Source organism: Mytilus californianus, unplaced genomic scaffold (genome assembly GCF_021869535.1).
Source record: "Mytilus californianus isolate M0D057914Y unplaced genomic scaffold, xbMytCali1.0.p SCAF_7, whole genome shotgun sequence".
In the NCBI taxonomy this organism is placed as follows: Eukaryota; Metazoa; Mollusca; class Bivalvia; order Mytilida; family Mytilidae; genus Mytilus; species Mytilus californianus.
Genome location: NW_026262723.1, coordinates 12,570,182 through 12,642,270, shown reverse-complemented (window position 1 = coordinate 12,642,270; position 72,089 = coordinate 12,570,182). Strand labels below are relative to the sequence as shown.

Sequence of the window (72,089 nt, the reverse complement as noted above, 5' to 3'; positions counted from 1 at the left end):
GCAATATCATACAAACAAATAATATAATTGCCTTGTACTAAAAAATCACCTAATTGACAGTAGAGCAATTTGATTGGATATAACGATTCAATGTGTCAGGTGGTTTTGAAGCCATTAGAATGTGAATGTAAACAAACCCGGTCAGCTGCTCCAGTATGGAACGACATGTACATTCAGTAGCCAAGAAACAATTATGAGTAACCAAGCTTGACAATACACAGTAATAAAAAAACAAAACTAAGTCTACAGAAAAATAAAATAAAAAATGGCCTTAAGTGCACGACTTACCACCATTGCGGGATACTTACATCAAACCATATTGGCATATATACATGATATATATTAAAATAAAAGTGTTATTAGGTAAACTTGGTTTTCAGCATGTTTGGGAAAATCAAAATACTATGTCAAAGACAAAATTACTTTTTCATTTCAAAAGAAATTAGAGGAGGAATTCATAAAATCCTGGAAACAAGCTCTTTTTTGTGACTAATAAAGATAGTCATGGTAATAAACTAAGAACGTATCGCAAAGTTAAAAATAATTTCTAATTAGAAAAATATCTCCTACTGGACCTTAACAAAAGTGTTATTTCTAAAATGGTAAAAATTAGAATTAGTAATAGCAAATTACTAATAGAAGTTGGTAGATATACTAGAACACCTTTAGAACAGAGAATTTGTCAAATTGGAAAGAATCGAATTGAAGATAAATTCCATTTCCTCATTAAATGTAAAGCGTTAGAATTTAATAGAAATATACTCTTTTTTGTAATTTAAGTGATATAGTTCCATCATTTGTTAATATGTCTGAACAAGATAAATTTAGTTTCATTTTGAAAAGTAATGATACTGACATTTGTACTGTATGTGTAGCTGGAATAAGCGATAAGTATGATTTGAACATTCATTTAAAGCAAACATAATGTTGTTAAGAACTGTTGTAGTATTAATTTAAAAGCTTATTGTAATAGCTTGAATTAATAATTAGTATGAATAACACCTCCACACAATGTAAATATAAAATATGTGTCTCTTATCATTGAGAAAATATGCTTCTGTATATTTGTTTTTGTTTATTTTTATGCCCCCGCCGTAGCGGAGGGTGCATTAGGTTTAACCCTTGTCCGTCTGTACGAACGTCTGTCCCTACGTCCCAAAGTTGGTTTCCTTTCTCTAACTTTAGTTTGCCTCAACCAAATGTTATGAAACTTATACACAATGCTTATTACCACAAAACACAGATCAAGTTTGAATTTTGGTGGCTTCACTTTAACCGTTCTAGAGTTATGCCCCTTTACAAATGGAAAAATTACTGAATTTTTCGTTTCCGTTCTCTAACTTTAGTTTGCCTCATCCAAATGCTATCAAACTTATACACAATGCTTATTACCACAAAATACAGATCAAGTTTGAATTTTGGTGTATCAATTTAACCGTTATAGAGTTATGCCCCTTTACAAAGGAAAAAATTGCTGAATTTTTCGTTTCCGTTCTCTAACTTTAGTTTGCCTCAACCAAATGCTATCAAACTTATACACAATGCTTATTACCACAAAATACAGATCAAGTTTGAATTATGGTGAGGCCAGGGAAAAATGATTGTTGGTTTCCCCTAACCCGACCGGGTCTGTTTAATACCGCCGGGTCATTTATTTTTTTTGACTAAAGGAAAAAAAAAATAACGGCTGTCTTGTTCTGATCCGGCAATGTTGAATCAAACATTTTTTTTATATATACGTTTCAGTTTTGTTGTTTAGAAGCACATCAATGTCAAGGTAATGTTTTCACGCCTTGGTATCTAGATCGCGGAAGCGCTTAACTGATTGGAATGATAACAATGATTGCAAGCTATTTGTTCCCCTCTTGTAAAGATCCTCAAAATGGCCACCTCGGCACCGAGCACCAGTATTTATATGGGGGAGTTGGGCATTACATTTCTTTATACATAAAATTAAAATGATGGTGGTGTTATGAAAAAAAGAAAAAAGGAATGTGTTATTATTTCCAGTGAAACAACCACAGGGGTTTGTTACAATTTGCCGGGTTTACTATCCATACGAACCTAGAAAAAAACATGGGTTCGTATGGATAGTAAACCCGGCAAATTGTAACAAACCCCTGTGAAACAACTATGCACCAGAGAATGATGTGAATGTAAGCAACTATTATTCAAGATACCCTGTAAGGCCATCAACAATTTAATAGCCAAACCTATGCCACACGGGTTTGTTACAATTTGCCGGGTTTACTATCCATACGAACCCCAAATGCGTCGGACTAAAACATGCCCCATAGACAACATACTGAAGAAACAGTCATTGTAAATAAAATTTGAGAAATTGTATGTAATATTGTAAATATCAAATAAAAGTTTTCAAGTTTTATTTTAATACATATTACATACAATTTCTTAATGGAAATGTAACAATAATAAAATAATTATTGTTACATTGGAGACTAATTGCCGGAATACAAGGTTGGGTAAGGGACCGATTAACATGATTAATTACAAATGTAACAATAATATTTGTGTCTACGGTTACATGACTATTGTGTCATTGTTACATTAATGCAATTCAATGTACGCAGGGATCGTATGTAACCGTAGCCAGTGCCTTAAAGATAATAGGACCTCTCTTTTAGAAAAGTTTTTCCAAGTATAATGAATTTCCCCCCTTTTAAGTTAAAAAATCTAAGGTTTTCTTTTTAGCTCACCTGGCCCAAAGGGCCAAGTGAGCTTTTCTCATCACTTGGCGTCCGTCGTCGTCGTCGTCCGTTAACTTTTACAAAAATCTTCTCCTCTGAAACTACTGGGCCAAATTTGACCAAACATGGCCACAATCATCATTGGGGTATCTAGTTAAAAAAATGTGTCCGGTGACCCGGCCAACCAACCAAGTTGGCCGCCATGGCTAAAAATAGAACATAGGGGTAAAATGTAGATTTTGGCTTATATCTCTGAAACCAAAGCATTTAGAGAAAATCTGACATGGGGTAAAATTCTTTATCAGGTCAAGATCTATCTGCCCTGAAATTTTCAGATGAATCGGACAACCCATTGTTGGGTTGCTGCCCCTGAATTGGTAATTTCAAGGAAATTTTGCCGTTTTTGGTTATTATCTTGAATATTATTATAGATAGAGATAAACTGTAAACAGCAATAATGTTCAGCAAAGTAAGATCTACAAATAAGTCAACTTGACCAAAATGGTCAGTTGACCCCTTAAGGAGTTATTGCCCTTTATAGTCAATTTTTAACCATTTTTCGTAAATTTTTGTAATTTTTTACAAAAATCTTCTCCTCTGAAACTACTAAGACAAATTTAACCAAACTTGTCAACAATCATCATTAGGGTATCTAGTTTAAAAAATGTGTCAGATGACCCCACTCGCGAACCAAGATGGCCGACATGGCTAAAAAATAGTACATAGGGTAAAATGCAGTTTGTGGCTCATATCTCTGAAACCAAAGCATTTAGAGCAAATCTGATGAGGATAAAATTGTTCATTAGGTCAAGTTCTATCTACCCTGAAATTTTCAGATGAATCGGACAACCCATTGTTGGGTTGCTGCCCCTGAATTGGTAATTAAGTCTCCCAAACGAAGTTTGGGAAGACTTATTGGTTTTGCTCAGTTCTTCTTCTTCTTGTTTTTCTAATGTTTTTTTTTTTTTTTTCTTTTTTTTTTTTCCCGAAGGAACTGTGAGCTTTAGCCATCACTTGGCGTCGTCCTTTGTCGTCTATCTGGTGTAAACTATTTCAAACATCTTCTCTGAAACTACCAAACCAATTCCAACCAAACTTAAGCTGAATGATCCTTAGGGTATCTAGAATAAAGTTTGTGTTTTATTTTCTGTTTCGTCAAAAAACATGGTCACAATGGCTAAAAATAGAACATAGAGGTAAAATGCAGTTTTTGGCCTATATCTAAAAAACCAAAGGAGTTAGAACAAATCTGTAATGGGGTAAAAGTGTTCATTAGGTAAAGTTTTATCAGCCCTGAAATTTTCAGATGAATCTAATAACCCATTGTTGGGTTGCTGCCACTAAATTGGTAATTTTAAGAAAATTTTGCAGTTTTTGGTTATTATCTTGAAGAGTATTAATGATAAAGATAAACTGTAAACAGCAAATATATTCAGCAAAGTAAGATCTACAAATAAGTTTATATGACCAAAATTGTCAATTCACCCATTAAGGAGTATTGCCCTTTGAGGACAATTTTACACAATTTGTTTATGCTTTCTAACTTTAACAAATCTTCTCCTCTGAAACTACTGAACCAATTCCAACCAAACTTGGGCTGAATGATCCTTATGGTATCTAGAATAAAGACTGTGTTTTATTTTCTGTTTCGTCAAAAAACATGCCCGCCATGGCTAAAGTTAGAACATAGGGGTAAAATGCAGTTTTTGGCTAATATATCTCAAACACTTAAGCAATTAGAGCAAATCTGATGAGAGGTTAAAATGTTCATTAGGCCAAGTTCTATCAGCCATGAAATTTTCATATGAATCTAACAGTCCATTGTTGGGTTGCTGCCACTAAATTGGTAATTTTAAGGAATTTTGCAGTTTTTGGTTATTATCTTGAATATTATTAATAATAAACATAATAAAAATAAACTGTCAACAGCAAAAATGTTCAGGAAAGTAAAATCTACAAATAAGTTAATATGACCAAAATTGTAAAATGTGTCCTTAAGGAGTTATTGCCCCTTTAAAGACAATTTTTCATAATTTGTTCATCTAGTTTGCTTACTTTAAAAAATCTTCTCCGTTGAAACTGCTGAATCAATTTCAGCCAAACTTGGGCTGAATGAGTTTCAGAGTATCTAGAATAAATTTTGTATTTTATTTTCTTGTACATAAAGAAATATAGCCACTATGGCTAAAATGGAACATAGGAGTAAAATGTATTTCTTCACTTCAGAAGAAAATATGACAGATACAAAGAACATCTAAATGGAATTTTTAAGCCACTCATTAATATATATTAAAAAGCAAAAATAATCATTCATGGAAAATTTAAGCAAAAAATTACAGGTGAGCAATTCAGGCTTTTGAGAGCCTCTTGTTGTTTTATCTGATTATTTTTAACCGAGTTATGATCCTTGAACTTAGAATATATATTCACTCAAATAATAAATTTTCTTCCCTATTTTTTTGTAATGCTTAAAAAAATATTTAACATTTGTTATATAATTTAAACAATGCAAGTTATAGATAAAGTTAGTATTTAGTTCCAGTCCATTGTATTTTAATAAGTAGTAAACTATCTTTTAACATGCATTACTTTCATAATACTTGTTAATTTCTGTTTATTTATTTACAGACCAATATACTGATCAATGTTGGAAATAACAATACAATCATGATCCAAAAGAACAAAAAAGGTAATAACTATTAATATATCTCCATTATATCCCCAAAAATAAAGGTAAAATTAGGCAAGTGTTAAAACAAAACAGTTTTAATTTTAATGGACAGATCATCACTCAGCTTCTCCAAAAACTTATAACAAACTTATGAATAACAAACTCCAAATTTCGATATTTTTACAAAAATTGAAATTTTCAGTCAAAAGATTGTTTCAAATTCAAATTTAAAAAGTGCAAAACACTACATTTACACATCATCACAAATATTTCCGATTGTGTATGGTTTCAGAAGAGTTGTGACTCAATGAAATCAATCTAATCCTTTAATAGTATAAATAGATAAACATGTAATAATTTCAATGTAAGTTGAATAACTACAATAACCATGATTAGTTTGGTAATACAGTGAAATAAATGCATCAAGTCAATGGATATGTTTTATTCAAAAGGTATAATATATTAAAACCCAAAGTATAAATATGTATATATAATCAACAAACACAACAAAAAATAACATTTATATTTAATTAGTACAAAGAAAGATAACTCTTCCTTTTAGATTGATTGATTGATTTTTTTGGTGTTTTAACGCCACTTTTAAGCACCGCTTTTGGGCTATTTCGTGGTGGCCAGCTTTTATTGGTGGAGGAAGCCGGAGTGCCAGGAGAAAACCGCCGACCTTCGATAGGAAAACTGACAATCCTAGTCAATTAAGATTGGAATTGAGTGCAACCGCACAAGCAGGGTTCCAACTCACAACCTCAGTGTTGACTGGCTAGTGATTACAGTAGTAACTACTTAGACCACTCGGCCACCAAGGCCCCCTTTCCTTTTAGAAGATATAATCACAAATACTCATGATGTAAACCATGAAAAGTATTGTGCTCATCATTAATAATACATATTAAAATTAAATTCTATGATTTAGTCTAATCTTTCAATATTTTAAGCAACATATCTACCAAATATTCATCTGATAGTCATTTCCAGGAATTTTCATAACAAATTAATAAGAACTGTGTATTAAAATACCTAAATCATAGACAACAACATACCACAACAACCTTATTAGAACATATCAGCTGCATAAAATACAAATTAACCTCATACAAGTAAATGTATACAGATACATGTATAACACGATGATTTGATAGATTTTCAAACATTCACATACAAAATAAAAGACGATTGTTTTTTTGTTCATAGGGTTCATTTATTGTCGAGCCTTCGACATTTGTCGAAAAAGGGAGAAATAGCGATACCAAATTCCGTCGGCGGCATCCACAAATATTCACTCTGTGGTTAAAGTTTTTGAAATTTTAATAACTTTCTTAAACTATCCTGGATGTCTACCAAACTTGGACAGAAGCTTGTTTATGATCATAAGATAATATTCCAAAGTAAATTTTGTAAAAAAAAAATCCATTTTTTCCGTATTTTACTTATAAATGGACTTAGTTTTTCTGCCAGGAAACATTACATTCACTCTGTGGTTAAAGTTTTTGAAATTTTAATAACTTTCTTAAACTATCCTGGATTTCTACCAAACTTGGAAAGAAGCTTGTTTATGATCATAAGATAGTATCCAGAAGTAAATTTTGTTAAAATTTTGTTTCATTTTTTCCGTATTTTACTTATAAATGGACTTAGTTTTTCTTCCAGTTAACATTACATACAGTCTGCAGTTTAAGTTTTTAAAAAATTTATTAGATTCATAAACTATCCTGGATTTTTACCAAATTTGGACAGAAGCTACTTACAATCAAAAGATAGTATAGACAGGAATATTTTTATTAATTTTTTTCGTCATTTTTGTTGAGCCTGTGATTAAAAGCAAAAGTAGGCGAGACACTGGGTTCCGCGGAACCCTTACGAATTTTTGATTTAATTTGTCCCCAAAAAATAAAGAAGAAAGGGACTTTTGGTTTGCACACTGTGTGTCTGTCTGTCTGTCCATCCGTCAGTCCAGCAAATCAGACTTATATTGATTTGAAATTAGGTATATAGTTTATATATCATAAGTTTTTTCGTCATGCTTGAATAAAATAACTTAATATTTGTTAAATAAATTACACAATGACAAGTTAAAGATCAGGATAGCATTTTGTTCTAAACAATGAATAAAAAACCAATAGGAAACTTGTTTTCAAACCGTTCCATATTTTCCATACAGATGTTATATACACGAAACAGGTTAAAAAATGAATTAATATTCAAACAATAAACAGAATCTGAACAAATCTGCATGAACAAACATCATGATATAAGCATTGTTAACATGAATGACCACAGTCTCCAAACAACAAGCTGTTAATGCCACCTAAAAAAGTGGGGTATACTGTTTTACCTCTGTCTGTCCTTCCGTCAGTCCATCCATCCATCCATCAGTCGGTCCGTCCCATGAATATTTTTTGTCACATTTTTCTCAGGAACTACAATACGAGGATTTCTGAAATTTAGTTTCAGGGTTTATATAAGTCAGCTATACCGTGTGATGCCTTTTCATTTTTAAGGTCTTTCCACTACGTTAGGAAAGACCTTATTGTTTTTCTAATGTTTTTTTTCTTTTTTTTTTAAGGTCTTTCCAGTCCGTTGGGAAAGACCTTATTGTTTTTCTAATGTTTTTTTTTTTTTTTTTTTTTTTTTTTCTTCCAGCATTTTTTTGACATGGCCTCCCCCCGTTTCTATTGGAGTTACCAAATATGGACCATCGATAGACCTCATCATGAAGTATTACCAGATGAGGCTGTGTAGGATTTCATCATCCCCTTTAGAAGTTATCTCCCTTTTATTGGTTTTTTTCGACATGGCCCCCCCACTCTTGTTTTGAAAGATATCAAGACCTTATTTGAACAATAGGTAGATCTCATCATTATGTATTACCATATGACGCTGCGTAGATTTCATCATCCCCTTTGAGAGTTATGTCCCCTTGAAGCAATTTCTTTTTTTTAAAACAATTGATTTATATTTAAGGTCTTTCCACTCCGTTTGGCCTTATTGTTTATCTTATGTTTTTTTTTTGGTCTTTGTTAATTTAAAAAAAAATCTCATTTTAGATTACAATCATAGCCATCAAATCAATTAGTTTGATAGATGCTGCAGCAGCTATCAAACTAATAAAAGATACTGCAACAATACCTGTAAGTATTTAAACTAATTTACAAGGAATGTGAGATGATTGCAAATGAGAAATATATATATATAAAAAAAATAGGTCACCTAATTATGTTCAACCACGAGCAAACCAATACCTCATAGTCAACTATAAGAGACCCCTTAATAACAAGAAATGAAAATGGAAAACTATTTTATTCCTGACACAAAGCATTTACTTATGTATGAAATAGTGGATTAAACTCGGTTTTGCAGCTACCAAAACGAACTAAAAAAACACAGAACTAAAAAGGCTTTATAAAAAAGAAAAATGTAAAGATCAAACGAATGGAAAACAACTGATATTCCTTACACAGTACAAAAATTAACTTATGTAAAAAATAGTGGACTAAACTTCGATATACAGCTACCAAAAACTCTCATGTGTATGACAGTCACATTAATTCCATTATGTTGACAAAAATGAATGCTGTTTTCCAATTTTGACATTTTTACGTATTATATGTTTGCTTTTTTCACACTTGTCACGATTGAAGAAAATGACTTAATATTTGTTATAAAATTTAAACAATGAAAGTTAGTATTTTGTTCCAGTACAATCAATTATTAACCAAAAGTGCAATATGTACTAACATGGAATATTCTCAAAATGCTTGTTAATTTTTGTTTATCTATTTACAGATTAACCTGAATATGAATATAGGAAATGCAAATACCATCTTAATTAAAGGTAATAACTATTATACAACTCCAAAATGTCTTATTAAGTCTCCCAAACGAAGTTTGGGAAGACTTATTGTTTTTGCTCAGTTCTTATTATTATTATTATTCTTCTTCTTCTTCTTCTTCTTCTTCCGCCGCTTTTAAATTTGAACTTGTCCGCACCCGTTCTCCAAAACCGCTTGTCAGATTAACTTAGGGTTTCACAATATGTTAGACTAACATGTCTAGTGGTGCAATCAGGGTTTTGTTTGTGCAATGGGGTTTATAAAGGGGTACTTTGAGGGGCAAAAAGAAAAGAGGGTTTTACTATAGAACCCTATGGGATTTTATTTTTTTAAATTTTCAAATGATTATAAATTGAAAACCGTTTGTGATAGACACAATCTTTTTAATTGAAAATGTTCTAAATGATAAAGCCCATTAAATGAAATACAGGGTTAGTCCCCAGGGGTCACCCCCACCCCCTGCCATTTAAGAAAGTTCTAATACCTTGTAAGTGGTAAAGATCCCCACCCCTAAACCATATATATTCTGGTTTGTCATGCTAAGATGGTTTGAATGATATACAGGGTTAGTCCCCAGGGGTCATCCCGACCCCCTGCCATTTGAGAAAGTTCTTATATCTTGTAAATGGTCGAGATCCCCACCCCTAAACCATATATATTCTGGTTTGTCATGATAAAGCACATCAAATGAAATACAGGGTTAGTCCCCAGGGGTCACCCCCACCCCCTGCCATTTAAGAAAGTTCTAATATCTTGTAAGTGGTCAAGATCCCCACCCCTAAACCATATATATTCTGGTTTGTCATGCTAAGATGGTTTGAATGATATACAGGGTTAGTCCCCAGGGGTCATCCCGACCCCCTGCCATTTGAGAAAGTTTCTAATATCTTGTAAATGGTCGAGATCCCCACCCCTAAACCATATATATTCTGGTTTGTCATGATAAAGCACATCAAATGAAATACAGGGTTAGTCCCCAGGGGTCACCCCCACCCCCTGCCATTTAAGAAAGTTTTAATATCTTGTAAGTGGTCAAGATCCCCACCCCTAAACCATATATATTCTGGTTTGTCATGCTAAGATGGTTTGAATGATATACAGGGTTAGTCCCCAGGGGTCATCCCGACCCCCTCCCATTTGAGAAAGTTCTAATATCTTGTAAATGGTCGAGATCCCCAACCCTAAACCATATATATATTCTGGTTTGTCATGATAAAGCACATCAAATGAAATACAGGGTTAGTCCCCAGGGGTCACCCCCACCCCCTGCCATTTAAGAAAGTTCTAATATCTTCTAAGTGGTCAAGATCCCCACCCCTAAACCATATATATTCTGGTTTGTCATGCGAAGATGGTTTGAATGATATACAGGGTTAGTCCCCAGGGGTCATCCCGACCCCCTGCCATTTGAGAAAGTTCTAATATCTTGTAAATGGTTGAGATCCCCACCCCTAAACCATATATATTCCTATTTGTCATGTCTCGAACATTTGAATGACGTATACGGTCAGTCCCCAGGGGTTCCCCCCACCCCCAATGTTCTAATATCTTGTAAATGGTTGAGATCCCCACCCCTAAACCATATATATTCCTGTTCGTCATGTAATGAACATTTGAATGACGTATAGGGCCAGTCCCCAGGGGTTCCTCCCCACCCCCAATGTTCTAGTATCTTGTAAATGGTCGAGATCCCCACCCCTAAACCATATATATTCTGGTTTGTCATGCCAAGATGATTTGAATGATATACAAGGTTAGTCCCCAGGCATCACTAATGCATATAACTTTACTGGACCAAACCAATTTTCACTGGACGTTGCCCAATGTCAGGCGACCCTGGGAATTACGAATTATGGGAGCTTCGTTTGGGAGACTTCGTAACAGCATCCTGTTACAATCATTTCTTGTTTATCATGTCTTTATGATGCTAGTACCCGATACATGTCCATTCAATTGTCAAAAACGGCCAATATTTATTTTACAAAAGTATTCTATTTTCCAATTAATAGCTAAAAGTTTACATTATAATAAAATTGAGAATGGAAATGGGGAATGTCTCAAAGAAATAACAACCCGACCAAAAAGCAAACAACAGCAGAAGGCCAACAATGGGTCTTCAATACAGCGAGAAAATCCCGTACCCAGAGGCGTACTTCAGCTGGCCCCTAAACAACTAGTTCAGTGATAATGAACGTCATACTAACACTCAAATATACTAAAATTTAAAATCATAGAAGACAAAAAATGCCAGAGGCTCCTGACTTGGGACAGGAGCAACGATAAGACGTTATACACATGTTTTTTAAGATCTCAACTGTCCCACTATACCACTACACAATGTAGAAAAAACAAACGCATAACAATACGCACAGTAACAACTTTTAAAACTGCTACATTTTGGGGGCAAAAAGGGGTCTTACATAGCCTACTCCTTTCGATATTTTCCAAAAAAGAATAGAGATAACTGTGGAATTTTTTTTATTTCAAATACAAATTCAAAAATACAAAACACTACATTTATACATCAAAAAAAAATATTTCCCATTTTGTATAGTTTCAAAAGAGTTGCAGCTCAATGAAATCAAACTAATGTTTTAATATTATAAATAGATTATGATAAGTTTAGTAATACATAGAAATAAAGGCCTGAAGTCAAAGAATATGTTACACTCATAACATATATATATATATATATATATGATAACCAAAAATATAAATAGCACTACAAAAATATATGTATAATTTTATTAAATTCAAAGATGGATAACTCTTCCTTTTAGAAGTCATAATCAAAAATACTCATGGTGTTAATCATGAATAGAATTGAGCTATGACCTCTGTCTGTCTGTCTGTCTAGCTAACATTAAATATCACTCTTATCCAATCGAACCACCATAATCTGGATTTCTAGTCTTCACTTTACATTCAACCAAATATAAAACTGACACACAATGCATATTACAACAACAAAAACAAATTTCTTGAGTTATGCATATTACAAATATAAAAAATCCTCATAGTATAGTTTCTTTTTTATACTTGAAATTGCCTTAACCAATTGTTTAAAATATACACACAATTGATATACCACACTCAAAATCAATAACAAATTTAATCCGACACAATTAAGATGTTTCAGTTATGTTTCTTTATAAGGCCAATTAAAATTAGTTGATAGATTTTCATCCCCGCCCGCCCCTCTGAAATCGTCCCGCCCCGATTTTTTTTATTTAAAAAAAAATTACGACTTCCGGATTTTGTTCATTTCCGTTACCGGTAACCGCCGATAATTAAGGTAGCAATACACAGTTAGGAAAAAAACTTAAAATTGACACTCATCATAATTTTTAACCACCCTCTTTTCCTTCCTATCTAATAAATAAGGCTTACTATTTTTGTTATGCATGTGTATATTTCTGGAAAGAGCATCTTCCATAGATTTCATTTTTAATAGTTAAAAAGGTGAAATATAATCTCTTTTTGGTGTAACCATGGCAACAATCTGCATTTATTTGATACAAAATATTGCGAAAAAGGGGGGTGAACATGTCACAAGTCTCAAAAATTTGGTCCAAAGGAAAATTTCAATCAATTAGAGTGATACCTTTCCTGAAACCATAGACCTATATCTATCAAGAGGTCCAAAAAAATCATATGCATTTCTGCTTGTTTTTCCATAAAATTGAATTGAAAAGATCAAGCAACAAATCTTTGTTGAAAAACACTACAATAATTTCTAGATCTAGGGCGGTGCGGATAGGAAAATACGGACTGTCAAACAGAAAATTAAATGGCCTATAAAACATGCTAAAAACAATCTAAATTATCATATAAACCCACTTGGAAGGCTATATTATTCTTCAACTATCTAAAAATCAATTTTATTGTACAAAAACTTTCATATTTAAAAAATTCACATGGCCATAATGCGAAACTAAACTTCTAACTGTGTATTGCTACCTAATTCCGTTTCATTCAAAACTTCCTGTAGCAAATTTCGGTTTTCATATTTCTTCAAGTAATATTTAACCAAAATGATTAAGGTGATATATTCTGCTGTTCTATGATGACAGCATTATCTTTCGAGAATAGATATTGCTAACGAGAAGGGCATGAAATATTCGTGTTACGAGTAACAGGCGGTGTGCACGAACGCAAATCGCCGTATGTCACAAATTTCAGTGATTAGAAATATGTGGATTTTTTTATTTATACAATGACTTTGTGTCAGGAATTTTGGACTGTGAATGATATCCAAAGCGCAAGAATCGTGGAACACATTGCTACAAAAAAACATGACTGGAATAAAGAAATTGACACAAGCACGAACTTGTACGATCTATGATCATATATTGAGTGGAAAAAAGTCTGCCAACGTACAAAATGTTTAATAGCAAGTCCTTACATTTACCCCCAAGGCTGTTACTTTTTGTGGAATAACAGCAAACACCATCTGTCCCCAACCCTTCAATAGAGTCATTAAACAACTTCTTCTTTTTGGTTAAGTTTCATGTTTTACATTGTATATTTTCACGGCTGCATAAAAGTCATAAGGTTCATGTGGACTCTGGCTAAAATGGCTGCGTTTTCACCTCAAAATTTACTCTGAGTATAGACAAACTTGTGCATCTGGAAAAGTTTTAAGGCATAGCATGCCCCAGATCAATTAAATTCACATGCATTGTTTGTTTTAGAAAACATGCAGAAGATGATTAAACATGATGTACAAACAGTTGAGTTTCGCTTGATATGGTGATTGGTCCACTCAGGTACACAGTTTAAATCACCAATTATTGTCAGGTATCTTATGATTGCCCTTGTCAATCAATACAGTTGTTCACTTCAATTATTTCATGTGGGAAAGTTTTCAAACCTTTCCCAACTTAGTTTATTTTGGCACCTTCTGGAGGAATGAAAAAAAGTGCAATGGAAAATCCTGTTAAGTTTTTAATTTTCAAAAACATAGAATATATTTGAATTGTATTTATCTAAGGCATGCTTTGTCTTAAAACTTTTCCAGATACACAGGATTGTCTGTACTCAAGAGTCAATTTTGAGGTGAAAATGCAGCCATTTTAGCCAAAGGGTCCACATGAACCTTAAAAGCATAAACCCTAGTATTTTCAACACAGTTTTCACTCTGTACTCATAATACTTGTAATGGGCACTACAAACCATGGCATAGCTTAGAAAGCAAAAATAAATTTGATGTAGGTAGTCTAAAAGAGGGCATTTCTCCACCTTTTTGCTATATACTAACAATAGGTTTCTAAAGCGGCAACTACATGTAGAACAGTGGTTGCCAATCAGAAATATTTATTAAGAAATTGAAAAATTATGTAGAATTCCTTGTATATACATGATATAAGCTTAATATTACCCTTGCATATGAACAGTCTGATTGAAACCAGCCCCCACTATCTACAAAGGCAAATGGATAGTGGGAGCTGGTTTTAATCAGACTGGCATATGAAGAACACGTCACAAAAGGGTATCGGAGGAAATAAAAATTTAAAAATAAAATCCTCCCACCCGCCCCATTTTTTTCCAAAATTTGGATGAAAATCTACTAATTAATTTTAGTTGGCCTAATGTAATTTATTAAAAGAAAACATTATCTTTGTCTAGTCAAGGATTTGTATAGTGTCACTATACAAATCCTTGGTCTCGTGCACACATTTTGATTCATTTTGTATAATATATATTATTCTCATGCATGTTCTTTCAATTTCAGATACAGAAAAAGAGCAACAGCCCTCAAAATAAATGTTATGACTTTTATTAAATGTTTTAAATGCTTAATTTGTTTGTGAATGTCCTGTTTGTTAATGTCTTTTATTATAATTTTATTTATGTGTTTATTATATTTGTGATATTGACCATAGTTTTTATTTCACATGGCCTTCCAAAGATTTAAAATACATTGATATTCAAACTTCTAAAAAGTTAATAGTCCAGCAAACATGCCACCCATTACAATTTCCATGTAATTGTCTGAATTTTGAACAAAATTACAAAGTTACAATTAACAGGATTAACGGTCTATTTAATATGGTTGAAGGTAACCATTTATTTTTGTGGACAATGCGACTTTTGTCGCAGACCGCTAGACATAGGAATAGTGATCCGACGGCGGTGGCAGCGTTAGCTTACTTCTTAAAAGCTTTATATTTTAGAACAAGGAAAACCTGAATGCTTCATACTATGTATATAGATGCCTAATGTTACGAAGTTTCCGTCTGCCACATGTCCATTGTCCTTCAATGATTAAGTATCATCCCCTTTAGAAGTTATCTCCCTTTTAATGATTTTTTTAACATGGCCCCCCCTCGTTGTTTTTAAAGATATAACTTTATTTAGACAAAAGGTAGATCTCATCATGATGTATTACTATATGAGGCTGCATAGGATTTCATCATCCCCTATAAGAGTTATATTCCCATGAAGCAATTTCTTTTATTTGCATTTTTCTTAAAAAGTATTAGAGATAGAATCGAATTGAAAACGGCAAAATGTACAGGACCAGATTGCAATTTTAATGAAAATATACAATCATTTTGTTATTAACCCTTATAAGAGTTATTTCCCTTGAAAAAATATACACGATTTTTGAAAAATTGTATTTCAAGAACCGGAAGTCGTAGAGACTTGGGACCTTCACCAATAATCTTAAGTTCATGTGACCTTCAATTTGCACACAAGGTCAAAGGTCACCAAGTGCAAACAAAAAGTTACGCTGCAATTTCAAGCTTGCATATTAAGAAAACGATAAGAGTTTGCTGCATACATACTGTATATAAAGTTCCTCTCGACAAGCTCTACGTTTTATACATTTAGCTCAAAAATGTCCAACTGTCTGTTCAAAGTTACATCAACATAATTCTTAAAACTAAAGTAACATGTGTATATCTTTTAAAATGTAACAGATATCAACCTACTACAAACTGCAAAGATGATCAGTAATTCAAGACCTTCAATTTGAGGTCAAAGTCAGGTCATGATGAAATTTAACCTTGACCTTCAAAGTGTAATACGACCTTGACCATGTGACATTTGAAAGGTCAAGTGGTCCTGAGTTGAGTGGTGGTAGTCCCATGTCTCTATGACTTCCGGTTCTCAAGTTTGGTATTGCATCATATATTTGATGATGCATTGTGACCTTGATGAACCTTGGAATCGTCCAATTTTTTTTTCTACAATGTTGTTCTTTAACTGCAGATCATTTATCATATAACAGATTTGAGATATCTGTTGTCGTTATACAGATAACACAGTTTGAAATTTTGTAAGCAGAGGCATGTATTTCTGAATCAACAACAGCTTACCACCTGATATTTTATGAAATTGAAAAGTTTAACATGGTTATATGTTTGACCAAATACCGAAAACATTCAATGAAAAAAATCCCCAAAAAACCAATTTGAAATTTTCATGTTTTGCATTGACTTTGTAAGTTTCATAAGTTCTATTTATATAATTGATATTGCACAATTTTTGGCACTTTGCCGAATGGGGTCATTTGATATATCAAATTGAAGGTCTTAATGAGCTCTACTCGAAAATGAAAATTTTAAACCCCCTTTTTATCCCAGTGGGCAGGATGGGGTCATTTAGTGCAAAAATTCAAACTCCTTAGATGGTCAGGTTGTCGCATATCAAATGAAAGTCCATAAAGCGTACATTTCAAATATCAAATTGACGTCCCCAAAATATGGGTTGGGTGGGGTCATTGAGTGCAAAAAATAAATTGTCTTCAAAGATAAGGTTGTTGTATATCAAATGAAAGGTCATGTGTACATTTCGAATATCAAATTCCTGACCTCCAAAAATTAGTTGGATGGGGTTATTAAGTGCAAAAATCAAACTTTCTAGAACATGGCGTTGTCGCATATCAAATGAAAGATCATCAAGTCTTCATTACATATATCATACTTCCGATCTTGAAAATTTAGGTAGATGGGGTCATTAAGTGTAAAAAGTGAAAAGTTTCAGAACGTATGCTCGTTGTATATCAAATGAAAGCTCATAAAGAGTATGTTACAAAAACATCACTTTTACAGGAAAGACCTTTCAATTATTTTACAAACAATTGAGATACTAGTTTTTTGTTTTTTTTTTCTTCCAGCATTTTTTTGACATGGCCTCCCCTCGTTTCTATTGGAGTTATCATAACCAAATATGGACCATCGATAGACCTCATCATGAAGTATTACCAGATGAGGCTGTGTAAGATTTCGTCATCCCCTTTAGAAGTTATTTCCCTTTTTAAATTTTTTTTTTTTTTCGACATGGCACCCCTCGTTGTTTTTAAAGATATGACCTTATTTGTACAATAGGTTGATCTCATCATTATGTTTTACCATATGAGGCTGCCTAGGATTTCATCATCCCCTTTTGAGAGTTATATCCCCTTGAAGCAATTTCTTTAGTTTGCATTTTTCTTAAAAAGTATTAGCGATAGAATCGAATTGAAAATGGCAGCATCTACAGGAACAAATGGCATTGTTAATAAACATAAACAATTAGTATGTTATCAATCCTTATTAGGAGTTATTTCCCTTGAAAATTTTACTCAATTTATAAAATATTTTATTTTGAGAACCGGAAGTCTTAGACTTGGGACCTTCACCAATAATCTTGAGTTCATGTGACCTTTACTTTGCACCCAAGGTCAAAGGTCTCCGAGTGCAAAAAAAAATTTACGCTGCAATTTCAAGCTTGCATATTAAGAAAATGATAAGGAATTGCTGCATGCATAGTGTATAAAATGTTCCTCTCAAAGTGCTCTACATTTTATACATAAGGCTCAAAACTGTCAGACCATCCATTCAAATGTTACGTCGAGATGATTTTCAAAAGTATAGTTTTTTATGTCCCATCCGTAGCGGAGGGAGCATTAAGTTTTACCCTTGTTCGTCTGTACGTCCAAAATGCTTATTTCCACAAAACACAGATCAAGTTTGAATTTTGGTGGCGTCACTTTATTCGTTCTAGAGTTATGCCCCTTTACAAATGGAAAAAAAATTGCTGAATTTTTCATTTCCGTTCTCTTAATAGTTTGCCTCAACAAAATGTTATGAAACTTATCCACAATGCTTATTACCACAAAACACAGATCAAGTTTGAATTTTGGTGGTGTAACTTTTACTGTTCTAGATTTGTGCCCTTTACAAAAGGAAAAATTGTTGAATTTTTCGTTTCCGTTCTCTTAATTTAGTTTGCCTCAACCTAATGTTATGAAACTTATACACAATACTTATTACTACAAAACTCTGATCAATAACAAATTTGGGTAGCGTCACTTTTATCGTTCTTCAGTTATGTCCCTTTATATGATATGCAAGCGGGGGCATCATCTGTGTCCCATGGACACATTCCCCATTTATTTTTTTTTTTCTTCCAACATTTTTTTGACATGCCCTCCTGTTTCTATTGGAGTTATCAAGACCAAATTTGGATCATCGATAGACCTCATTATGAAGAATACCAGATGACCCTGTGTAGGATTTCATCATCCCCTATAGAAGTTATCTCCCTTTTATTGTTTTTTTTCGACATGCCCCTCCCTCATTGTTTTTAAAGATATCATGACTGTATGTGAACAATAGGTAGATCTCATCATGGTGTATTACCGTATGAGGGCACGTAGGATTTCATTATCCCCTTTGAGAGTTATATCCCCTTAAAGCAATTTCTTTTATTTTCATTTTTCTTTAAAACTATTACAGATGGAATAGATTTTAAAATGGCAACATGTACAGGAACAGATGGCAATGTTAATAAACATTAACATTTTTAATTCCCTTCCGACGAAGTCGAAGGGGACTTTAGGTTTACACTCCGTCCGTCTGTATGTCTGTCTATTCATCCGCCAGTCCGGCAAATCAGTTTTCCACACTTTTTTTCTTAATCATTGAAGATATTGATTTGATATATGGTGTATTGTTTTATCATGACATGTTACAGATCAAGTTCGAATTTTGTTCCGGTCTGATGATTTTGTGCAGAGTTATGGTCCTTTGACTTAGAAAAATCACTAAAATAGTCGGTTTGCACTTTCTCATCACTTGGCGTCCGTCGTCGTCGTCGTCCGTCTTCGTAGGCATTAACTTTTGACATTTTGACATTTTTCTAGAGAACCACTGAATGGAATGAAACAAAACATGGCATGAATGTTCCTTATGAGTTGCTGACCAAGTGTTGTTACTTTATAGCCGATCCATCATCCAAGATGGCCGCCAGCGTGGGACTTAGTTTAACATAGGACCCTATAGGAAATACATACAAATGTCTTCTTTTAGAGAACCAGTGAATGGAATGAAACCAAACATGGCATGAATGTTCCTTATGAGATGCTGACCAAGTGTTGTTACTTTGCAGTCGGTCCATCACCCAAGATGGCCGCCAGCGAAGACTTAGTTTAACATAGGACCCTACGGGAAATACATACAAATGTCTTCTTTTAGAGAACCACTGAATGGAATGAAACAAAACATGGCATGAATGTTCCTTATGAGGTGCTGACCAAGTGTTGTTACTTTGCAGTCGGTCCATCATCCAAGATGGCCGCCAGCGGGGGGACTTAGTTTAACATAGGACCCTATGGGAAATACATACAAAATGTCTTCTTTTAGAGAACCACTGAATGGAATGAAACCAAACATGGCATGAATGTTCCTTATGAGGTGCTGACCAAATGTTGTTACTTTGCAGTTGGTCGATCATACAAATTGGCCGCCAGCGGGGGACTTAGTTTAACATTGGACCCTATGGGAAATACATACAAATGTCTTCTTTTAGAGAACCAGTGAATGGAATGAAACCAAACATGGAATGAATGTTCCTTATGAGATGCTGACCAAGTGTTGTTACTTTGCAGTCGGTCCATCACCCAAGATGGCCGCCAGCGGCGGCCTTAGTTTAACATAGGACCCTACGTACAAATGTCTTCTTTTAGAGAACCACTGAATGGAATGAAACAAAACATGGCATGAATGTTCCTTATGAGGTGCTGACCAAGTGGTGTTACTTTGCAGTTGGTCCATCATCCAAGATGGCCGCCAGTGGGGGACTTAGTTTAACATAGGACACTATGGGAAATACATACAAATGTCTTCTTTTAGAGAACCACTGAATGGAATGAAACAAAACATGGCATGAATGTTCCTTATGAGGTGCTGACCAAGTGTTGTTACTTTGCAGTCTGTCCATCATCCAAGATGGCCGACAGCGGCGGACTTAGTTTAACATAGGACCCTACGGGAAATACATACAAATGTCTTCTTTTAGAGAACCACTGAATGGAATGAAACAAAACATGGCATGAATGTTCCTTATGAGGTGCTGACCAAGTGATGTTACTTTGCAGGTGGTCCATCATCCAAGATGGCCGCCAGTGGGGGACTTAGTTTAACATAGGACCCTATGGGAAATACATACAAATGTCTTCTTTTAGAGAACCAGTGAATGGAATGAAACAAAACATGGCATGAATGTTCCTTATGAGGTGCTGACCAAGTGTTGTTACTTTGCAGTCTGTCCATCATCCAAGATGGCCGACAGCGGGAGACTTAGTTTAACATAGGATCCTATGGGAAATACAAACAAATGTCTTCTTTTAGAGAACCACTGAATTGAATGAAACCAAACATGGCATGAATGTTCCTTTTGAGGTGCTGACCAAGTGTTGTTACTTTGCAGCCGATCCATCATCCAAGATGGCCGCCAGCGGGGGATTTAGTTTAACATAGGACCCTATGGGAGTACATACAAATGTCTTCTTTTAGAGAACCAGTGAATGGAATGAAACCAAACATGGCATGAATGTTCCTTATGAGATGCTGACCAAGTGTTGTTACTTTGCAGTTGGTCCATCATCCAAGATGGTCGCCAGCGGGGGACTTAGTTTAACATAGGACCCTATGGGAAATACATACAAATGTCTTCTTTTAGAGTACCCCTGAATGGAATGAAACCAAACATGGCATGAATGTTCCTTATGAGGTGCTGACCAAGTGTTGCTACTTTGTTGCAGATTTATTGTTCAAGATGGCCATCAGGATATTTTATTAAATAACGGGACCAATATTTAACTAAATTTGGCCTCAATCAATTTTTGGGTATCTGTTATGATTTTTATCTATCTTTACATGATTTCTAAATCCAAAGTAGAGTCAGGTGAGCGACACAGGCTCTTGAGAGCCTCTAGTTTTGTCATTCTTGAAGATATTAATTTGATAATTGGTATATAATTTTATGATGCCAAGTTGCAGTTTAAGTTTGAATTTTGTTCCGGTCTGATGATTTTGTGCAGAGTTATGGTTCTTGGACTTAAAAAATTCACTTAAATAATCAGTTTTCAACACTTGTCATGCTTGAAGAAATTGACTTGATACTTGTTATATAGTTTACACCATGACAAGTTATAGATCAAGTTAGAATTTTGTTCCAATGCAATGAATTTTCACAGGTAGGGGACTATGTATTGCCATGCAATACTCACAGAATGCTTGTTTTTTTTATCAACCCTTATATGAGTTATTTCCCTTGAATTATTTAACTTAAATTTTTTTAAATATTTATTTCGAGAACCGGAAGTCGTGGAGACATGGGACCTTCATCAATAATCTATAGTTCATGTGACCTTTCATTTGCACCCAAGGTAAAAGGTCACCGAGTGCAAAAAAATAATTTACGCTGCAATTTCAAGCTTACATATTATGTTTTTCTAATACTGTATTCAATATGTCAACTATATTTGGTGTGTGAAAGTATTTGACGATGTACATGTCAGTTTGACAGGTTTATTTGACCTTGAACTCATTTCTACTGTTCATTGCTCAATGTAAAGTTTTTTTGTTTTGGTCTGTTTTTCTTAAACTATGAGCAATAGGTCAACTATATTTGGTGTATGGAATGATTGTAAGGTGTAAATGTCTGTCTGACCTTGACCTCATTTTCATGGTTCATTGGTCAATGCCAAGTTTTCCTGTTTAAGTTTGTTTCTTAAATATTATATGCAATAGGTCAACTATATTTAAAGCATGTAATGACTGTAAGGTGTACATGTCTGTCAGGCAGGGTTCATCTGACATTGACCTCATTCTCATGGTTCATTGATCAATGTTAGATTTTCCAGGTTAAATTTGTTTCTTAGATACTATGTGCAATAGGTCAACTATATTTAAAGCATAGAATGATTGTAAGGTGTACATGTCTGCATGGCAGGGTTCATCTGACCTTGACCTCATTTTCATATGCAGTTGTATTAGCATTGGCACATCTCATTTCCATGGAGATTGTTTTGCCATGTACCTTCAGTCATGGTTCATTGACTTTGAATATTTGTATAACTTACATGTTAAAGTATTGCTATTTTAATTTCAACATTTGCATTATCAAAAGTACAAAAAGGCGAGACATATCTCTGTGTTAACAGTTTATTTCAAAATAATTCTCAAAACACTTAAAAAAAACGTTTAGGTTTTTAGAATGTTAATTACTTTATTTTAAAACATTACCCTAACAAAAAAAAACACAAAAAACCTTTATAAAGGATGTGAACGTGTAGTGTGCAAAATTGTGGGTTGCCAACATGAAAGAGGGCGAATGAACCCGAATTTGGCAGGAGGGCGGGCGAGTGCCAACATTTTCTGTGTAATTATAACCTTTATACCAACGCATTTCAAATTGTAATATGTTGTTACATGGAGCTATTACATTAATGGGACCGATCGATCTGTTAATATATTAGTTGTTAGGTGATCTTAGGTTGTTACCGATGACAGCATTGATGTCAAGTTTGATATTGACGATTTTAACTTTCACCAGTTGTTCAGAAGTTATTGTCCTTGATAAACCAATACTTTTCAAATTTTAATATAATGTAAGAGATTTCAAAATGAAGGTCAATATCAATTTTTGTTCTTTATAAATATCATCACAATGTTGTTATTAAGGTCTTTCCAAACGTGGGACCTAGTTCTTGTATTTCTTGGGTGGGAATTTGCTCTTAGAAGAATCGTTGGATTTATCCAGTATCTCCTTATTTCTGCACAAATAGTATACTTACTGATTATTATATATTTGGAGAGATATGGTATCAGTTTTTGAATCTTGTTTTGTTTGTGTATTTGAAGGTGCTTTCATCAAAGTCTGTGTTGGAAGTAGATTTTTGAAGACCGTACTTTGACCTATAATGGTTTACTTTTACAAATTGTGACTTGGATGGAGAGTTGTCTCATTGGCACTCATACCACATCTTATATCTATTTTAGGGATGTCAACTCGGTGAAGATTTACTAATCGATTACTCGTTGGATTTACCGAGCGATACTCGAGAACTCGCTCGGTAATACATTTACCAAATGGAAACACAAAATTATACCATTTCATGTATTGTAGGTCGTTGTCTTATGATCGTAAAACCCTTAACATCATTACCTAGGACTAGATAACAGTCTTATGATCGTAAAACCCTTAACATCATTACCTAGGACTAGATAACAGTCTTATGATCGTAAAACCCTTAACATCATTACCTAGGACTAGATAACAGTCTTATGATCGTAAAACCCTTAACATCATTACCTAGGACTAGATAACAGTCAAAGGAATTTTATACCATAATTAATAGCTCATTTACTACATGTACTAATTATGTAAACGGTAATAATCTAATCAAGTAATTAATTAATATCTTTAGAAAAATTATTACTCAAACAACAGTACTAGTATTTGGAAACCGCAAAAACACATGTAATAATCAACAAAGGGGTGATAATTATAACTTACTGATGGCATTAATCATTTTCTGAGGGTCGATACATGGTGCAACGAATTTGTTCTTATTTAAAAATATTATCTTGTAATTTTTCTGGAACGTAGCGATTTCTCAAATTTGTTAGGTAACTAACAGTCCTGCCGATGAAAATATGTGCTCTGACGGACCGAGACCGTACAGAGGTGGGGGAGTGACTCAGATTAGGTAAAAGTGTCAGCCTTGGAAAAATGCTCTTGTTCATATATCCTACATATACCTCTGTTTTGAGGAATTTAAATGACAGTTAAACGCAAACATTCGAATCGTTAACTTTCTTTAATTTTAAATAATATATATACCATGTCCCGGGAGGTGCTCTCAATAAAAATAGTTTTGTTTATACTTAACAAAAAAAAATTCTAACGGGAAACCGAGTAGTCGAGTATCATTTTGGTAATCGATACTCGTGTTCTCGTTGACATCCCTAATCTATTTACATTCTTATTCTATCGTTATGTGTATTTTAGAAAGTAGATTTCATTAATATATTAGGTGCTTTCCTCGAATTCCACATTTATAGAAATATCACATCAGCACAGCCCATGAACATTTACAAATTTCAGAAGAAACCTTTCTAGTTAACACTTTTTAGGCATGTACTAAAACGTTGAGTGGAGTTGTGGAGTGGTGGAGTGTTGGAGTGGAGTCGATGAGTAAAAACATGGAGTGGAGTGGAGTAAAGGATTTTGGTTAAATATTGAACGAATCCACAAATCATTCACACTTCTCAAAATGAAAATCATTTATAACTGGGTTTTTATGCCCCCGCCGTAGTGGAGGGGGCATTAAGTTTTACCCTTGTCTGTCTGTACGTCCCAAAGTTGGTGTCCGTTCTCTAACTTAAGTTTGCCTCAACCAAATGTTATATGTTATAAAACTTATACAAAATGCTTATTACCACAAAACACAGATCAAGTTTGAATTTTGGTGGCGTCACTTCAACTGTTCTCTTTACAAATGGAAAAATTGCTGAATTTTTCGTTTCCGTTCTCTAACTTTAGTTTGCCTCAACCAAATGTTATGCACAATGCTTATAACCACAAAATACAGATCAAGTTTGAATTTTGCGCTTGAAATTGCGGGAATTTGAATTGTAAAAGCATGCAGTAGAAGAAAAATTAAAAAAAATATTTTGACAAACGCAAATGGCGGAAATAGAAAAAGACGTTGTAAATATGGAAACGGAGGTTGACTGAAAATTTTGAGGACGGAGTCACTTATTTGCGCCACGTTTACATTATACGTTGTGTATGGTGCAAATACGCTACGGAATCTATCAACTGATGTCTTCTTCATTATATGGCAGACAAAACAAAGAAGATTAAAAGTTGTTTTTATTCAAAATTCAACACAAATATAATAATTTACACCTTTTACCTGTTAATTACCTGAAAGTGCAGGTAGCTTGATGAAAATTTTACTAAAATAATTGCATTACATTACAGTTCATGCTCTCCTGAGAATTTTTCATGCACTAACTTTGTCTGTATGTCTAATGATAAAAAAGATACAGCAGTCTGAAAAGGAATATACTGTTCTAATGAATGGACAAAAAAAAAATGCAGCAGCAGCCATTTTTTATACGACCGCAAATATTTTTGCGGTCGTATATTGGTATGACGTTGGCGTCGTCGTCCGAAGACACATTGGTTTTCGCACAATAACTTTAGTTTAAGTGAATGGATCTCTATGAAATTTTACCATAAGGTTAAATACCACAAAAGTAAGGTTGGGATTGTTTTTGGGGGTTATGGTACCAACGGTTAAGGAACTAGTGTGCAAAATTGTGGGTTGCCAACATGAAAGAGGGCGAATGAACCCGAATTTGGCAGGAGGGCGGGCGAGTGCCAACATTTTCTGTGTAATTATAACCTTTATACCAACGCATTTCAAATTGTAATATGTTGTTACATGGAGCTATTACATTAATGGGACCGATCGATCTGTTAATATATTAGTTGTTAGGTGATCTTAGGTTGTTACCGATGACAGCATTGATGTCAAGTTTGATATTGACGATTTTAACTTTCACCAGTTGTTCAGAAGTTATTGTCCTTGATAAACCAATACTTTTCAAATTTTACCGTTATGGTACCAACGGTTAAGGAACTAGGGGCCTAAAATAAGCAGTTTTGTAATTTCCAGACAATAACTTGTGTGTTAGTGTATGGATCTCTCTGACATTGTACCACAAGGTTCCATATCACAAAGGGAATGCTGGGATTGATTTGGGGGGTAATTGCCTCAAAATTTTAGGAATTAGGGGCCAAAAAAGGGCAAAAACAAGCATTTTTCTAGTTTCATGACAATAACGTGTGTGTAAGTGTATGGATCTTTCTGAAATTGTACTACAAGGTTCCATATCACAAAGGAAAAGCTGGAATTGAATTTGGGGGTAATTGTCCAGTCGTTAAGGAAAAAGGGGCCAAAAGTAAGCATTTTTCTAGTTTCCAGACAATAACTTGTGTTCAAGTGTATGGATCTGTCTGAAATTGTACAGCAAGGTACCATACCACAAAGGGAAGGCTGGGATTGATTTTGGGGGCAATTGCCTTAAAATTGTAGGAATAAGGGGTCAAAAAGGGACAAAGAACAAGCATTTTTCTAGTTACACTGAGTTTCAGGACAAAATAACTTGTGTGTAAGTGTATGGATCATTATGAAATTGTACTAGAAGGTTCCATATTACAAAGGGAAAGCTGGGTTTGAGTTTGGGGGTAATTGCCTCAAAATTTTAGGAATTAGGGGCCAAAAAGGGGCAAAAAAACAAGCATTTTTCTAGTTTCCAGACAATAACTTGTGTTCAAGTGTATGAATCTCTCTGAAATTTCAATGCAAGGTACCATACCACAAAGGGAAGGCTGGGATTGAGTTTGGTGGTGATGAATCATAAGGGGGTTCAAAAAATTGGGGGGGGGGATTTTTTTTCCTTTCTTTTTTCTTTAAAATTTTCCATTTTAAGTTGGTTATATCTGATTTATATATAATAGCAAATAATAATGATATGGTTTGAAAAGGTAAATTAAAAAATTGAAGTTCTTAGACCACATTCATTCTGTGTCAGAAACCTATGCTGTGTCAAATATTTAATCACAATCCAAATTCAGAGCTGTATCAAGCTTGGATGTTGTGTCCATACTTGCCCCAACCATGGAAGTATTATATTGACAATATAATACTTCCATGCCCCAACTGGTCAGGGTTCGACCTCTGCGGTCGTATCAAGCTGCGCCCAGCGGAGCATTTTATTCTCAAATGTAGCCCGTTGTTGTCAAGAGTTACTCAGCTGCAAGGTTTTTCTATACCATTACATCATATTTGAATCGTAACGGTGCACTATAATTGTCTAAGCGCTTAGAAAATTACCGTCGAAAAATTCGGGATGATAATCGTAATTCGCAAAAATGATAATCGAAATTACGGTATTAATAAATAAGAAGATAATCGTAACTGGATAGTGTTTGATTGGTATTGACACTAAAAACGTCTATCTAATAGCATATGATGAAAATATGGTGATGAATTAATCACGAAAACGTTCCCACATCTTATGACATTTCTTTTTGTGCATATATGATTAACAGTTCTAATGTAAACAGCTACATACTAGTATATATCATAAAATTGGAAGGGGACCAGCTTCAATAAATTTGTAAATGGGGAAACACGAACTATGTTAAAATACTGAAAACTCCAGGAACTAGGACCGTCACAAGATATGGGAGAAAATTTTAAAAAAATGTCATCATGATCTCTCCTTTTTAAATTTTAGAGTTAAAAAGAAATATTGTTTGGTATTCTATTTAAATACGGACTTGAAAACAAATGTCACACCTTTTTCACTGGCATAGCTTGGTCATATTTAAGTGTACGCCTGAACGTCGGCGAGGGGCCTGCAGGCCCCCAGCAGATCCAGGACAAAGGACATTTCTGGTAGGGCTTTCAAGGGGGGGGCAAAGCCCCCGGAAGCTCATACGTTATCGAGAAAGAGATACCGTTTCTTTCATTAAAAACTCATCAATAGCAACATACTGTAAAGTCTAATTGGTTTATATTTATGTTTAATTCATTGGTCATTTTGTTGATTTGATATCTAATGGTCATTGGTTTAAGAGGAAAGTATCCAAACCAGTTACTTTATTATATGTTTAATTAACGGAGATGTTGGATAAAACAAGCAATCGACAAAAAGTCTAAAACTTTAGAGATAGTAATAAAGCAAAAAGGCTCCATTTCAATGTTGTCGTTCTATCGATTGTTTTGACTTCATCTAATAATCTCCCATTTGCGATATACGAAATAATTTATTTTCATGTGTTACATAAAAATTCGTAATGGCCAGTTGCGTGGAACCCTGTGTCTCACCTGGGATTGCTGCTATCAGCGTAAAAGTGTAATGTTGACTGTAAAATGTGAATCCCTTTATCAGTCAAATACGGAATTTAAGAATATTTCAATCTTTTTCTTCAGATGCCTTTTTGCGTAAACCCCTGAGGGTTTACGCAGTATATATTGGACGATGTCCGTAGTCTTTCGGAACACCGGATGTTATTCGGAATACATCTGTTTCTTTCTATGGCCACCTTTCATATACATGTGCAATAGCTTATTATTTGACCTGTTGAATCATTAGCATCTTGCTATAGAGATATGTTACATATGATGCGAAATTTATTATGGCGCAAGCTACTTTAATAAGCATTTGAATACTTCCTTGCACATGTTGCACGCAATTACAAGCTGCTAATATTTACCTTACATATACGCGTAGTTATTCTAATTAGAGTCAAACGTTGAAACCAGCTGTGTTTAGATATGAGATAAGATTTCACGTAAACAATGCGATTTATATTCGGAACGAGATTTGTTAAACCTAAAATCTATAAAAGAAGTATTACTAGCATTTCACTTAAGATTCCGAGTCTAGGGAAAATGTACATAATGTACGAAGCAGGCTATTTCATAATTTTCATACCTCAACGTCCTTGTGGGACTAACTAAAGGACAATACTGAAATTAAAATGAAGTTTGTCCAGCTTTCTAACAATAGGCTATATATATATTCATTCATTTCAGTACAATCATTCATTTATGCCTTGGACAAATGAGTTTGCTTTAAAATAATGCTATATATGTCTTTGAAGAAATAACTTACAAGCTAGATGTTTTTCATCTTTTAAATGTTTTATGTAAAAACGGCTAAACATATCTCAATCATCTTTAGTTAGGTAAGGCGTAAGCAGACAAAAAGGTTCAATAAATCAAATTTAGACAATTGGTGAAAATTAAAGATATAAATTCTAAGACAAAATAATTGAAGAATAAGTCATTCAACAGTTAAAATATATTTTATTGATATAGATAAGTAGAGCTCTCTCTCTGATTGATAAGTGAAGATTTATCAATTGCAATAACTAAAAACATCATCATGAAGTGAGTTAGGTCGCAAGCGCTTTTATAGTGGGTCTCTCTTTTTATGTGTGTTTAAGAGTAATTATTATTTGAAAGTTTTCTTTCATATTTCAACTTATTTTCACTTATCTAAAATTTTGTAACTGCTATCAGTGCGATTTAATACTAACAGTATTTATATCTGATGTCCCTCTGTCCTTATTTTCATCAGTGCAAGAAAGGCAAAAAAATTGCATGAATTAAGTCATGGATAAAAATTCACAGGACAATAAGGGGCGACACCAAAAGTTCAATGTAGGATAAACAAACTTAATTCGCATAGTTTTTTCACTGACCCCTTCCCCCTCTTAACTTAATTTGGGAAAAATCAAGTTGATTGACCAATACAGATATATGTAAAATCGATGTCAAATAAACAAAACTTGCAGCTTTTTTTACCCCACCCCCAAATATTTGAATTAAGTTTTTTTTTTATCTTATAGTCTTATATTACATTGATCTTTTGATGTCGTCCCTAAATCAAAGCTCATTTATACGATTCATATTTTTTGTTTGATAGATAAATCGCCTTTAAAAAAAGCATTTTACATTGTTCATGAATGATAGATTATAAAAACTTTGGAACAATTTTTTCTTGTTTGAGATTTTTTCTCCACACAGCAAAAAAGAACGAAAACTTACGCCGGAAGATGGACAGACGGACGCCGGACATTTGTAAACCATAATACGTCCCGTCAAAATTTTACAGAAATTAACAGCTATAGGTCACCGTACGGCCTTCAACAATGAGCAAAGCCCATACCGCATAGTCAGCTATGAAAGGTCCCGAAATGACAAATGTTAAAACAATTTAAACAAGAAAACTAAAGGCCTAATTTATGTACAAAAAAAATGAACGAAAAACAAATATGTAACACACCAACAAGCGACAACCACTGAATTACAGGCTCCTGACTTTGGACAGGCACATACATACAGAATGTGGCTGGGTTAAACATGTTAACGAGATCCCAACCCTCCCCTAACCTGGAACAGGGGTGTAACAGTACAACATAAGAACGAACTATAAAAATCAGTTGAAAAAGGTTTAGCTCATCAGATGGATACAAATAAAAATACATCTAACAAAAACACAGGGTGGAAGTGGCCGTACTTGTATATTCCAACAACATAAGGAACTAAGTACAGATCTTAGAGTACTCGCAGTTACTGACATGTAGTTAAAAGCCACTAACAACCTATTAAAACAAGAGTGCACACGCTGAAATGTCTCGCCTTCTTTACTAATCATTGATATTATGTTGATAGTCCTAAATATAAAGCTTTATTACAACTGTCACATAAACTTAACATTAACCAAGAAAACTAAAAATTGACCAATGAACCATGAAAATGAGGTCAAGGTCAGATGAACCATGCCAGACAGACATGTACAGCTAACAATTCTTCCATACAACAGATATATTGCTTATAGTTTAAGAAAAACAGACCACTGAAAACACAAAAACTTAACACTGAGCAATGAACCGTGAAAATGAGGTCAAGGTCAAATTAAATCTGAGCGACTGACATATAGATCATAAAATATTTCCATACACCAAATATAGTTGACTTATTGCATATAGTATTAGATAAAAAGACCAAAATTCAAAAACTTAACTTTGACCACTGAACCATGAAAATGAGGTCAAGGTCATATGACACCTACCAGCTAGACATGTACACCTTACAATCATTCCATACACCAAATATAGTAAACCTATTGGATATATACAGTATATGAAAAACAAACACAAACACAAAAACTTAACTATAACCACTGAACCATGAAAATGAGGTCGAGGTCAGATGACACCTGCCAGTTGGACATGTACACCTTACAGTCCTTCCATACACCAAATATACTAGACCTATTGCTTATTGTTTCTAAGATATGGACTTGACCACCAAAACTTAACCTTGTTCACTGATCCATGAAATGAGGTCGAGGTCAAGTGAAAACTGTCTGATGGGCATGAGGACCTTGCAACGTACGCACATACCAAATGTAGTTTTTCTATTACTTATAATAAGAGAGAATTTAACATTACAAAAAATCTTAACTTTTTTTTCAAGTAGTCACTGAACCATGAAAATGAGGTCAAGGACATTGGACACGTGACTGACGAAAACTTCGAAACATGAGGCATCTATATACAAAGTATGAAGCATCCAGGTCTTCCACCTTCTAAAAATATAAAGCTTTTAAAAAGTTAGCTAACGCCGCCGCCGAATCACTATCCCTATGTCGAGCTTTCTGCGACAAAAGTCGCAGGCTCGACAATAAAATTAAGAAGATATGGTTTGTATAGGTATATAATTACCTTTGATATTTCTTTTACTTTATAAGATATCTATTTAATATTTTAAAATATTTTGAAAGTTGAACGAATATAACAACAACTTACTAGTACCATAACCATTTGTCAATATTTTACACGGAGCGTTGACGTTAACTGTTGACGAAGCTACAGCTTCAATGACAAAATGTTGCAGACTTGAAAAAAATATCTAAGGAATAATATCATATGCATTGCAAGGGAGACAAACCAATACTTTTTTGTAGTTTAATCATATTCCAGATGTCATTTGCCGAAATATTTATCAATTATGGACTTTTGACGAGGTCAATACGTTATATATGGACCTGTTCAGATTATTTCGAGGACGAAGTCCGAGTGTCAATATAATCTAACAGGTCCATATATATAACGTATTGACTGAGTGAAAGTCCTTAATTTCTATATTAGGGGGGGGGGGGGGAGGGCTATGGATTTTTTTTTCCGGACAAACTTTGGCGAAAAACAATCTATTTTGTTGGCGACAAGTCGAAAACAATTTTTTCTTTCAATTTTAGCATTACATATAGTGGCATCTGAGGGTGAAACAAGTTTTTTTTCTAAGGGTCATAAACAAATTATTTTTTTCTCCAAAAACTGGAAACAACCTTTTTTTCCAAAAAATTTCAGATAAACCCTGTCAGATGCAAATATAAACCATACTACACCTTACAATCATTTTATACACTCACTATAGTTCTGACCTAATCATAATAAAATGCACTGCAGGGCACAGTTTGTTATATATATATCTTTATTCTGTCAAACCTTTGCAATTACAATGGTATACAGACACTACATGACATCAATAATACAGACATAAATACATGAATAGAGGTTGAACCATGAACAATTGGGGCAAGTATGAACACAATATTCAAGCTTGATACAGCTCATAATTTGGATTGTGATAAAATATTTGACACAGCATAGGTTTCGGACTCCAAATGAATGTGGTCTAAGAATTCAAAAATACATTTACCTATACCCTAATATCCAAAATCTAAAATAAGTTAGAAACAGCATTTCAAAGAACTCAAAAAATTCAATTTTTAATTTTTTGATTTTGGACCCTTTGGACCTCAATTTGAACTAGTTTGTTAACAGGGTTAAAAATCCAAAATCTTATAACAGATCACAGTTACCAGTAGATTCAGCATATCAAAGAACCACAAGAATTAAAATGTTGGTTTAAATCAAACAAAGTTTAATTTTGGACCATTTGGACCTCAATGTGAACCAATTTGATAATGGGCCCAATATCTAAATACACAGTTTGATTATATAAAAAAACCCAAAGAATGCAATTTTGGGTTTAAATCAAACTTAGATTAATTTTGGACCCTTTGGACCTGAATGTGAACCAATTCGAAAACAGAAATACACAAACATGGTAACAGATTCAGCATATTAAAGAACCCAAAGAATACATGATTCTCATCTAAATTGAAATTGGACAAGAAACAAATAATGTATACAAAGTATTGGTGTTTGTTTGGTTCCTAATTGATAACCAGTTTGGGCCATAATCACCAAAATCAATTCCAACTTTTCCTTTTTGGTTTGAAATCTTGTATAATAATTTCATAAAAATCCATGGATTTATTCTCAAGTTATGGTCTGGAAACCCCGGAAAATCTTTTTTTTTAACCTTTATTCCTAAACTGTTAGGGCAATAACCCCAAATTCAATTCATACCTTCCTTTTGTGGTATGGGACCTTGTGGTTTTATTTCTTTGAGATCTATACACTTATACTCAAGTTATTGTCTGGAAAACATATGTCTACAGACCACAATGACGACATATCCACACCATTATAAAATGGCAAAAGTTTTGCAGTCTATAAAAACTTAATGTTGACCACACTTCAAAAAAAGGCCAAGGTCAGATGTATCTCATCAGACAATCATATTCACATTACAATCATTCTGTACACCATACATTGTTGACCTAGAGAATCTGGCAGAGAACAGACCAAATCATGGAACCTAAATGATGACCAAAATAATAAATAAATAAATATCAGGGCTGCCAAGTCTCATGCATTTTTATGCTTATTTGGCGGCATTTTCCTTTGATCTATTGTTTTTTCTCTTTGATCTTTACGATTTTGGCCAAATCTCACGCATTTGCATTATTAAAAGTTGGCAGAACTGTCAAATGGTCCGAGTACACAGTTATTTCATAGTGCATTTCTTTTAGACAATAAATGAAAATTAAAAAAATCCCACCTGCGCTTTCTCAATAATATTTTTACAGTGTGTTGTACTACTTTTGGGACAAATTATATCAAAATTATAGAAAACTTCATCGGCTCTAACTCAAAATATGGACAATTTCATGCTAAGGGGGTCTTCAAATCTTTTGACAGCCTCCGAAGTGCTAATTTTTAACATTTTTCAGCTGGACCAAATCACTACTTTACTTTAAAATTCATGACCCAAATTTTTTTACAGTGTCATTTCACCCCCTACTTACTATTTGAGTCATAAAACATGGAGAAATAAATTCGGAAGGGGTATAAAAAAAATCGACAAGAAACACACTGTCCACACTAGGGACTATATTCGTGGACAACGAAAATCAAAGGACAATAACTGTGTACCCGGACCTAATAGGGTAGAAAAAGTTGACCAATCTTAATGAAACTTGGTATGACCAAATCTTATTAAATTATAAGTCTGCTTACAAAGTTTCATGGCAATAGGATATATATTATAGACAATATGACTAATTCTATATTCAACTTTGAGTGTTAAATTTAGACGTTAAAATTGAAAATTTTCAACTATCAACATTAGGGGCTTAAAAAATTAAAATATTGCAAAAAAATACTTTTGAAATGCCTTAATATATAATATATTATGTATTAAAAGCAATAGAGTACTCATTTGATTTATCAGACTTATTATAATTATTAAAAAGTCAAATTTATATGAGCCTGTGGCTAAAAATGGAGGTTTTCCAATGAAGGGGGGCCTTACATGAAGATGTAATATTTTCCAGCAATTTTAAATTTGTAAAGCTTTTTGGTTATAAATAATCCTTACATATGTATTAAATGTACTTTAAATGGAAAGAAAACTTACAAATAACATATCACATTAGTTTAAAAGGGTCTTAGGCCAAGTAAGACTGAAAATAATTTAGGGTCAATTTAGGCCGTATCACATATTTACATTTAAAAATGCATATTGAAGCTATATGAAATAAAATTTTGTGTCTTTTCTATCATTTCTATACTCAGGTGACATGATACAATAAATCTGAGCACAAAAAGACTCTTGCATTCAACTTTTTTTGCAGACAGTATGGTCTGATACAAAGATTTTTCACTTTTTAGTGAAAAACAAGCATGCAATTTTAGTCTCAACAGGCTTATATTTGAACCACTTGCTATCCTACAGAAGAAAAGAAAGATATTATGTGACATAAAACAGGTACAAAAGACATTGTTAAGTGCTTTTTATACAAATTTAGTGAGGTCTTTATAATGGACTTCAACTTTTATGTTCCAAGCTCCTCACATTTAACTTGATCCAAACAGGGCGTTAGACGAGGACCATATAATTATACAACACATTTTGCACATATTGTCTGAGATAATCTTCTTTTCTGTAGATTCAGAGTTCACAAATGAGTAATACAACTGGATTGAAGCATAGAAACACAAATATTGACACATAAAAACCTGTCAGATAGAAAGTTAGAATGCCACTTATGCATCAAAATTGAAAAAGCTATGAAATGCTTATTTTGACCATAAAATGCCAAAATTGGTCATTTTTGCAGAAATTCTATCAAATAAAAGTTTAAATCCTTTAGTTTTATGCTATTTGATAAATTGCTACCATCAAATCATTCAGGGAAGTTGCCAAAGTACAGATTCTATATTTCCTGATTTCACCTCTTAGGTCCGAGTACACAGTTATTTCCTAGTGCATTTCTTTTAGACAATAAATGAAAATTAAAAAAATCCCACCTGCGCTTTCTCAATAATATTTTTACAGTGTGTTGTACTACTTTTGGGACAAATTATATCAAAATTATAGAAAACTTCATCGGCTCTATCTCAAAATATGGACAATTTCATGCTAAGGGGGTCTTCAAATCTTTTGACAGCCTCCGAAGTGCTAATTTTTAACATTTTTCAGCTGGACCAAATCACTACTTTACTTTAAAATTCATGACCCAAATTTTTTTAGTGTCATTTCACCCCCCTACTTACTATTTGAGTCATAAAACATGGAGAAATAAATTCGGAAGGGGTATAAAAAAAATCGACAAGTAACACACTGTCCACACTAGGGACTATATTCGTGGACAACGAAAATCAAAGGACAATAACTGTGTACCTGGACCAAATGGTGCAGGATAAGCCACTCAAATTAACAAATTTTTCGTAAACCTTTTTCTTATCCCAATCCATGCAATGTGATACAAAATATATCTATGTGAGAAATAGATCACAGGCAATAACCATAAGAGAATTAATTGTCCTCATTACACATAAAAACTGTCAAATTAATTTGAAAACAAATAATGTACACATACAATTAAAAATGGAATCAAGATAATGTTCATATGCCAGATTAAACCAGACCATAAGGCAACTGCATACAAGGTATGGATTAACTCATTCTTCTTCAGTCTTGATTATGAAGTTTTATATCAGGAGCATCCACTGCTAGATCTGTATCCGTGTGTTTTGTATCTGATGAGCCTTTATATAGACTAGATCATTTTAGAATTCTAGATCTATTTAAAGACTTGGCAGCCAATCAGGTAATCAGCAAGTCTAATGAACATTTCTGTCATGTTATTCCTAGGTAACAATCATCATTTGTGTCAAGTCTTGTTTAAACTAGCAAAGAAGTTTCTGTGACATTTAAAACTCAAAACATGATGTTGAAAGATACCAAGAGATGGAAATATAAACTGTTGACACAGAGATATGTCTTGTGTTTTTTGGTGGTATAATGCAAATGTTGAAATTAAATTGCAATATTTAAACTTGTTATCTATGCAATGAACCATGACTGACAGTTCAGGGCAAAATAAAAACACCATGGAAATGCTAATGCTTATAAAACTGCATACCCAACACCATTGACTTATCAATTGGTTCCTTGTTAAACTGTGAAAGTTTCAAAGTCCATGAACCATGATAAGGAAGTAGGACCAAATAATCTCTATGAAAATGAGACTTGCAAATGCCAATACAACTGCATACCAAATATCAGATATTAGTCACTCATCTTAAACTGATCTAATCACAAATCACATGTAAATAATGCAAAACATTCAGTCAATAAACCATGACTGAGGCTGGAGCTGAACAATCTCTATGGAACTGAGATTTGTCAATGCTTATACATCTGTATACCAAATATCATTGACATACCACTTATAGTTCCCTTTCAATTGACCTAATCACAAACTTATACATATATAAACTAATTAAAAGTTTTAAGTCGACTATGACTGAGGGAGAGAAGCAAAATAATCTCCTTAGAAATAAGATGTTTCAATGCTTATATAACTGCATACCAAATATCATTGACCTACCACTAGTTGTTTTCTTTAACTTGAACTTATCACAATCAAATACATTGTTGAAGCTGCTGCTTATGGAAAAAGCATGCCCAAGTCTCGCTTTTTCAACTTCGTCCATACCATACAATAAATCAGCTGTGTGTTACCCTTGACCACAGAAACCTCTTCCCCCTTTATTTGTCATTCAGACTCAAATAAAATATAAGATAGGTTTTCTCAATTAAATTTTTATTTACCTATTTATTTATATCATTATCATGCATCATAATATAAAATACCCAAATGAAACCAGACCCATTCTGCTCCATCAAGTGTGTACAAATACCAAAGAAATTGTAATAATAATAATAAGTTTTTAGTCCCTTTATAAGTAAAAGGAGGAAAAGGATCTGCATCATGGGTAAGGTATCATTGGTTAAATATTACAATTTTACAATTATACAAAATAACTGACAGAGCTGAGGATTCTTTTTAGTTTCTTGATACCAGTTCCCAGACTAGCTGTTTAAATAGAATTTAGAAAATCAATTCTGTTCTGAGATACATGTCTTAAATTTTAATATCCTTAGGTCTTAAAGGAATATTTTTTTTTGCTCAATATTAAACTTGGTGCTTTCCAATACTTTTAAATACCAAACTTAAAATAAATTTATATAATTCCATAAAATATATGAATCCTCAGTTTGTCACATACGAAGAGGCATTTACAAATATAACAAGGAATACAATGGTAAATACTAAGATAAAAAATGCATAAAAGTACATGAATCAAATTCATTTATGAGGTGTACTCAATTTATTTACTGGGTTATTTAAATAAACTAATATCGTGATCCATGCAAAAATTATTAGATCACCAAGGAAATAGTTAACTGCATTTCATTAAACATTTATAACCCCAAGCTCTTATATTGTATATAAAGTTTCTTTATAATTCCTCCCAATTTCTAACCAAAGTCAATTCTTTATATCAAAGTAGGATAGTTATTTAACAATACATGTATGATATAAATATTTTTTTTATTATTTTCTTGGAACCAGAACTTTTTGCCCAGGAAGTAATAAGTAATTATTTCATATAAAATAAAAAGAGGAGATATGATTGCCAACGAGACAACTCTCCACCAGAGACCAAATGACATAGAATTTAACAACTATCAGTCACCTACAGCCTTCAACCATGAGCAAAACCCATACCCATAGTCCATATCCTTTAGGAAATGTGCCATAGTCAGCAAGTATATCATCTGTTTGCTCATCCGTCTACAACTTCCAATCACAATTAAAAGGATTGAATTGTTTTTGCCTAAACTTTCAAATAATCTTCAGTATCTGTTGGCATTGTGTATATTTTTTTCACATGCAAAGGTTCCCCAATCGAAGAATGGACTTTTCCATTTATAAAATATTTTTACTCATATTGAAGGATAGGTTGGTTCAGCAGATAAGAACATAGATTTAGTTAGAGCAAGATTCTGCATTTATAAATCTTGTAATTTGGTCAATCTTCAACGACCACTTCAATATTTATGTTCATTCATTTTTCTATTTTATCCACTAAGAAGAGTTAAAAGCATAATAAATGTCTGATCTCATTATGTAAATTTATATTTTGAATTGCATGTATAATCAAAATATATAAACTCAATCATACTAAGGCTTGGTATAACAAGATTTGACAGTAAAAACAAATAAAATCACATAAAAACCACTAAAATCAGATAAAACCAGATAAAACACAAATCTTGTTATAGCAAAGCCTTAGAAAATTTACATTGAAGCTATAGTTGTAATATATATCAGTGTGAACCCCAAATTTATTTTGAATTTAAGTCATTAAAATTTTGTCATAATGAGATCCAACTACTAAAAACATGATTAAAACAAATATATTTGAACCAACCTATCCTTCACATGATAAAATGGTGGTATGAGAAGCTTCTTTCCCTTTTTTTCAAATACTTAGGAGGTCCATTCATTACAATTGAGAACCCCAAAATTTCATTATAATAAAATAAAATACACACAGCCATTAGATACAGAAGATAATCTGAAATTTTAAATGAAAACTTTCCAATAGTTTATAAACTGTGGTGGATGAGAGATGATAATGGACAGACAGACAGACAAATCTTCTTTAATAACCTTTTTATGCTCAACATGAGTGCAGATGGGCATGGGATTTGGTCCTGCCCTGGGTCATATCAAAGAATTGAAAATTGGTATTTGATGCTCCCCTGCTAAGCATTCAGCAATTAGGAGTAGGAGCAAAGACTGGTCAGCTGGAAGTCAGAATAATGTGTTCAGGTAGGGTTAGATGTCTTGTGTAGACTTTTACATTATGAACTAGCACATTAAAAAAATCTTGCATTTTTAATTATCCATCCATCCATCAAAATCAAAACTTCTTTTACAGGATCCTGGTTATACATGTGGAGGGGGGAGGTAATTGTTTAGAAGCTGAGTACAAGCCTCAAAAATCAAACATTAAAATATAAATAATCATAAATGAGAAAAAATATAGAAATCAATCACACAAAAATGAGAAAATATGACAAACTGCAAAAACTATGTAATTATTTTCACTTGAGTGGCCTCAGATGCTGAATAATGCATTTATAATATATAAACAAAACCAATAAATAAAACTGACAGCCATTAATTTGTATGAATGTAAAGAATGCAGAGTCAAAACATTTTTATTTCTAGTTCATATTGCACCAAAAACTCAGTACTTAAATTGTTTAATAGGGGATTTGTTTTATTCCCTTTTAGTGTTTGGCCATCAAAGTCCTACTTAATAGGTTTCTAACCAGAAAAAATCATTTCACAAAAGACTTATAATTCTTAACCAGTGTACATAACTTAAAAAATATATGTAAACTGAAGCAAGTCTTATGGGTATCTTGTGAAACCATACATCATACCTTTGGGACCTCTCAAATAACAATAATTTCACAGTTTTTTTTTATATTTCTTCAATCACAAAACAATAATTGAATGCAAGAAAAAATAATGAAATAAATATTTTGAATAATAAAGCATTAAAAATTAATTGCATTTATAATTCATTCTGCTTATAAGACAAATATCTGCTGATTTTTTACAAAAGATAGCAACAGTTCATCCAATGGTTTGCAGGATTGTAGTCTGAGGATTTTACCATACTCAAAGGAAGGCAGCATTTTACCATACTCAAAGGAAGGCAGCAACAGCAACTCTTTCGACTGAAAAAGAAACAAAGTTAAATTTCAATTGTTGATTCTTAATTTTAAAATAATCTAACAGGAATAAAGAACAGACATCAGTGTATGTTAAACAATTTGTTTATTACTTATATTGATTACTCAAAAATATATAGTATCAAAAATATCCGATTTTATTGTTATCTCCCCTTCATATATCTTCAGATCTAGTATCTGCTTTAAAGGGTACATTATTTTAAAATGAAAAGAATGAATACTGATTTTTTTTAATTGTAAATTAAAAAAAAATATATATATTGAAATCTATTTAGTGACATTCATCACACTATAACATAAACACATTAAAGTTGTATGTTGATGAATAAGTTCTCACCTTATCCCAGCTTTATCCCAGCAAGTAACCCAATGGAAACCTGATGCTAACCTGGAATATAAAAGTAGTCAGTTATACTATACTTTCCTAAAAAATAATTATTACACATGTACTAAATTTAAAATTGCACTAGGATAACAAAAAATCATGGAAAAAATATTTGGTATTCTGAATTATAAACTCAGTTTTATATTTACCAAAAAAATTCAACCGGTATCTCATCAGTGTAAAATTATTTTTTTGGTACTAAAGAACCTTATGAAATTGATTTCAAATATTATATTACTAAAAAGATGCTTGATTACCTACCAACATGTTAACAATATCAGACATCCAAGTCTTACTCCCAACACCATGAAAACATCATCATTATAACAACCTAAATATAAAAAAAATAAAAAAATAATTACTTGTTTTACAGATCAATCTGTCTCTAAGAAGACTAACAAAATAATGCTATGTTTCATTTATTAAAACCTGTTATACATTATCATCTTCACTATATAAACTTTAAACTGCTAGAGATAGAAATTGACCTTGTGCAAGTGCACGTATATGTATAAGACAATGATTTTGGAATATTCAATTACAAAATCGGATGGTTTTGTTCTCTTTTGATGATTCTTAAAATCATTTTCATAACAGCATAGACAACCTCAATACTTATGTTGGTAATAATACTAACTCAATTACTGTAAATTCAGAAACTATTGCAATGTTTTATTAATGCGAAAAATGCAACATTGTTGTATTGGCAATAATTTAAACTACCCTACTGAAAATGTAAAGTGGGATTTCACTGAAAATACCAGTGGAGTTTCATCAGAGTTCCATTGGAATACCACTGTATTACCACTGGGAAATTTGGTCGGGATTTTCATTGGACATTCATTGTTTTCCATTGGGATATCAGTGGAATATCCAGTGGGATTCCGGTGAATACTCGAGTGGAATACAGTGGAAATTCCATTGGAATACCAGTGAAAACTTCGTTGGAATACCATTGTTTTCCCACTGGACATTTATTGTTTTCTACTGGGATACCAGTGGTAATTCCATTGGAAAGAGTAACAATCAACCAAAGAAAACCAGTGATATTTCAATGGAAATTGACAATTCCACTGAAATGTTAGATATCATTTTGCATGCACTGCTTATTTTTGAATGAATTAATAAGACAACTTGAAATAAGACAATAACCATTTTAATGCAAGTCAACAATTAAAGAAATTACAACAGTTTATACATCATCCACATTTAAGACCTTTTAAACGAAAAGATCAACCTCTTTAAAATATTAACATTGATAAATTATCATTTTTTAGTCCAAGATGTATTTACTTAATTGTACATGTAAATCATTTTTCTGGTTAAATCATTCATAAGTCCATGGTAACTTTTGGTCCTCTTGAAATCTTTCACAAATGGTTTTGATTTTCAATTTTACAAATTTGTTTATTGTGCATTAAACAAACAAAAATGTCCAGTTTACATGCATACGAAATACTTTGTCAGTTTGGTCAGTTTTCTTCATCATCCATTGATATTATTCATGAATTAAGTCCAAAGTTTCTGCATTCCAATCCTGTTCCATTAAGTCTTCATTGATTAATCTGAAAGAAAAAAAATCATACATCATAACATGCATAGAATTTTGAATTAAAATAACATTACAATACCATGCTCCAGTCTGCAATTATTCAAAAATATATGTTACTGGCATATTTTATTTGTGTTCGTGTGTAATTTATTCACAACATTTATACACTAAGAGCAATTTAGACACATGTATGTCTATTGTTGAAGACTATGTGTTCTCTAGATATCTTTGGCTATAGTTGTTGGGTTGCTGTCTCTTAGACTTATAACACACATCTCTTTTTATCAAAATAGACTTTTATTGTTCATGGATCAGGTGTCTCTCAAAGCCAAATAAAATAGTATGTGTGGTTCCAGTTACATTTAAAAAAAAATTAGGGTAGGTAGGTAAGAATTTTTTTTATTTTATGGTTTTTTTTTACATTGAGTCTATCATGTCTATGGAGCAACATTATGACTTAAACAGTACATACTGAAAAATGACAAAAAAATCTTTAGGGTAGGCTATTGTTAAGACTAAAAAAAAAGGTAGGTAAGGTAATTGGAACCACGCATATATTTTTATTTAGCCTCATATTATCTTTCCCTTTGTGTTGTGTTTGTTGTTGGTTTACTATCTGGTTGAAGCATACCAGACACCTCATTTTGTTCACATAATAGCCATGATTAACCATTGTGCATGATGATCAGATCAATGTTTTTGAGATGTGTTTACAGCTTATAGATGTGAATGATTAACATGATTAATGTATTTTTATTTCAAGTGTGGGAAGGATGAAAAAATAATTCAATAAGTACTTTTCAATAATCATATACTCAAATTTCTTTTCTGCTGCTGGTTCGTTTGTTTTCATCATGTTTTCATATTATTGAGTGGATATTGATCGATGCACAGTCATCATTTTTGCAGCTTTGTACCTTCACCATGATCAATCCCTTTTAATATATGGACAACCTAAATAAAATGTAAAAACATTTTATTAATAATTTTTAATTCTGGTCATGACCTGTATGCATCATATATTACTGATATTTATCATACAATGTACATATATAATTAAGAAGCTTCTTTCAGTTAAGTATAAAGACTCTAAAACACAATATTAACCTTTAGGGATTTTTTGTGTTGCATGTCCATCCAAATCAGAACATGACAAAATTAAGTTGAATGTGCCTGACATTGTGTAGTAAACTGTAAACATCTTTCCTTGATTGTGAAGGCACACAATGTAATTCAATATTGAATAATAAAATTATTATTACATTCCCACCTCCCCCTTTTCAGAACACCAAATGGTAATCCTCAAAGTGTGAACTAACAGAGCCCATGAATGAAACTAAAGGGATGTATATCTTCTTTTTTTAATTTTAATTAAAAATATTCATGATGTAAAAATCAAATGTAAAATCTCTTAAAAATTACCTGTATCTGCTGTACGTCTGCCCTACATCAGCACATCGTCTCATCGTAAATTCTTGGTTCAACAGCTAATGTCAACCTAAATGTTCTGCCTTTAATGTCTATTTCTTTATTTATCGAAGGTTGTTGAGTATTAATTATTATTAACATGATTAATGTAACCACAGCTGGACAATGCTGGACAGGATACATACTCGTACAATATTTTTAGTTTCAAATTTGAACACATTCCGTGTATTAATGATAACGACTATCTGATTGGCCGATCGGAAATCCCGGAAATAGAGTTATCCAATCAAATCAGCGGTTATATATATAGTCTGGTAGAAAAAAATGGCAGCCTCCATGAATGTAAACATGTGTGTTGAAAAACAACATTATAGACTACAGTTTCACGAATTTTCTGCTCAAATTATGCCAAAACACTGACATTTAGCGTACAATTGATTGGAGCGGATTATATGTGAAATGTTTCTATAGATTAACTTATATGACCCGAGTTCCAGTGCCGAGTTCAGGACATGAAAATGATGAAAAATTCATCACACCGACAAAGTTAAGATACCGAAACAGTTTATAGAACAATGTGGAAAATGAAAGCCGTTCACTTTACTTTTCTCAAAAGAACAGTAGACCAGTAATAGTTAATGAACATGATGAAGTCAAAGGAGAAATAATTATATTATTGTATACATGTAGACTGTAGTGGGAAGCAAGTTAACTCGTACCATTGTAAACTCGTACCACGTAAACTCGTACCAAAAAAGTTAACTCGTACCAACGTAAACTCGTACCACTGGGAAGTCGTACCAATCAGAACTCGTACCACTGCAAACTCGTACCATTAAAAATATATTCAAAAATACGAATGTTTTATGATTTTTTTTTTGGTAAACTAAATAAAAAAAGTTGAATTACTTGAATTTTATACTAGATTTTAATGAAAACTTAGACAAAAATACGAATGTTTTATGATTATTTTTTTTTTAAGCTTTATACAAAAAATTAAAATATCTTTGAAATTTATACCAGATTTTAATGAAAACTTAGACAAAAATACGAATGTAATTTCTTAATTACCATGTGCTAATAAATATATTAAATTCCTTTAATTGTGTGATTATGGTTTGATTATTAACTAATCAACTTGTTTTTTTTTTATCTGTAACTAATCATCTTGTATAATCATATAAGCATGGTCATATTCTGCTGAAATGTGCTAAATATTGTACAATGTATAAAAATAAATTTCATACTTTCTAACTGTTGGTCATAAACAATTTTAAACCTTTAAAACACAATCAATAAATTCTTTTATTAAATAAAATTCCTTTTAGAAACAATAGAAAAATACCCAAATCTATTCAATGTTACTGATTTGGAATGATTAAAAATTAAATCAAATAGTTGTCAGTAAAAGTTTAAAAAAGAGTCTATTCAAGGGAGACAACAAAGCCAATCTGCCACGGTTTTCTCTATCCAATTAGACAAGGAAAATTAGCTACAAATTGGTTATTGTAATTTCAAATTATATAAATTTTACAGACTTAAGGGGTATTGAGTGAAATTAAAGTATATATTCATCATTAAACACCATTTGAATGCATTTAAATAAGTTGGTACGAGTTTACAATGGTATGAATTTACCGTGGTACGAGTTAGCAGTGGTACGAGTTTGCATTGGTACGAGTTTTTGTTTAGTGGTACGAGTTGACATTGGTACGAGTTTACAATGGTACGAGATAACTATAATTCCTGTAGTGCAGGGCAGTTGCCAGTAAGGTCACTTGAAGAAAAAAACGGAGTTATCCTAACAATTCGTACAGTCTGAAGATAATTTCTGGAACAGATCTGTTTAAAACGGCCCTTTTAAGAGCCATGCACATTTTTCAAAAAGAATCTTAATTGTTTTTGTTCGTTAAATCAACCAGAATCTTATTCTCAACCCAATTTGATATAAAATATTCATTTCTTTATTTATATTATCTGATTATTGCACATTTAATTTTATTTCTTAATAGTTAAAATGTATCCTTTCAATGTGTCATACTCATAGGCTATATGGTGATGCATTATATTCACCCTACATCTGAGGAGCTACCATTTTACTTATTTTATATGGGGGGGGGGGGGGGGTCTTTCAGACCAAATGATTATTTTCATTTGTTACTAGGCAAGTGATTTCATATTACATTTAACCATGTAACATTAGAAGTATATATTCCTTTAAATTTCTAAGTCCAAAATTCCACTGGAATATTTGCATTAAATCAAAACTCCACTGAAATATAAACAATAATATTCCACTGGAAATTAATTGGAAAATCTTTGGAAGTTTCATTGGAAATTTCACTGATTTTCCATTGGAATTACAGTGTGAAAAATATTCCAGATGTTTTGGATGAAATTCTAATGGGATTCCATCGGAATATTTTTTTCCACTGAAAACCAGTGTAATTTCACTGGAAATCCAGTGGAATCCCGTACTCATTTTCAGTAGGGTAGCATTTTGAAATTTTTTATATGAATTAAACAGGATTTTTCTCAATATCGCAAAAATTAAAATCGCATTTTAGTCTAAAATTACAAAATCGCAATTAATGAATGGTTATTATTTATTTTGAATTTATTGAACCATAAAATTAATTTTTGACTCTTCACACTGAATAATCCGCAAAGCGGATTATGTAAAATGTGAAGAGTCAAAAATTAATTTTATGGTTCAATAAATTCAAAATAAATTATAGCCATTCATTATAAATAAATTTCTATCAAAAATAAGGCTCAAAGAACTTTTTATATTATTTATATTAACCATAACGTACACGGATGTTGGCGTATGAATATACAATGTCAGAGTGGGCGTCTCGCCATAAAAATTGACAACATTGAAAATAAAAGTAATACTTTTAACAAATCAGAAGACAGCAAATACACCAAATTTATTTATCAATAATTGCACACAATAATTTCTGAATTTACAGTACCTTTAACTTGTTTGCCATTGGCTATAGATAACAGTGATTTTACGCTCACTCAGTCTGTCAGAGGCCTTCCAATAGGGATTTAAATAGAATAAAAGAGCAAAGTACATGTAGGCACAAGAGAAGAAAAAAAGAAAATAGTTATTCAACATTTAAATCAACACACAAGGTTTAGTCCTCTGCTAGTAATTCGTACTATTTGATGTAGGCATTTAGAACCTTTGGCGACCCCAGTTTAAATGTCTATAACACATTCAATGTGACAAGTGGACGTTACAGACAAACTTTCACCTTATCTGACCCAGTCAATAGATAACATAAGAGCGCCAAGAAATCGTCTTGTCCACTCTTTTATGAAAATGATTCTATATCAATTCAATATTCAAACAGTTACAGACTTTGCATAAAAATTTGTTCGACCCACATAAGTTTACAAATTCATTGATAATAACTTGCATACAGTTGGTTTCTATCCAACACAGCTCACTCGATACCAGACAGAAAACAAATGTAAGACTAGATACTCTAAATTTCAAACACTGATAGAAAAGAACCCTTAAAAAAATAATGTTAAATGCCTATATATATATCATTACCATAAAATTTGTGGAATATATAAACTTACCACATATTTTTCATGGTAAAGCCTCTGACTTGGTGAAGATTAAATTGACCATCTCCCTTAGAGCTGCTCTCCCGGCTGACAAGGTGGCTCTCCTCATCATCTTAACATCTTTTTTTTTTAAATATAGTTTTATACATTAAATATATCAGATGCATTTCCAATAAATCCCCTTTCTTGAAAATTTCAGCAAATCAATTGTTAATGACCCAAGATTTCTCCCACCCTGCATACTTATCTAGAGCTCTGCTTACATTTATTTTTTTTTATTACAGAGCTCTAAATAATAGTCAATATTAGCTAGTATACATCTGATATTAAAAAAAAATGTACAAACATGAATATCCAAGTAGATGAAAATCCTAACATTGAGGGAATTTCAAGTATGTGGAGTTAAACAAGGGTATAATAAATTGCCTCCCTTTGACCCAAATTTCACCCTGTTCGGACTCCACATCCTTGTTATATTAAACAAAATAAATAAAATAGTACAATTAAAATTAAAAAATAGATTGAAAACAAAAATCTAACACATTTCAATAAAATATTTCGTACTGATCGACTTATGGTGGCAGAGTGGTCCTATAAGTAGTTCAACTACTGTATTACTAGCCTGTCAACACTGAGAACCCTCACATGAAATGTGTAACTACATTCTTAATTTGACTAGGGTTTGCCAGTGAGTGTTTCCCTGATGAAGGTGATGTTTTCACCAGGCACTCTGGCTGTCTCCACAAATAAAAATTTACAGCCAAAATTATAGTAAATCATGTTTAAGTGGTGTTTAACACCAAAAATCAACCAATCCAATTTCAACAAGATGTTCTTCAATTATGCCTTTTGTAAAATTATTCTTTAAAAAATATCACCTTGGTTACAAACCAAAATCAGCTAAAAATGACAAAAAAAGTGCAAAAAATATATTTCTAACTTCTTAACTTCGTAAATTCCTCTGCATTAGAGCACCCTTGTCACATATCTTAAAGATATTAAAATTAACATGAAAGAAAAGGTTGTAAGGGGATATATTTACTGCAGACCATTATTCATCTTTTTAGTTTACACTAGAGAGGCATTTGCTATTGTAAGGTATTTTGAAACGTTGCTAAAAAAAACAAAAATAATTTTGCTAAGAAATTTAGTGGGAATATTCACATCCGCAGATTTAATTGCATTAACTACATGTATAAAGTAACTTGTAAAATTTGAAAGTATCTCAAATCCTAAAATAACAAAAAGATGGCAAAAATATATACATTACAATTTGCAAAAAACAAAAAAAAAATACATTTCAATAATTGAACATTTTTTTTTCTTTTTCTTTTAGATTATCCATTCTTAAACTGCTGGAAGTGTTTTGACTAGACATGAATATAAAGGGAAAATAGAAAGAATTTTTGTAATGTCAAATACAAGCTAACCTACAACTTCCAATCTTGTTGAAAATGGAGAATCTTTACATATTTTTTGTTTTGTTTTTTTTTTGTAAAAAAATTATAAACATTTTCTCAAGCATACACAAAAATAGTCTGAATTACATTCTTTACTGTTGCAGTTATATCACACATGCAACCATTTTATGCAGCCACAGTTATCTGAAAAAGAAATATACATTACTCATGAACATTGAAATAATATTTAATGAAAAACAATTATTTTTAACTGAGCATTACAATTATAATGTATAGAACATTTCTTTTTCTTTGTTATAAAGTGATTTGTTGACATAAATTTTAAAGTACCAGTATTTCTTAGCAATAAAAGGATGAAAAACAAGTCATTGGCTGATATCTTGACAAATATCTTTTTAACATTGTTTTATAGCTTAATAGTATATCAGGCTATTAACATACTTGATTGAATTTTTAAACATTTAGTCATGTTGAACCTTTATAGCTAACTATACAATATAGGTTTTGCTCATTGTTGAAGGCATAGGGTGATATTAAGTTGCATCCACATCATTTGGTCTCTGGTTGATGGCTGTCTCATTGGCATACATACCACACTTACATATTTTCATATATGGGGACAACTATAGATAACAAAAAAACTGAAATCACAAGATTTCACATTATACATTATACTTTTTGACTTCCCTTATATATCTTTATATCTCCTAAATTGTTTATTCAACTATAAGTAAAGAAGACATTAATATGTAAGATTTACATCTGTGCCTAACAAAAATCTTGGGCTTTAAAATGCTCTTGGATGAAAAGTTCATAAATCTATGTATTGATTCTTACCATAAAAGTCAGCTCCAATGCCCACTCCCAGCTTCAATCCTTACAGACAAGCTGTGATGCTAACCTGAAATATAAAATGATAATTCGTTAATAAAACCCTGTAACTCGGAAACGTAAAATCTAAAATTTATAAAAATCGAAAGGGAGCTGATGTCAATAGATATAAACAATTCACCACAATTTCTTGCAAGTTGGTGAAAGCATTCTTGAGTTTTGTCCGAAAACAGGAAAAACTCCCTTTTTTTAATGAACAAAACCCCATAACTCGGAAACGTAAAATCTAAAATTTATAAAAAGCGAAAGGAAGCTCACGTCAATAGATATAAACAATTCACCAAAGTTTTATGCAAATTGGTTAAAGCGTTTTTGAGTTAATGTCCGACATGTTGACGACGGACGGACAGACGGACAGACAGACAACGGTATACCATAATATGTCCCGTAAACGGGCATATAAAAACTGTTTAAAAGGTTCTTTGTTGGTATTATGTATGTATATTGAATAGATTGAATGATTGGTTGTTGGTTGCTTAAGGTCCAGTGGCAAATCATTAAATAGAAATAGTCTTAAAATGTGTTATATATGTAAAGAACATATGGATGAGACAGCAATCCAACAAGCCAACACATTTTTATGTAAACAATTCAGATCCTAAACTTTACTCTTATTTGGTTACGGATATAATAATAAGAGTAGTTTCCTGTAAAAAATATTTTAAGCATTCAAATCTTGTTTTTCCATAAAATATTTATAATACATTTGAGTTTTCCAAAACAGGACTAACATACTGGTACATACCTTTGTATTAGCTGTATGAGACCACCAAGCCTTATTCCCACACCATGAAAACATGTCTCAGAAAGAACCTGAAATGAAATTATAATCAACACATTATACATTTTGTAAATCAATTTATGTGTTACCGATAACCTAAAATTTACTAAATATTGTTCTGATTTCTTATTGCAGGTAGACAATTGTATAAAATCATTTTTTTTTTAAATCAATATAAAAGATAGAAAAGTAAAAAAACGTCAGATTTAAATTTAACTGCACAAAAAATATCTGAATATTTTACAAAGTTATCTCCCATTGAATGCAAAATCGTGTTTTAAATTGTACTGGTCTTTTCTTGAAGTTTAATGACTATTTTAAGAATTTACTATTGATATTTTAATAGAAAATCTTGTTCATGTATCTTGTATCTTTAAATACTAAACTGGTAAATTAATTCATCAATGGTGTTTTAAATGCAATATTTCGGAAGGGTCTGTTATCTTAAAAGATCTGGCTAAAATAAACTTGCCTTTTCTATTTTCATGGTAAAGAGTCAGACTTGGTTGAAGATTTAATTGACCATCTTCCTAAGAGCTGCTATCCTGGCTGACAAGGTGGTTCTTCTCAATATCTAATTGTCAATCTATGTTGTGTCCATTTGTTTTTAGAAAATTAAGTAACATACATAAAAAATATCAGATGCACTTTCAATTAATAAACTTTTTGAAAAATTTCACGTAATTATTTTAAGTGACACATAATTTTTCCCACCCTAAATTTCTATTATCTAGAAAACATCTGATATGTAAAAAAATGTGAGTATCCAAGTAAATAAAAATCTAACATTGAGGGAATTTCAAGTATTTGAATTCGAAGTTAAACACAGTATAATAAATTACCTCCCTTTGACCTAAATTTCACCCTGTTAGAACTCCACATCTTTGTTATATATAACAAAAAAACATAAATAGTATACCGTTTATCAAAATAAAAAAATAAATTACAAAATTTCAACACATTTCAATAACATATTTAGTGCGGATGTAGTAATGGTGGCTGAATGGTCAAAGTAGTTCAACTACTATATCACTAGCCTGTCAACACTCTGAACACTTACATTGTAGGTGTGTTTAACGTCAATAGTTGCCAGTTTCTCTGTTGAAGGGGATGTTTTCACCAGGCTGTCTCCACAAATAAAAACTGGCAGTCAAGATATAGCAAATCATGCTGAAAGTGGTGTTAAATACCAAAAATCAATCAATCTACTTTCATCAAGATATTCTTCAACTATGCTTCTTGTAAAATATTCTTAAAATAATATACCCTTTGTTATAAACTCAGCTAAAAATGACACAAAGGTGAAAAAATATATTACAATTTGCAAAAATAAAAAACATTTCAATAATTGAACATTTTTTTCTTTTTCTTTTTTTTTTTTTTTTTCTTTTCTTTTTTTTAGATTCTCCATTCTTAAACTACTGGAAGTGTTTTGCCTAGACATGAGTATGAACAGAAAATAGAAAGTAATTTTTGAAATTGCAAAGACCTATTAACCTACAACTTCCAATCTTGTTGAAAATGGAGAACCAGTACATAATTTTTTTTTTCTTTTTGTAAAAATTATAAACATTTTCTCAAACATACACAAAAATAGTCTGAATTACATTCTTTACTGTTACAGTAAAATCACATAGCCCTTTTATGCAGCCACAGTTACCTGAAAAAGAAATATACAGAATTAAACGTTATTGTCAAAATCTGAAAATTGAAACAATATCAAATGCAAAATAATAAGTAACTGGTCATTATAATCATGATTCATAAAACCTTTCTCTTACTTTGTTTAAAAGTGATTTGCTGATATATTTTTTGAACTACCAGTCTTTATTAGCAGAAAAGGATGAAAAACAAGTCAATGGTAGATGTCTAACATATTTCTTTTTTTACATAGTTTTTTTTGTATTGGTTCTTACCATAAAAGTCAGCTCCAATGCCCACTCCCAGCTTCAATCTTTACAGACAAGCTGTGATGCTAACCTGAAAAATAAAATGATTAGTCATTCAAGATTGTTTAAAAGGATCATTTTTGATATACTGTATGTATATTCAATATTTTGAATGATTGATTCATTTGATTGTTGGTTGCTAAATGTCCAGTGGCAAATTAAATAAAAGTCTATAAATATGTAATAGAAGTTGAGAACAGCAAACCAGCATCCCAACAAACTTTTACATAATCAAATCAGATAATTAAATTTACTCCTTTAAAGGCAATTAAAGAAAGCAAAGACTTCTTACCAAACTCCTACAAACCTTCACGCTTAGAGCACATGCTATTTCCAAATACATTATAAATACTTTTTCTTTTTTCAAAACAGGACTAATTTCACATACTGGTACATACCTTCGTATTAGCTGTATTAGACCACCAAGTCTTATTCCCACACCATGAAAACATATCACAGAAGAACCTAAAAAGAATTAAAAAAGACACATTATATATTTTACAAATCCATTTCTCTATAAATATAAAGTCACTATATAATGTTCTGATTTCTTACAAAATATACACAATAGTATCAACACAAGTTTGTAAGATAAACTGTTGACAGAGATGTCTCGCCTAGCAGCGGAAAATGAAAAACATGTGATGATTAGCAACATTGCTAATTAATTCGATATTTTGGTAGTAATGCAAATAAATACAAAATGTCATTGATTTATAGCAAGGAATAACTATTAACCTGACTAAACAGAAAACTTGACATAATAAAATTAAAACAAGTCAAAGGTTTTTGTTTGGAATTTAACTGGTGGAGGAAGCCGGAGTGCCCGGAGAAAACCACCGACCTTCTATAGGAAAACTGACAATCCTAGTCAATTAAGATTGGAGTCGAGTGCACCCGCATGAGCGGGGTTCGAACTAACAACCTGAGTGTTGACTGGCTAGTGATTACAGTAGTAACTACTTAGACCACTTGGCCACCGAGGCCCCTCTTGTTCAAGAAAATGGTAACATAAATTATAAAACTTATTAAAATTAATACATCAATGGTGTTTTGCATGCAGAAGATCAGAAGGGTGCTGGCGTGTTGTCTTAATATGCACTTCTTGGCAATATTTCTAGAAAATGTATACAAATATTTGGCTTAAATAAACTTGCCTTCTTAATTTCTTGGTAAAGCCTCAGACTTGGTTGAATGATTTATTTGACCATCTTCCTTGGAGCTGCTATCTTGGCTGCTTTCAAAGGTTTTCCGTCATAGTTTTTTATGCTAATCAGTCCACTGAATCCATTTTATCTAAGTAATGAAATGTCCTTTCCATTGTACATTATAAAATGTACAATAGTCACCAGAATGTTCTAAGGCATCTCACATTTTTTTTCCAATCATGGAAACTGAAGAAATTCTCAATTTAAAATACAAATAATTTATTAAATTCATTTAAAAAGTACTGTAAAAATACCAGACATGCTTTTAAACAGGTAACTTGTATTTTGATAATTTACGAAATGTATTCTGTACCCCACAATTTCTTCCACTCATTAAAAGTATATTTTAGAACTATATTTACATTTTTTTTTATTTACAGAGCTCTAGATAATAGCTTTTATATAAGTTACCAGACATCTGATATGAAAATACTTATACAAATGTAAGAAAAAAAGTACAGTGTAGTAATAGTATAATAAAAACATATAAATCAACATTTTTAAATATTTTGAAGCATAGTTTAATCAAAAATATCTCATTTTCAAGGTTTACTACTCATGTACATAGTAGTCATGTATAGTCCCAAAATTTGTAAAAGCTTCTATAGATTTGCAAACTCTCTGTGAATTCCAAAAGATATGGGTTAAAAACTATTTATTTTACCTTTGATGAAAAATTACTTAATTCCCAAGTCAGGAAAAAAATTATCAAACAATTCCATAGTACCAAGTGGACAACTTAAATATTTGTACAATCATTGTGTGAAGTTAAAAAGATTGAGATTGAAAACTGCAGGAGTTGATTACACAAAATCAGTACCATCTTTGAAAATTTTGGAAAACAATCATCAAGATCAGAATTAAGCGAAAAATGGGGGGAAATTCCTCAAACAATTTCATATAAGCAGGTACACAACTTCAAAATGTACGCAATTATTCTGTGAAGTTTCAGTGGTAAAAGAAAAAGAAGCTGAAATGAAAAAATACAAATATGTAAAAAAGTATGAAATCTTTAGATTTAATAAAAGAATTTAGAAAGAAAAAATTAAGAACTCAAAGAAATGATATAAATACTGATTCTTTATAATAACAATTAATTTCAATACTTTATAATTTAAATTAATTTCAAAACTCAAATGGCATGTAATACTTCAATAAAATAGATTTTTTACTTTTTACTTTAGTTTTATACTTGAAAGAAAAATAGTAGCAAAATTTACAATTGAAAAAGTAAAATTTTTTGTTCCCAGATTATTTATGATAGCATTTTTGATTGGTTATATCAAAATTTGTTTTATGTAAGATTACTTCCAATGACTTTTGTCAGAAAAAAAGGAAAATCACTGATATCTTGACAATAATGAACTGAGGCAAGGTTACTGCACTCTCCTGAATCATTGGTTCCTTAAATGGATAAGAACCAGAGGCAGCCAATATACAGACTTACAGGAATCAGCTCTTTTTTGCTACCGGGAAAAGAAAACAGATTACCAGTTAAATCTAAAATAGTCTGGTTATCTTTAACTTTTTTAGCGATTAAATCCCCAAAGTCTGAAACAGGGTCTAATATAAATCTAAAACTGCTTGGTTAACAGAACTGATTGTATGCTATCGCTCAGGCAAAAATAATCACGTATATACTGTAAATTCAGAAATTATTGCGATGTTTTTATTATTGCGAAAAATGCGACAGGGTTATAATCGCAATAATTTAAACTCGCATTTTGAAATTTTTTATTTGAACTTAACAGGATTTTTCTAAATATCGCAAAAATTAAAATCGCATTTTAGTCTAAAATGACAAAATCGCAATAATAAATGCACGCAATAATTTCTGAATTTACAGTATTATGCCTACCCATGTTAAAATTACAATAAAGTATAGCTTGCAACAATTATTTCTTAATTATTATGGACTAATGGAAAACTCCTTTGAACTAATGAGGCTCAAGTTGGATCCCTGTTAAAGAGTCAAGCTCTTAGATTACTCTTTATCTGGCCATGAGTTTCAAAAAGGATCCAATGAAGAATAGCTGCAGTCAGTTATTGATAATTGGGTTTTACTTATTTTATTTTTTTAAAGTATTTTATGATGGCAAGTGCTTTACCTATATTGTAATTACCAAATTTGAAAAAGATAGAATGGTTTGATACCAAGGAGCAAATTAATTTATGTTGTAATTCAAACGGTATGATAGGGTTAAGATCAGTCTAATACCTTTTTCAATAAAAGATCTAAATTGTATAAAATGAGCTATATTTCAACAAACATATGATTTGAAATTTGAAATTTTTGTGTTGTACAATCTTCTCCTTTTCATGTACACATGATAAATAGAATAAAATAGACCAGTTTTCAGCTCCTTTTTTGTGATCTTGAAATGATCCTGCTCACTGTCAATACTTTTGATTGCAAAAAAGAAAAATTGTTTCAAGAAGCTGGACAAAATTATCCTTTAATATATTGATCACAGAATGGCTTGGGAAGTTAAAAAGATTAATTTTCTATTAAACAGGAAATTTTTACAATGAAATGCTTAAACTCAAGACAATTTAATTTTACAAATTACGATGAGCAATTGTTAAATGGGACTAACAAGTGAAATTAAAACATTAATACCAGTTGTCAATTATGGTCTCATAATAATGAAGTTATTATTAAATGTCTGGAATCTGTGGATGAAAACCTAGTGTTGAAGGTGAGAGTTGAAAATTAACCCAAGGTTGAGAAGCTTGAAGCAAAGGGAGATAACTACTGTAAGTTATTGGGATTGATAAGTTAGATAACTCTTCTCTTGGAGATGATGATAGTTTCAGATAACTCAAAATGAAGTTTTTAGGGTATTGGAAATCATTATAGATTTCATTGGTCATCTCAACGAGATTGATTTTCTCCCTTGAGCCGGTACCGCGAAAATGAGAAAAGCAATCAAGTTGAGATGACCAATGATAATCTGTTTATCACTATTTTGCTTATGACGACGTTGAAATTTACATTGACAATGGCACATGCAGCCTTAGTTTCTAGAGATACTTTCCATATCTTTCTACTATGCTGAGAAAGGAAATTGTTAGTAAGATCAAAGGAAAATTCAGTAAAATAGTGATAATAATATATATATCACAGAAATTTATTATTGTTCACCAAATATTAAGACTTGTACAAGCTTTCAGTCAAGTAAGAATTAATAACCTTTGCGATTATGTTTATAACTCTATAATAAATGTAGATTAAACATCCAAATTCTTTTTTGTATGGCAGAATTTTCGTTATGGCTTGACTGTTATAAAAATGTATTTTTACTTCTTTATTATCTTAATAGCGATCAGTGCTTTAAAGATGTAGATACCCAGAAACAATTTTAAAGAAGATAAAGTATATCTAAAAAACTTTTGGGATCATTTTCCACTTCCCCTGAATTCAACTTAATTTACGAGAATATGTTATCTAGTTTTCCATTTCCAATACATCATAATATGTCAAATACAATTTAGATTTTGATTTTGATTGAAGATATTCATTTTCAATTTTGAAAATAAGAAATTAAAGAAAGTATGAAAATCGTACAGATTCAAAGTTCAAAGCAGCTTTATGCTCAAACATTTGATTATTTTTTTTATGACTAGAAATATCAAATATTTTTCATTTCAGAATTACATATATAGATTCCTTCAAATGGTAAACACCACACCCTAAATACCTCAAAACCAAAGAACCATCCAAAGAACAACTGAAACAAACAGAGGATATAACCAACCCTACTACTTAAACACCAATAAGCAACTTTGTTATGTGTTAGTAAAGACACGCAGCGCTCCAAGCATAATGTATTTCTGAAATGATCATTTGATATTTGTTAAGCCTACACCAAAACTCTGAAGATAAAGAATGTTTTGCTTCGGAACTTTGCATGCACTAGACTACGAGTTTAAATCAATTTCAAGTACTATGTTATTCTATAATCTGACAACTACAATGCTTTGAAAATGTAAAAATTTTAGGAAAATTATTATTTCACTATAAATCTTAAATTTTAATTTAAATGTCTTAGGAAAAATTATTTCATTATAAATCTGAAATTTTAATTTAAATGACATCTTTTTTTTTAACGAAGAACCAAAAAAAAATGCATTTACTCATTATCTTTGTTGATTTTGACATTTGATTAGGGACTTTCCATTTTGACTTTTCCTCAGCGTTCAGTATTTTTGTGATTTTACTTTTTTTTCACCACAAAAAAAGCACTGATAGACCTTTAAGACAATGTTAAAAAAAACTTTCAATCGTTGGATCAAATGACAGTCTGTAGTGGTGAAAATACAGAGAAATTAATCATAACCAGGATAAACCTCATCTGAAGTTATTGCAACTATCATCATCTCTGTATTGATAACTTTTAATATTAAATTAACACCCCAAATATAAAGAAGGCGTTATACCCTGGGTTAATCTCCAACTTCTATATTTTGCTTCTTATGTTGTTGCACATTAATAGATGCATTATTTTAACTATTGAAAATTATGGACAAATCTTTTACTGCATTCAAGAAGAAAAGATAGACATGTTTTGAGTACAGGTACTTGGCTATCATGGATCAAATGACCATTTGGCTACTGTTGTAATAAATAACATGAAAACTTTCACAATTAAAAATTGCTCATCATAATCCTTCAGAAATATTAGAAATTCTAATGGTGAATATTTACAACAAATATAAAAGAAGACTTTTTCATATAAAAATAACTAATTCAGAATTAAATTATTTTTAACTTGAGGTGTACTGGATGACATACACAGTACATCATTTCGCCTGCAGATTAACCACATAGGAGTACTAGTAGTAGTAGAAGTAAATGTGTGCATTTTCAAATCATCAAAAGTTGAGATATTTAAAAAATTATTGCATTCAAATTTTGTTCTAAATACCGGTACATTTTAGGAGTAAAAATATGAAATTTAAATAATCTGAACCCAGTCATATTTTTTCAATTGATAAATACTTCACATAAATATCTAAATTTTGAGTCTGGGGGTTGGAATCCCTCCTTTTATTCTGATTCCTCTTTTTTTTTAATATGTGAACGTTTCATGGTGTTCCTAGGTTTGGAACCCCCTTTTCAAAATGGCTGTATCCACACATTGTACTGACTCAACTTCCCTAATGTAAAATAATATACACAAAAGACTTCTCTGAGCATGGTCCCTGTGTCTTACTTTACAAATGTATAGCTCAATTGGATCATGTAGTTTAAATTCTTTCAAATTTGTAAATTCATTTCATATGAGTTACCTCCCCTTCACTCAGTGAAATTTTTTAATTTTATATCATCATGGAGGGGCATAAAGATTTTTTACAGACTTCAAGGTTATTTATTTTTGAAGCCAAAGGGAATTCAGTATAAGGGCTTTATTTTTCGTGGGAATTTGATTCACCCTTATCAGAACTCTGGAATTAATGAGTAATTTTTCGGACTCAGTGAGTGAAAGCTTTATTCTTTTACACAAATTTTGGTAGCACCCCTTGCTAAAGCCCCTCATAATGAAAGATACCAGTGTTTTCATGGAGTAAGACTGAGTCATCATTATCTTAACTTGACTCTCATGAATGTTAAAATAGATAACCAATATTTTCTGTGAAAAAAAGGTGTATCAATTTAATAAATTTTGGAGCATATTTTTTTTAAGTTAAATTGAAGTTAAAATTTTGTCAAACATGAAGATACTTCAAAATAAAGAATAATTCTAAAAATCTATATTTGAAAATTATGTGCCATCTTTATCTTGTCACATTTAAAATTTAGAATTGAAGAAAGAATGAATGAAAAAAAACACCCTTGACTTTGTCAATTTGTAAATTTGTTAACATATCAATTACTTACCCACTTCTGTCCTGTCCTGGTAGTAAAAAACCCATCCTAGTAGTACTTCTGTCCTGGGTCACCTGAGTTCATCCCCGGGTCTCTGGTTGGCTTGATGTTGTACATTTTTAGTTTTCAGTTTAGTGTTTTGTAGACTTTTGTCTGTCATTTCTTTTGGTTCCAACTTCCTGGATCACCTGAGTTCATCCTTGGTCTTTGATTGGGTTGGTGTTGTACATTTTTTAGTTTGTGTATTGTTTTGTATATTTTTGTCTGTCATTTCTTTTGGTTATGGGGTAGTCTGTCTTTCTTCATCCATACTTATAAAGGTATTTAACTTATTTTCGTCTGTGTGTTTTATCCCATTGACATTAATACCACATACTATTTCTTTATGACAAACTTACATAGGACCAAAAAAAAATTAAAAATACGGTATACCTATATTCTCTGTATAAACTCTGTAATGGAAACAGATAATAAAGATTAGTGATGTGTTTGAGAAAATTGTTGTCAATTCCATCGAAGCAGATCTCTAATAAGCCATATTCAAGGTTTATGGCTGAATCTGCCTCTGGCCCCCATCTGTAACAAACATTAAATTTACAAATTAGTTGTGTTGGGGAATGTTGGTGTCACTTCTATCAAACAAGCCCTTTAACAATCTCAGAGTAGAATGATCTTGTTACTATTGTATAGCGTTACGAGAACTATATGCTACTCTCCCTAGTCTGCTACAACGGAGTCTATCCAAGGTCTATGACTGAAACATCCTCCCAGCTGCATCTGTAACAAAAATAAAATTCATAAATTAGTAGTTTTGGAGAACGTTGGTGTCACTTCTATCAAACAGGCCCTTTAACAATCTCAGAGTAGAATGATCTTGTTACTATTGTATAGCGTTACGAGAACTATATGCTACTCTCCCTAGTCTGCTACAACGGAGTCTATCCAAGGTCTATGACTGAAACATCCTCCCAGCTGCATCTGTAACAAAAAATAAAATTCATAAATTAGTAGTGTTGGAGAACGTTGGCGTCACTTCTATCAAACAGGCCCTTTAACAATCTCAGAGTAGAATGATCTTGTTACTATTGTATAGCGTTACGAGAACTATATGCTACTCTCCCTAGTCTGCTACAACGGAGTCTATCCAAGGTCTATGACTGAAACATCCTCCCAGCTGCATCTGTAACAAAAATAAAGTTCATAAATTAAATGTCTGTGGTAAACCTTAAAATGAAATAAAAATACATATAAAACATTACACATAAAAACATAAAATAAAATGGATCAACCAACCTTATTTCAATTCTTTGAAGTAACTTTGCCCCCTGAAATGAAATATGAATATTTTTTATACCTCAATTATCATTTTCTATATAAAATAAGTACACAATATTTTGACTTACAAGCTTTGAACTATTGGACCGGTCAATAGTTTCCAACTATTGGACCTCGTTGAAACTACTTGACTGCAAGCTTCATTATATTTCGCAGGCTTTCCAATGCAGCTATAATGGAGGATTTTGAAAATACCGGGGAGAGTAATTTTTACCTATTGTATCTAGGGTTGACGTCAGTGCAAGATGTAGCCTAAGCGTTTCAGAATATTTATGAAGTAAACGTTATGGTTGGGTTTCTGCTTTATATATTACGATAGTTGATTTATCACAGCCATTTATTGTCTGTTGTCTTTTTTTGATATAATAAAACACTTACGGACTGGATATTTGTGGAAAAGTAAGTTTATTGTCCCCTCCGATACAACTATTGCCCTCGGCTACGCCTCAGGACAATAGTTGCACCATGAGGGACAATAAACTTACTACTACATTCATACACAGTCAATAAGTATACAATATGCATTACACATAAACATATAAAAAAAAAGATTATTATATATAAAACAACCTTTTTTTTAGTTCTTTTAAGTAACTTTAAACCTTTATAGAAACTTGAATTATTTTTTTTCAAAGTTTTTTTTACCTCACTTTACCATAAAATTTGCAGGGAATAAGACTGCTGTCAAAAAACAATACAAGATTTTTACTTTTGAAGAAAATTTCTCTCAAGCTAGTCAAAAATGGAAGCATAAAAATTTTAGTTTTACCTGTGAAAGAATATTTTATGGGGACCAAATTAGTCAGGGATGCTGTTTTTTGTGGTTGCTTCCTTTTTATTAAATTTGGACATTTCTTTACTTTAAAGATCTGACCATGCTGTACATATGTGCAACCATCCACTACTATTGGTCAAATTAAATGTTGCATGCAATACAGACCAAAATGAGGTTCAATTTTCGTCTTCGAAAACAATAATATATCAGCTATGTTTTTAAGCTCAATTTTACAAAATTTCCCCAAGTGGCTGCTTAAATCAAATTATTACTTCATTATTTCATTTTAATTAATGTTTAAAAAAAATCCTGTTACCCTTTAAGGGATAAATATTTTAAATGTTTTTTTTTTCAAACTTTAAAAAAAGAGTGGAAGCTGGCTAAAATACACAATATAATTAAACGTTTTTTATAACCATTTCAACCTCAAAGAAAAAGATAGTCTTTCCTAAATGTGTCTCTAGCTTAGCTTTACAAATTTGTCCGTTAATTTTTTGTTGAGGAACAGTGACAACCTCTTTGTCCAAAAAAGTTTACTCTAGTGCATAAACCCTCAGCCTTGCTATCAAAAGTAAAAAATATAAATTAATGGAATATTGAAATCAAATCTTCTCAACACTTGGAATAGATAAGCTGTGTTTTAAACAAACTCATTTAAACTCTGCAGACACTAAAAATAAGTCTACAATCAAAGTAAATCAGATGTCTGGCAGTTATAATGCACTGAACATTTATATGAAACTAAGGAACATATGTTTCTATGTGAGACCTCATCTAAGAGATCAAAGCACTTAAAACTACCGACAATGATAGAGTGCTTTCCACATCCTCAAACCCGGTCACCAATAGTGCATTCAACTCTATTGAGTACCGGTACTTATTTGTCAGAAGTCTCTGTGCATCAGTCAAAGTGCTGGTGAAATAGTCTCTACAGAGTAGAAATGAGTAAAATCTTTTAAATAAAAATTCTTTTTCACAAACTTGTATATTAACATTATTAAATAATATTTGCAGTATGAAGTAGGATACACTTTTGACATGTTAGTGTGATGATGTGGGTCTCCATGCTGTGATGTTTTGTTAGAATGACATCCTACATCACTGCCTTATTTTTGTGGAAAATGAAAAAAAAAATGTGTTGATGTAAGCATGGCAAAGGGTTATGTTATATAACCAATTTCTGTAATTCTTTATCTTCAGTTATCAATTATGAATATAAAAGACATTACAAATAGGAACAATTGAGAGAAGAAATTCAGTTTCTTTTAAAAATGAAATTTTGCTTCATTTAAAAACACATAAGAAAAACTTTTAAAAGCTATCAAAGTTACCTCCCATTGATAAAAGGTGATTTTCATCAAAACAACTTCCATTCACTTGTAAAAATTTGAATAAATTAAAGTACCAGAGCAATTGATAAATTAACAATGTTAAAGGCTAATGATAAAGTATTTAAAAAAAATAACAGGATTGAATTTTTTCTCTTGGTGTCATCTCATAGATTTTCAAAAATGTTTAGTTGCATCTGGTAGTTTTGTTTAAAAGAACATAAATTAGCAAATCTAAACTTTGAAGCCGTTCAAAAAAATAATTCTGCTTGAAATTATGTAGTTTGATTTAGGCATTGCACAAGTTTTCATATCAACAGGTCTAAAAGTTTGAGCATTCTTCAATTCATTTCTAAGGGTGGGCTTAAGCTTTGAGATATGAAAAAAATACTTTCGTTGGGTTGCTGCTTCATTGATGTATACCTGCATCCCCTTTTTTCCTAATGAGGATCTAAGAAAACAATTATAGTGTCTTGATGCATAATTTTTAACCAACAAAAAAATACTTACCATGTATAATTATAGACGAGGTTCTTACCACACTCTTTGGTAACTACAAAGATGGATATCTTACTGTACACATTGCTTACTCTTCAAGGTCATTGCTCAATTTTTGGGTTCCTGAAAAATATCAGTTTTGTATATAATATTTGAAAGGGTGGAAACTTATATTATTTCTGGTTCTTTAAAAAATTTCAATCTAAGACAGTCATCATGGTCATATGTTTTCTTTGATGCATCTCCTTTAATCATTGCTATCTTTCACTTAAATTCTAATACTGTAAATTTAGAAATTATTGCAATGTTTTTATTATACAGGATTTTCTCAATATCACAAAAAATAAAATTGCATTTTAGTCTAAAATGACAAATTCGCAATAATAAATGCATGCAACAATTTCTGAATTTACAGTACATGTATATTTATCTCAAAAAGATATTAATATTGTCCTGTAAATTAACCGATCAAAATTTTTTTTTTATGCAAGTATCATTAACTTTGATTATGGTTATTGTTCCATGACCTATGGCTGTTTATAAACAGAAATTGTCTCAATAGCAATCATACCACATCATCTTATTAATACCAGTATTATTTATACAGTCAAACCCAGTCATTTGTTTTTTCTTTCTGTTCAGATTTGTTAGCTTATAGGTTGAACCTCTGTAAATATAGACAATGCAATTTCCAAAAGGAACTCCTTTTAAGGATAAAAAAAAAAAAATTACTATAAAGTTTCGTAAATAAACTGTTATCCCAGAGAAATGTCTCGCTTTTTTGTAATTTCAATAATGCAAATGTTGAAATTAAAATAGCAACACTTTAACATGTAAGTTTTGCAATTATTCAAAGTAAATGACCCCTGACTGAAGGTACATGGCAAAGCAATTTCCATGGAACTGAGATGTACCAAAGCTATTACAACTGCATACCAAATACCATTGACTTATCATAAGTAGTTTCCTTTAAACAAACTTAACAAAAACTAATACATGTAAACTAAGCATAATTTCAAAGTCAATAAACCATAACTGAGGGAGTGGGGTCAAATAATCTCCATGGTAATGAGATGTGCCAATGCTAATACAACTGCATACCAAATATCATTGACCTACCACTAGTGGTTCCCCATAAACAGACCTAATCACAAACTAATACATGAAAACTAAGCAAAAGTTTCAAAGTCAATAGACCATGACTGAGGGGGCAGGGCCAAATAATCTCCATGGAAATGAGATATGCCATTGCTTATACAACTGCAGACCTATTATCATTAACCTACCACTAGTGATTCCCCATAAACTAGACCTTATCACAAACTAATACATTGTTGACGTCGCCGCCGCGGAAAACAGCATACCTATGTCAAGCGAGACAAAAATCATATCCTGGAATCTTAAGTTCATATGCACTATTATTCTTTACAAAGTTCAAAACACAGGGCTGTGCAGCATATTTTCAACATGTTTATGCCTTTCAAAGCCTTTTTAATAAGGTAATTAATATTGTACTTTAAAAAACAAGAGTGCACACGCTGAAATGTCTCGCCTTCTTTACTAATCATTGATATTATGTTGATAGTCCTAAATATAAAGCTTTCTTACAACTGTCACATAAACTTAACATTAACCAAGAAAACTAAACATTGACCAATGAACCATGGAAATGAGGTCAATGTCAGATGAACCATGCCAGGCAGGCATGTACAGCTAACAATTCTTCCATACAACAAATATAGTTGACCTATTGCTTATAGTTTAAGAAAAACAGACCAAAACACAAAAACTTAACACTGAGCAATGAACGGTGAAAATGAGGTCAAGGTCAAATAAAAACTGCGCGACTGACATAAAGACCATAAAATATTTCCATACACCAAATATAGTTGACCTATTGCATATAGTATTAGAAAAAAAGACCAAAACTCAAAATCTTAACTTTGACCACTGAACCATGAAAATGAGGTCAAGGTCAAATGACACCCGCCAGATAGACATGTACACCTTACAATCATTCCATACACCAAATATAGTTGACCTATTGCTTAAAGTGTAAGAAAAACAGACCAAAACACAAAAACGTAACATAAAAAATGAACCATGAAAATGAGGTCAAGGTCAAATAAAACATGCCAGACTGACATGTACATCGTAAAATATTTCCATACACTAAATATAGTTGACCTACTGCATACAGTATTAGAAAAACAAACCAAAACACAAAAACTTAACATTGAGCAATGAACCGTGAAAATGAGGTCAAGGTCAAATGTCACCTGCCAGATAGACATGTACACCTTACAATCATTCCATACACCAAATATAGTAGACCTATTGCTTAAAGTGTAAGAAAAACAGACCAAAACACAAAAACGTAACATAAAAAATGAACCATGAAAATGAGGTCAAGGTCAAATAAAACATGCCAGACTGACATGTACATCGTAAAATATTTCCATACACTAAATATAGTTGACCTACTGCATACAGTATTAGAAAAACAAACCAAAACACAAAAACTTAACATTGAGCAATGAACCGTGAAAATGAGGTCAAGGTCAAATAAAACTTGCCAGACTGACATGAACATCGTACAATATTTCCATACACCAAATACAGTTGACCTATTGCATACAGTATTAGAAAAACAGACCAAAACACAAAAACTAAACTATGACCACTGAACCATGAAAATGAGGTCAAGGTCAGATGACACCTGCCAGTTAGACATGTACCCCTTACTATCATTACATACACCAAATATAGTAGACCTATTGCTTATAGTATCTCAGATATGGACGACCACGAAAACTTAACCTTGTTCACTGATCCATGAAATGAGGTCGAGGTCAAGTGAAAACTATCTGACGGGCATGAGGACCTTGCAAGGTACGCACATACCAAATATAGATATCCTATTACTTATAATAAGAGAGAATTTAACATTCCAAAAAATCTGAACTTTTTTTTCAAGTAGTCGCTGAACCATGAAAATGAGGTCAAGGACATTGGACATGTGACTGACGGAAACTTCGTAACATGAGGCATCTATATACAAAGCATGAAGCATCCAGGTCTTCCATCTTCTAAAATATAAAGCTTTTAAGAAGTAAGCTAACGCTGCCGCCGCCGGATCACTATCCCTATGTCGAGCTTTCTGCGACAAAAGTCGAAGGCTCGACAAAAAATCATTTTAATGTTGAAAATTGATGAAGGGAAATGTAATATTCAACAAATACAAACCTTATAGATGAACGCAACTGGCTGATTCTTTCATATTGTTGTATTACTATACAGCCTAGGTTTTTTGTAGGTCTTCTTTAAGTTTCTGTGGTTTAACAATTCATCAAAATGAGAATGTTGTGGATAGTCTTTTAAATTCTCTGAAATACAAAATTCAATTTATTTTCCATATATATGTAACCGGAGAGCATGATTCTATGCCTTTTCCAGCTGCACTGGTTTTTCTGTGATCAATTTGCTGTAATATTTTCAAAAGCATACACAAAAACATTATGATTTGTTTAAAAAAATCTTAAAAATGGAAATTAATCAATGATATAACGTTGGTTTTTTTTTTGGTGTACAACCAATGAGATTACCCATAGTCCTTAGATTTTGAAAAGGAAAATTACATTTGTTGCGTAAACACAGCCAACTTTGCCAAATGATTATGATGAACTAAAACCAAAGGAAATTACATATAATAAGCTTTCCAAATAGATACCATGGTCCCAATTTATTATATTAGTAAACTCAAGGAGATGGTGTTTATAACCTCCTTGTTTAATTAAATGTATTTTACTGACCTTTGTGGCATTTTAAATAGCTACTGAAAGTACAATTTCTATGAAAAATATTAATTTTAATTGAAATGATAGGACGTTTTTTCAGTGGGAACTCACTTTTGTCCTGACTGTATATACTCTGAGTCTAGCATTGTTGAAAATCTATATAATGGCGTATAGTGTCTGGTTTTCCTATCTAATACCAATTTAGATGACTTTAAGTTCCTAGAATCCAAGAACTGAAAAGAAACATTTAATATTAAAACAAGTCAATGAAAAAATGTTATACTTCTCAAATAAACCAACATGAAGAAATGGTTAAGAGTCATCATTGTGTTTCCCATCCAACCTTATTATGTATGAAAAATTTGTGAAATCTTTAATTCTTTAAAAGTTATTTTCTGGAACTAAAAGTTTGAAATCCAGAACAGAATACATTAAGATTTATGACCGCTTCTGTAGCCATCTGAATTCGAAATTTTCAAACTGCAATAATATCAAAACAGCAAAGATAATGTACAGTAGAGATTGGCCATTTTGTACATATACCAAGGGGAAACTTCGAACAAAGCATTATTATTTATAGTTTCATTGCATTCGATAGAAAATGGGAATTTTGAGACAACATTGCCAAGAATCTGTCCGGTTTAAGGGAGATAACCTAATTTGAAAACAATTATTTGTATCGACAAGGACGATAACCCGTCCTCGCTCCATATGGGTACACTTGCTAATTTGACATATGCGATAAGACGCACAATTATGGGGTTTAACACCCGCTGTTCTGTAAAGATAACTACAATGAAAACCAATACCAGATGTTATCGATAAGATAATTTTGATTCATGTTTTCTGTATTTTGGTGCAGTTTGTAAAATTAATTGAAGACCGGAGTTCCTATTCAATCTTTGTTGAAACCTGGGACTAGTGTATTAGTCCCAGTTGAAACATTGAAATGGCGCGAGATGTTTTACCAAAATTAGTAAATGAAAAATGCATATAAATAAAAATAGATATTCTTATTCAACATGAATTGAGCATACAACTGATAGAAATGTAGTTGAAATTTTAGTTAAACTATTTCACATATAATTGGCTGAAAAGCCGTTGGCTTACGCGTGGTTCTTTTTATATATATATATTTTTTTGTTTTTCGTAATTTTTTTTATTATGAATTAGGCCTTTAGTTTTCGGCCTTTTATAGCCCACTATACGGTATGGGTTTTTCTCATTGTTATGCCGTACGGTTGCCTATAATTGCTTACATCCACTTTAATTGATCTTTGGTGGATAGTTGTCTCATTGGCACTCATGCCACATCTCTTTATTTGTATATGTATGTTGGATGTGTACTGGTAGATAATTTATCTTTCAGATCGGTACTTCAGATCTTTTGTCTTCTGTAGATAGTTTTTTTTTTAAAGTTTCGTGCCCATCTGACAAGGAAGCCTTTTCCTACTAATTTCAACAGTTTAGTCTTGTGTTGTGCTGTTATACCACTGCCCCAGGTTCAGTAGGATTAAGATAGGTTTGAGCACTCCTCAACATTGTATATTTCTGTTTTAAGTCAGGAACAAATTACTTGTAATTATGTGGTTGTCGTTTGTTGCTGTCTGAAATATTTATTTTCTTGTCGTTATTGTGTTAGCACTACCCAGTTCGTTATTTTTTTCGATTTAATTGTTTCGACATTTATCATGAGCTCACAAAACATGTTTAACACCGCCGCATTTTGCGCCTGTCCTAAGTCAGGAACCTCTAGCCTTTTAATTGTTAGTCTTGTGTGTTTTTTAAATGTTGGTTCATTTATATGTTTCGTAGTTTGGTGTAGCGTCCTTTTCTCTGAACTAGTATACATCATTGTTTAGGCTACAGCTGAAGCCCGCTATGGGTTTAGCTCATTGACAAAGGCCGTACAGTAACTTATAGTTGCTTTCAACCACGCCCAGGCCCTGGAACACCCCCCCCCCCCCCCCCTCTCTCTGTATCCGCCACTGAAGTTAAACCATTATTTATAAGGGAACGGGAGATTTAAAGCTTTTCGAACATTATGATGGCCAGTTTATTCAGTTAAAACTTACAGAACCCTCTATTATTTTGTGAATTGTGTGAGTGGAGGGTAGGTCATCTCGTGGATATTTACCCCATATATCACATTATATCAACATCTGCAACAAAGAGATAGCGAGAATGCGTCATTTCAAAAGCAGAGTCTATCTACGTTATGACAAAATACTTTTACGTCTGAAAACGATTTCTGGGAAATGTCATATTTATTAATTGACCCTTTCCTGTTTTTGACAAAATAATACAAGCTTCCAACATCGTTTCCACCATATATCCACAGGTATATACCCTGAAGCTGACATGTTAATTGTCATACAAGTACCTGTTCAGAAATTATTGACTTATATATTTTTTCGTTTCAATGAATTTTAATTGAGGGGAAATTGGCTTGTGATAAAAAAAAAATGACAAGGAAATTCTATAAAAAAGTAGTTTATTTTTCATTTTATACAAGAATACTCTTGTAATTGGATGTATGTTAGTTTCGATTATTTTTGTCATCAACAAGTTTCTTTTTGACGGCGAATGTAAATTTAAATCATGAAGGTATTCTACAACTATTAAACGGGTCTTTAAAGGTGCAAACTTTCTAATTTATTGTGCGCACACATTATTTGTGTATTTAGTTTTAAGAAATTAAATAACAGAAACTTGGTTTGATCATGGAAGTATTATATTGATATAATACGTCCATGGTTTGATGTAAAATATATTATCTGATTTCATCTTGCCGTATCTAGTGGTCGAATTCAGTGGAGTATTCTAAATGTTGTTTTTATGCACTCTTTAAAGTGCGACGAAATGGAATTGTTCTATATATATGATTGTATATTCAAATCGTGTTAAAATTGCCTCAAAAAAAGATTATATAAGGATTGTCAAGAAAATGAGCCAACAGTACCATTTAAATACAACTCGTCACTGGGGGGAAGTTGTCTCATTGGCAATCATACTACATCTTCTTTTTTTTTTTAAATTAAATGTGAATAGAAACTAATTAATTCAAATGAAAAAAAAAATAGTGATTGATCCAGCTGAACGAGCATTTATTTTATATAATGCGTTTTAGATTTCGATTACATTCTCATATTTATTTATTATCAACAGACACAAAAAAATAACTTAGAATATAATTATCTTCAATTATAAAAACGTTGATTTCATATTATATAGTGTTTTGTAATTCCTTCAGCCCTAATCCAAGTTTATACAAAATGTCGTTTACACTATATTATATGACTTTGGGAATATATTATGTCTCAGCATGACTGTATAAACAAGATTGTATAACAGGTTACTATCTGTTTACACAAACGATGTATCCTGTTGTCAAATAGAAATTGATAAAAAAAAAAAAGTAAAAATCGCCTACTTTTAAATCAAATTTGTAGCAAGAAGAAAATAACCAATTTGAAAATAAACTACACCACGTTAAACTTTAACTTTTCACGACTATAGATAGATGAAATTAAAAAAGGCAGCAATGAGCAAATTGAATTAATATGCCTGAAACCCAAGATACTTTCAACACAGCGAGGTCCCAAATGATGTTCGCATGTGGGGTAGACAGTTTAATGTACTCGTACATGTTGATTTATTCTTTGGAGTCGTTGTACACCCCAGACGGATATCCAAAAAGGTGGGGGGGGGGGGGGGGGGGGGCTGGGCCCGCCCCTCCCCTTGGTTGATTATATAGGCCCCCCTTTATGAAAAGTTCTGGATCTGCCACTGTACACAGTGGCGCTCAGCAGTCATTGTTAATTGATATATCAACAGCACTGAGAACTGCATTTGATATAGATAAATCCAATTCTAATTTGTTCACATTACAATGTATCAGGTCTTACATTAAGTATATTTCGTCGTGATGATAATTACTATTTGCTTTGATTCATATGCTCGAGATAATAAAGGTTACCCATTTCCAGATGGTGCTGCTATTTTGCTAACATTTACAAATCTGAATGAGCTGATACTATATGTATAATCATCAATATACAATGGTGCTGAGTTTAATCTATCGGCTGTTTTTGTATAAGTATTTGTAATATGTGATATTGGCAGATCTAACTGACTATGTAAAGGCTCTAGTTTATGACTTGGATGTGTTAACAATGACGGTGGTTGTTAAGGAACCACCAGGATGTTAATCCAAAACAGAACAGGTATTTTACGTATATATATATTAGAATTCATCCTCCTGAACATAGTACCCATATATAATAACCATACACCTAATTGCTTTATGGAATTCAGTCCCAGCTGATCTGAGAATCTGTCCAGCTTCAACCATTGACATCATACAACAATCACTTTTCCATTGTGGCGTCAGATATTTTGTATTATGACGTCAAAATTTTACGTGAACCTTTGTGATGGCCAGTAATTGCAGACAAATAGCAATAAGTAGGATTCAAAGCAATCTTTAATAAATCAACTCTAATGAAATATTCTTATATATATAGATGATCACATGACATCATGAACATAGACGTCACTTTACTAGTATTGAAAATAAATTATTGCATGCCTTTCATAAGTTCTGCTTTGGACATAACTGAATAACAATGCCGAATATAATGGAA

The 72,089-nt window shown here is 32.1% G+C and overlaps 4 long non-coding RNA genes across 4 annotated transcripts in view; 1 reads left to right on the top strand and 3 right to left on the bottom strand.

Annotated features, from left to right (window-relative positions):
* Positions 1-15,107, top strand: part of LOC127709016 (uncharacterized) — an 18,052-nt gene extending 2,945 nt beyond the window's left edge. The window contains exons 2-5 of the long non-coding RNA XR_007985469.1: positions 5,337-5,397; positions 8,442-8,525; positions 9,181-9,229; positions 14,962-15,107. This is a non-coding gene — a long non-coding RNA (uncharacterized LOC127709016). The remainder of the gene's footprint in view (positions 1-5,336; positions 5,398-8,441; positions 8,526-9,180; positions 9,230-14,961) is intronic.
* A 25,875-nt stretch (positions 15,108-40,982) lies between these two features.
* Positions 40,983-48,240, bottom strand: LOC127709017 (uncharacterized). Its single transcript, XR_007985470.1, has 3 exons — positions 47,604-48,240; positions 41,285-41,354; positions 40,983-41,026 (listed from the first exon to the last, which is right to left on the bottom strand). It is a non-coding gene; the product is annotated as an uncharacterized LOC127709017 (long non-coding RNA).
* Positions 48,241-49,091: 851 nt separating this feature from the next.
* LOC127709018 (uncharacterized) lies at positions 49,092-50,730 on the bottom strand. The gene is made up of 3 exons (XR_007985471.1): positions 50,649-50,730; positions 49,850-49,913; positions 49,092-49,195 (listed from the first exon to the last, which is right to left on the bottom strand). It is a non-coding gene; the product is annotated as an uncharacterized LOC127709018 (long non-coding RNA).
* A 998-nt stretch (positions 50,731-51,728) lies between these two features.
* On the bottom strand, positions 51,729-53,100 carry LOC127709015 (uncharacterized). Its single transcript, XR_007985468.1, has 3 exons — positions 53,032-53,100; positions 52,601-52,664; positions 51,729-52,344 (listed from the first exon to the last, which is right to left on the bottom strand). It is a non-coding gene; the product is annotated as an uncharacterized LOC127709015 (long non-coding RNA).
* Between the last annotated feature and the right edge of the window lie 18,989 nt (positions 53,101-72,089).